Below are 64,128 nucleotides of genomic sequence, written 5' to 3'. Positions count from 1 at the left end.
CAGGCATTTATAGTTAATTTCTACCGTCCTCGTATCCGGTGCCATTTCATGTACTAATCTCCATATTTTAACCAATCTATCTCTATCATACCTCGTGCCTATTTCCCTTTCCCATTTCTTGATACTTGGAGGGGCATCCCCCTTCTCCTCCTCCACCACAATTTTATATATTTGAGCAATACTATTTTTTATATTCCCCTTTATTATCATCTTTTCCATTTTTGTATATTCCTTTTCCGATCTAATTGGATCAGGTAATTTTTCCACAAATTTTTCCAGCTGAATGTACCTCCATGTATCAAGTCTCCACCGCTCAGTATCGCCTTGTAATCTTTTAAAAGTATGTATTTTGCCTTTATCTATTATGTCCTTCACTTGGACATCTTTTTTAATCTAATTTCCCCCCAGCTCCCTCGTCCCTGGTGTAAAAAAAACATTGTCTTTCAAATAAATTAGTGGGGAGTTGTATTTCCAGTTTTTTTGTGCATGTATCCTATCCCATATTTTCAGTGTATTATGAGTGATTTCATGAGTGTTCTGTCCTAATTCCCTAGAATGTGGTGGATTCCATACTATGTGACCCAAATGTGTACTACTCATGTTGAATTCTATATCCCTCCATCTTTTGTTGCTATTCTCCATTGTCTATTCAACCAACCGTGATATTACCACCGCGTAGTAATATTTTTTAAAGTCTGGAACAGCCAGACCTCCCTTTTTCTTACTTTGACACAAAACGGCACCCGTGATACGGGTTTTTCTTTTTTTTTGTTATACCATATATAACGCGAGATGATACCTTTTTAATGTTGTAAAAAAACGATTGCGAGCTCCTTATTGGGAGCATTTGATATTTATAAAGGATTTTGGGGTTATCATCATTTTTATCGCATTTATGCGACCGAACCACGAGAGGGGGGCGGACGACATTTTATTTACTTCTCTCCTTGTCTTGTCCAACAGCGGGATATAATTTATTAGATATATTTTCCTCAGAGTATCAGTTAATATAATCCCCAAATACTTTATGTCCTGTTTCCAAATAAAATGGAACTCTTTTGCTAATCTCTTTTCTTCTATATGGTTTATATTAATATTTAGTATTTCTGACTTCGTGGGATCGATTTTGAGATTGGAAAGTTCTCCGTAATTTTCTAAGACTCCCAGCAAATTAGGCAGCGATGTCCTAGGATGTGAGATAAAGAGAAGTACATCATCAGCGAAAGCTGCTAGTTTATGCTCCTCTCGGCCCATCTTATCCCCCTTATATCCACACTATTCCTTATATAAGACAATAAAGGTTCCAATGTCAGTATGAACAACAAGGGGGACAAGGGGCAACCCTGCCTTGTTCCATTACTCATCCTAAAGGGGGAGGACGAGTACCCGTTTACCTTCACCCTTGTCTGAGGGCCCCTGTACAACGCTTTAATCCAACTAATCATCCCGGGTCCCAGCCCCATCATCTCCAAGACTTTCCACATAAAACCCCAGTCTACCCTGTCAAAAGCTTTTTCAGCATCAATAGACAGGAATAGACTGGGGTTTCCTTCGCTCTTAGCTGCCTGTATTAACAACAGGGCCCGAACTCCATTGTCCCGGCCCTCCCTACCTGATATAAATCCAGTCTGGTCCGGATGGACCAACTCACTCTTCCTCTCCTTCAATCTGTTCGCTAGAATGCTTGGTTGGAGTTTAGTATCTGCGTTTAATATCGCGATCGGCCTATAACTAGAACATAATTTATCATCTTTCCCTTCCTTTAAGATTAGCGTTATTGAGGCGAGCAGCGCATCTGACCCCATATCGCATTCTTTACCCACAGTATCTGCATAACTTCGGGACCAGAATGTCTTTAAACTTCTTTAGGTATAAAGTCCTAAAGCCATCCGAGCCCGGGCTTTTGCCCGGGGGAGATTTTTTTAGGACTTCTTTCTCTGTTATTGGATTATCCATGTACTCCCTATCATACTCCGATATTGTATTTAACACACAACTCTCGTAGAAATCCCGTATCTTTGCTTCCATTATCTGTTCTTCCACTTTCTGTCCCTCCTGATTTTCCTTCCTTACAGTATACAGGGCCTCATAATAATTTCTAAACTCTTGTGCTATCTCTTTTGTAGTATAAATGGGATCTCCACCCTTATTCAGAATTTTCTCAATATAATTGACCTCTCTTTTCTTCTTCACGGTCCTGGTTAATTTTTTGCTGGGCTTGTTTCCCCGTAAGTATTGGTTCCGTGCTAACCTATTAATCTCTTTCCTGGCCGCCTCTTCCATGATGTCCTTTAATTCTTCTCTTTTACTGACCAACTCGTGGAAGACTGCCTGTGAAAACCCCCCCTATTTTTATGTTGTAATTCTAAACCATGAATTTCTTCCGTAAGTTTTTCAATATACGTTTCTCTTACCCTTTTTTTTTTCTGGCCCCTATGGAGATAAGGATCCCTCTTATATACGCCTTAAGCGTTTCCCAGAGAATATTGGGCGCTACTTTACCCATATCATTAGTTGAAAAATAAAACTCAATTTCGGTCTCTTTATCCAATAATAGACTTTCATTAAGCCGCCATGTATATGGTATCCTTTGGATCCCCGGGGTCCCCATCTCCATAGTGACCGGGGCATGGTCAGATATTGATATTATTTCAATCTTAACCTCCTCCAATACTTTGTGTTCAACAAACAAGTAATCCAACCTTGAATAGGTCCCGTGCACAGGGGAGAAAAAAGTATAGTCCCTAACACCATCATGTTTTTTCCTCCAGACGTCCATTAGTTGGACTTGATGTAATTTTGCTTTTATCTTTTTAATTTGTGCCTTACTCCTCCCCTGTGCATGCAACGTACTATCCAGCAAAAGGTCCAAACCAGAGTTTAGGTCTCCCGCCAGGACCACCGTTCCCGTCCGGAATCCCTCCAATATGGTCAATATTCTATTAAAAAATGTACAGGGTTCTTGTTTGGGCAGTATACATTGACCAGGGTATATATCCCTTCTCCCATTTTACCTTTAATGAACATATAGTGCCCCTTCGGGTCTATCCTTCTATCTAGTATCTTAAATTTAACCCTTTCCGAAAATCCAATTCCCACCCCATTTGCCCCCCTTATTGGTGAGTCCCCATAGAACCAGGTAGGATAGTCCCTTGAATGCATTTTAATATTTGTCTGCTGGGTTAGGTGAGTCTCTGGAATAAAAATTACATCTACAGCTCGCTGTTTAATTTGGGGATTTTAAATCTCTTCCCATACAAACTCAATCCCTGCACATTATATGTCATGTATTTTAGCTCCATCATCTACCGGGTTCTATGTTGGGTCCGGTTACTCTAGGGATTCCCATTCATTCTTGTCCTTCTACATATTTATCTGAGATACGTGCATGCCCCCCCCCCCCCGACCTTCCCACGACCATTCCGGTCATATATCTCACGTTGGGTATCTAAACTCATACCCACGGAGACACCTATTCCTGAGGGTGAGACTCAGGCCCTGCCAACTTAACTTTCACCCCCCCCCCCCCAGAACCTCCCCCTATTTACCAGGAGAGATCCGTAGGAGCCCCACTGTCTTTTCGGAGCTCTTCAACCATTTCCCCCTGCTCTCTCGACAAGCTTGTACACAAATAACCCGTGTCTCCCCCTCCCCCCGTCCCCTTAAAAAGGGACAACAAAGACACACCTCTCTTACCCGACTCGTGGGGCACACCTAAAAGGCTTGTGTCGCTCGCCACGCTTCGGGCACGGCCTCGCTTTGCTCGGCTCTTTTTTATTCTAACTATGTCCACTTGGATGGTGGGGCTAGAACCTGGACTCACGACGCAGGCGCCGTTCATCTTCGGATCTTTTCAGAATCTGCTTGTCATGTGTACTGCGAATGCGGACACTATCTGACAGGACACCGCCGCAGCCTCTAGTGGGAAAAAAGATTTAGACCGGGACATTTCCCAGGAAACTGTAAGACCGGGACAAAGGTCTAAATCCTGAGAATTTCCCAGGACAGTTGGCGAGTATGCTCTTCTGGCTTGTAGCATGGATGGGACATTTGGCTGAGACTTTCTCTCTCTCTCTCAATTTCCTGGGTTTCGAAGCCAACAACTCCAGGGCAGGAAGTGCATACATAATATATTACACATGCATAAAGAGAGCATTCCCTAAGACACAAAGTTCAATAGGACTTTAATGGTACCACACCAAGAAAAAATCTCCAAGTAAAAAACAACTTTTATTGTCTATGTTCAGTAAAAATATCCTAAATAAGGCACCAAGTTAAACACATAATACAAAACTGTACACTTTAAATCAAGGTGAGGACAATTATACAACATGTTATATAAATGCCGTCATACATTTTTAAAGATTCCACTCATAGCGTCTTGAATATGTTCTCGACACGTTTCGCAGGGCAGAGTCTGTTTCTTCAGGAAGACAAACTGATGAAGTAGAACTGTCTAAAGACATAAAATATGGGCATTAACTTCTTGCAAAACAATTATGAAGAAAGTATACAGTGCATGTATAAATACAAAATAATATGATTGTCACAGTGGTAACAAAAATGTGAAGGACGACCTGCTGTATAAGGACTGCAAGATGCTGATATAAATATCTAATGCTCAACAAACACTCCTATAGAGTTTGTATGGCATTAGTGTGGGCGTCAGACCGGCATCAATGAGCTTTAGTCTGGGCATTTGACAGGCATTTTACAAGCATTAATGAGGAGTTAAAAATGCTCCCCAAACACCCTATGGGCAGTTTTGAAGCATTTGATGAACGTTAAAACTGCTCCACAAATGCCTATTCCATTACAGTAAATGAACAAATCTTAATGCCCTGCAACCGCCTACCAGAGCATTTACCATAGACTTGAATGGGGGGCGTTGAAAAGGCTTCAAACACCTCCTGACTCGACATGAGGCTTCAATTTTGAAGCAACAGGATGCTAACGCTTAGTGTGAACAGCACTATATATCTATTGTATCTTGTGCATAGGCATTTGGGGGGCTTTTTAAAACTCCTCTCAAACACCTGCTCTTAATGCCAGTGTGAACTCAGCCTAAGGCAAATTCAGGTAAGTACACAGCTTAAAAAAAAAGAAAACATATATGGGCTGGCCCAAGACATTGTGCTGCCTGGGTCCAGGAATGAAATGCTGCCCAGCCCACCTACCCCCCCCCCCCCAAAAAAAATCCCACCCACCAAAAGCCCCCACAACCATTATTTTATATCATGGCAATGAAAATTAAAATGTAATTTATCAGGAAGTAAGATTTAAATGCAACAGTGGTGGGGGAGTTCAATCAAATGCAATGGTGGTTGGGGGGTTTAGACACAGGCAGGGGAGGCGGGGGGGTTTAGGCACAGACAGGGGCAGCGGGGGGGTTTAGACACAGGCAGGGGCAGCGGGGGGGGGGGGGTTTAGACACAGGCAGGGGCAGCGGGGGGGATTTAGACACAGGCAGGGGTAGCGGGGGGGGTTTAGACACAGGCGGGGGGGGGGTTTAGACACAGGCAGGGGGGAGGTTAGACACAGGCAGGTGTGGGGGGGGTGGTTTAGACACAGGCAAGGGTGGCAGAGGGGATAGACACAGGCAGGGGTGGCAGAGGAGATAGACACAGGCAGAGGTGGCAGAGGGGATAGACACAGGCAGAGGTGGCAGAGGGGATAGACACAGGCAGAGGTGGCAGAGGGGATAGACACAGGCAGAGGTGGCAGAGGGGATAGACACAGGCAGAGGTGGCAGAGGGGTTAAGACACAGGCAGGGGTGGCAGAGGGGTTAAGACACAGGCAGGGGTGGCAGTGGGTAAGAATCAGGCAAGCACCCTGACTGCCATTTGGTATCAGGATGAAATCAGAAATCATTATCAGACCCTACGCTGGTGCAGTGGGTTCTGGGTTCCTCCTGGTGTATGACAATGCCCGGCCTCATGTGACAAGAGTATGCAGCCAGTTCCTGGAGGATGAAGGCATTGATACCATTGAATGGCCCCCACAATCGCCTGACCTAAATCCAATAGAACACCTCTGGGACATTATGTTTCGATCCATCCAACACCGCCAGGTTGCACCTCAGTCTGTTCAGGAGCTCAGTGATGCCCTGCTCCAGATCTGGGAGGAAATACCCCAGGACACCCCAAGACACCATCTGTCGTCTCATTAGGAGCATCCCCAATGTTATCAGGCATGCATACAAGCATGTGGGGGCCATACAAAGCAATGTAAGGGGTGTGATGGGAGATCAATTCACTTTGGTGAGATTTCCTGTTGCCTCTCCCAGACAAAATATGAAGGGAACATTTTCTTAGTAGCAAACTTTTAGAAAAAATACCAGATATGGGTTAAGTACCCATTCACATCGTTGTCACTTGTCATACGAATTTGACAGATCCAAAAATCGCATGACAAGTCGCACCTTGTTGACAATGGAACTGATCGAATGGGTGCGTCTTCGACTTTGAGGTGCCTCGCCGATTTGAAATAGAAGTTCCTGCACTATTTTTTGCGATTTCAGTTTTGCACTTGAAGTTGCGATGACCTGCAGCTTTGAAATCTATTTCAAAGTTGGATTCGGTGTGTGAACGGGGCCTTAACCCTTTCCTACTCCATAAAAAAAACCAAAAAACGACCTTTTACTTTTGCAAACACTATGGGTCGATTTACTAAAGGTAAATAGTCTGATCACTGTGTCACTCCTTAGCTTACTGAATGTGGTGAAGCTCTGTTGACCTCCATAATCCAATCATGTGAAAGTATAAATACTGATTTTTCGATCTTCTTTGCACAGATTTTCACCACATTCACTAAGCTAAGGACAATTTCCCCTGTAAAGTCACACACAGTAAATTCAATTTCTGGGGATGTTTTGTACTCGAATGGTGTACTGAACTCCTCCAACATTCCATCCTGCAGGGGAAGAGGTCTGACTGGCAATTTTAGGGGAAAAAAGAGAGAAGACAGGCGCTAATCACTAGAAAGGGTTTCGGCGCTGATTGTGTGTTGAATCGCGGGAGCCACCACTAAAGGCACAATTGCCGCTAGAAATGGCACACTCAGTATACCTGCGTGCCGTTGTCTACAGTGCGTGCGCCATAGACAGCGTGACTGTCTTTTCCACACGGTTTAGGAGATATTTCTTGCACCTACAGGTGAGCCTTAATCTAGGCTTATCTGTAGGTAAAAGTGGTTTGTAAGGGTTTACAACCACTTTCCACCAAATCCCGTACCTGTACATCATTTGGCTTCAAGTGGTTATATTGGGGTGATATGCAACTGCAGACATCACCCCGGTACCGTTTTTTAGAGCCAACCGTCACTTCCTTGTAATAACAACCGATGCGGCTAAGCAGCGGAGAGAACGTTCCCCCCTCCCCCGCCTTCCGCAGCTCGCCCGTCCCACCAGGAGGCCCAAGCGACCAGCCGCCACGTCTGCCGGCAACCCGGACAAAGCTGGAATCGTCTTTGATCGGGTCTCGTATCTAGTAACCTGGAAGTGATGGCATGACATTACTTCCACTTTACTGGAGTCTTAACCACTTGCCGACTGACTCACGCACATATATGTCGGAAAAGTGGCTCGTTACCGCAAAATCCCCTTTAAGAGGCCGCATGCTGCACCACTGGGGACCCGATGCACGTGGCCGGTGGGCACAATCGCTGCCACCCACGCACGATCACAGGCACGAGTGCCAGAACAAGGATTTGTGTGTGTAAACACACAAATCCCCATTTTGTCAGAAGAGAGACAGATCGTCTGTTCCTACTAAGGCGGAACAGCCATATGTCTCCTCCTCTAGTAATTCCCATCCCCCATACAGTTAGAAACCCACACAAAGAACACAATAATCAGTGTTTTTTTATAACATTGATCGCTGTATAAATGCCAATGGTCCCATAAATGTGTCAAAAGTGTCCAATCTGCCCACCGCAATGTCGCAGTCCCATAAAAAATAAAAATAAATAAAAATCGCAGAGCACAGCTATTACTAATAAAAATAAAACATAAAAATAATACAAGCATTTAAAACCACTGTTGTTGACATTTGGAATGCTTTTAAGTGCAAAGGAGGACCCCAGATCCCCCCATAATAATACCTGACACATGCCTATTGGTGTCATAAAGGATGTTTACATTCATTGTGACGGCAACATAAGTGATTTAAAAAAATAATTTAATTAAAGCGACGGTGTCAAAATAAAATAGTATAAATAATTAGAAAAAAAGCGTACGTTGGTCCTGAACACACACAAAACAATCATTCCACACGTGGGGAATCGCTGCGAACGTCAGATCATGGGCAGGAATTCTAGCACTAGACCTCCTCTGTACATCTAAAGTGGTAACCTGTAAAGGCTTTTAAAGCATTGCCTATGAATAGTAAAATTTATGTTGTTTGTCGCCGTTGTGCGGGCGTGTGCAATTTTAAAACGTGACATGTTTGGTATCTATCCAATCAGCGTGACATCATCTTTTATATTTAAAAAAAAATTGGGTTATGTATTGTGTTTTTTCACAATAAAATGTAAAAAGGTGTAGTCTCTAACCCCCCCCCCCCCCCAAAAAAAGCTGCGTTTGAAAAAACGCTGCACAAAAACCATGTGACATAAACAATGGCAAAACCCACCAACCTCACTGTGCAGAGACGGACCCCTCAGAGTCCCACTCTCCTCTATGGGGAGATTGGATGAAAACGGACCACCTCTCCGCCAGATGGATGGTGGTCCTGGATTTGGTGGACAGGATCAGATTGGATATCGGCGGATGTCAGCAGACGTGTGTCCACTAACATCCACCATTCCATAGAGGTGAATGGATGGTCTGATCAGATCCACCTGAATAACAGACAGGCCGACCTGATCGCACAGCCTGTGTGAAAGGGGGCTTAAAGTCACAACAATATCCTCCTTATTGAACAAATTGAATCCATACATATCCCCCATTTAATCACTTCAGTCCCGGAAGGATCTACCCCCTTAATGACCAGCCCACTTTTTGCGATACGGCACTGCGTTATTTTAACTAACAATTGTGCGGTTGTGCGACATTGTACCTAAACAAAATGTATGCCCCTTTTTTCCCCCACACATAGAGCTTTCTTTTGGTGGTATTTGATCACCTCTGCGGTTTTTATTTTTTTCTCTAGAAACAAAAAAAGACCAACAATTTTGAAAAAATATATATTTTTTACTTTCTGCTATAAACATATCTAATCAAAAAAACAACATTCATCAATTTAGGCCAATATGTATCCTGTTACATATTTTTGGTAAAACAATCCCAATTAGTATATATTGATGGTTTGCGCAAAAGTTATCACGTCTACAAACTAGGGGATAGATTTAGGGACTTTTTTCTTTTTTACTAGTAATGGCGGCGATCAGCGATTTTTAGCAGGATTACGACATTGCGCTGGACAAATCTGACACTAAGGCTGCTTTCACACTGGGGCGGTATTCAGTGCTAAAAATAGCGCCTGTGTAATGCCTGAAAAAAACCGGCCCCTTTAACTCCAGTGTGAAAGCCGGAGGGCTTTCACACTGGAGCGATGCGCTGGCAGGACGGTGAAAAAAGTCCTGCTAGCCGCATCTTTGCAGCGGTGAAGGAGCGGTGTATTCACCGCTCCTACCCATTGAAATCAATGGGACACCGCGGCAATACCGCCGGCAAAGCGCCGCTGCAGCGGCGCTTTGCGGGCGGGTTTAACCCCTTTTTGGCCGCTAGCGGGGGTTAAAACCACCCCGCTAGCGCCCGCACACCGCCGCTAAAACGACGGTAAAGCGCCGCTAAAAATAGCGGCACTTTACCGCCGACGCCGCTCCCGCTGCACTGTGAAAGCAGCCTAAGTGACACTTTTTGGGAACCAGCGACACCAATACAGTGATCAGTGCTAAAAAAATGCATTGTCACTGTATAAATGACACTGGCAGGGAAGGGGTTAACATAAGGGGCAATCAAAGGGTTAAATGTGTTCCCTAGTTGTGCTTTCTTACTGTGTGGGCTGACACTAGATATAGAGAGAGATCGGTGTTCCTGATTAGTAGGAATCACACATCTCTCTCTTCTTCTGTGACAAAACGACGGACTGCCTGGTTTACAAACCACCGTTCTGTTGTTCCTCTGAACGATCGCGGACCCGCTGATTAGGTCCTGCTGTGTCCAATCACAGTGGGAGCGGGTTGCACGCACGTGCCCCAGACCAGGAAGTGCAAACAAAGTACAGGTATGTTGTTTTTGTGCAGCCGGGCCGCCCTGCGGCAGTAAATGTGTGGTGGGCCATTAAGTAGTTAATGGTCCTGGGACATTTTTCATGAAATTATTTCTCATTGTGTGTTTCTCTGCCTCCTTACCATCCTCATCCTCCTTGAGCTCCTCAACCTCTCCTTTCCCCCTCACACCCATTTCTTTTAAACAAGCAGTGCATATTATATTAGTTGCAATCATGTGTGAGCAAAAAATAAAAGAAAAGAATTTGGAGGGGGCTGAGAGCCATAGAGGATATTTTTTGAGTTAAGAATACATATTTGAAAAGATGGTTTTAAAATCAGAGTTTAGTGTCGCTTCTAAGTAGGACTGGGGAAAAAATCTATTTAAATCTTGAATCGAGTTGAGAGGTCAAATCGATTCAAAATTTAAAACAAATTGATTGTTTTAGATTTTTTTTTCACCAACCCGCCAGTCCTGAGGTGCTCCGGACAGGAGTTTTTAGGCGAGGCCATGGCTTCAGGCCTAGTCCACAAGGCAGGAAGCCAAGGACTAGGCCGGAGCCTCGGCCTCGCCTAAAAACTCCTGCCCACAGCTCCTCAGGACTGTCCATCAAAAAAAAACAAAAAAACAAACTTGATTTGAATCGTGAATCGAGTTTTTTTTTTTTAAATCGCCCAGCTCTACTTCTAAGCCTCGTACACAATAATCGTTTTTTTTTTGTTCTACGCGGCGGGCTAAACAAAGAAAAAAAGAAAACTGACAATTCAGGGGGAGCCGCTGTACTATCAATGCAATGTTAGTACGGCGATCTCTCCTGCTGTGTGATTCTGTTGTGCCAGGGGAACAGCCCACCCACCAGAACACTCCGGTCAGCACTGAATGGGAGTCGCTCAGCAGACCTCTTTCAGTCATAACCCTTCCAGAGAAGCTGGCTAAAAGAACGGCTTGTCGGATTGGCTGCAGTACACACGGGCCGAACGAGCCCGACATTCACCCGTGTGTACGAGGCCTCAGAGTCCCCTTCCCATCCAAGTATGAAATCATTTGGCTACAACACAAGCAGTAATACAATCATTGCATTTTTTTATTCAAAATTATTATTAATATTAAACATTTGAGAGTCTATTGTTATTCTCTCTATTGTTAATAAGAGAATCCATTTATAGTAGAATAAAATCCACCAGAAAAACTGAATCTGAGCTTTTATACAATCGACCCGTGATAATGCGATTCTATTACCCTACTGTGCAAATGAAGACAATTAGAGAGAATAGAGCATTGTGCAGCACATGTCAGAAGAAACATGCAATAATAATTCTGCCCATACGGCTTCAGTTCACAGATAGGACAATTAGGGCCGTTCACACCACAAAAACACATTCCAGATCTGTTCCGGATGTGTTTCTGCATGTGTGTCTTTAGTGCATTTTTGGATACATTCCTGATGCTTTTTTTTTCTTTTTTTCAGTGTAATGGGATCCGGTGCGTTTTTGATGCACTACAGTGCATTTTTCATGCATTTTACCGCGTTCCAGTACAGGAAAAATGCAATACTTACATTTTTTTTTCTGGAACTGGAGAGCCCCGGAACTGACCGCACTGGTGTGAAATATGCCATAGAAAACCATATAAACTACTTTCCATGCGTTTTTGATGCAGAAAAAAATGCACTGGACTGCATGTGGTGTGAACAACCAGCTATGAGTGACTCCTGTATTGTACAGCCGCTCAATACCTGGGAAGGGAGACAAGCACTATTGCCTGTTGTCAGCTGACATGGCAGAGCAGCTATAGGATCTGGAAGGATCCCGACCATATTGTTGGGATCCACCCAGCTGCCTGAATCTCAATCCACGAGTAAGGCCTGGTTCACACCTGTGCATTTTTTAGTGCGTTTTTAGTTTTGCAGAAACACACTACAGTATGGCTATAGTTCACATCCGTGCGTTTTATGTTACATTTCCTTATTTAGGGCCACATGCAGTCCAGTGCATTTTTTTTCTGGAATCAAAAACGCATGTAAAGTAGGTTATATAGTTTTTAACCCTTTCATGACTAAGTCTATTTTTGGCATCTTGTGTTTACAAGTTAAAATCCATACTTTTTGTTAGAAAATAACTTGGAACCCCCAAACATTATATATATTTTTTTAGCAGAGACTCTAGAGAATAAAACGGCGATTGTTGCAATATTTTATGTCACACGGTTTTTGCGCAGCAGTGTTTTAAACGCAACTTTTTGGCAAAAGGGACACTTTCATGAATTAAAAAAAAAAAACGAAACAGTAAAATTAGCCCAGTTTTTTGCACAATGTGAAAGATAATGTTACGCCGAGTAAATAGACACCAAACATGTCACACTTTATAATCGCATGCACTCGTGGAATGACGATAAACTACGGTACCTAAAAAATCTCAATAGGCGACAATTTAAACATTTTTTTACGGTTACCAGGTTAGAGTTACAGAGGAGATCTAGTGCTAGAATTATTGCTCTCGCTCTGACGATCGCGGCGATACCTCACATGTGTGATTTGAACACCGTTTACATATGTGGGCACGACTTACGTATGCGTATCGCGGGGATGGAGGGCGCTTTAAAAAAATGTTTATTTTTTTATTTATTTTAAAATTAATAAATTGTTTTTTTTAAAAAATAAAAATTTTGATCACTTTTATTGCTGTCACAAGGAATGTAAACATCCCTTGTGACAGTAATAGGTGGTGACAGGTACTCTTTATGGAGGGATGGAGGGTCTAAAAGACCCCCCATCCCTCCTTTACACGTCAATGTATTCAGATCGCCGAAAACGAAGATTCTGAATACTGTATATTTTTTTTTAAAACCGGCGCCATTGGCAGCCGAGTAAACGGGAAGTGACGTCATGATGTCGCTTCCGTGTTTACAATTAGGAGACTGGAATGAAGCCGCTTACTGCTTCATTCCAGTCCCTCCCCAGCCGCTGGAAGCGGCGGATGTGAGATCGGTGCTCCTGATTGAACGGGAGCACCGGTAAGAGCGGCGGGAGGGGGGGGGACGTCCCAATCCTCCGGCATAACAGCCGAGCGGCTTTTAGCCGCATCGTTTGTTATGGTTGGATAGCCGATCGCCCGCTCTGCAAAACGGTACCGGGATGATGCCTGCAGGTGCGGGCATCATCCCGGTATAACCCCCGGAAGCCGAGTACGCACATCTGTGTACGCTCGGCGGGAAGGGGTTAAGAAGAACACGCTGCATTTTTCCTGCACTGGAACACTGTAAAAAGAAACAAAAAAACACTGGAATGCACCTAAATGCACTAAAACACACATATCCGTATTTAGGGCCAGTTCATATCATAGAAACGCAGTTCGGATGCGTTACAGATCCTTTTCGGCATGCGTGTTTTTGATGCAATCCAGGTCATTTTTTCTACCTCTTTTTTCTTAACCTTAAATGTGTGTTTCAGTGCGTTTTTGGTGCATTTAGTTGCATTCCAGTGCGTTTTTGGCATGTTTTACAGTGTTCCAATATAGTCAAGTGCAGGAAAAGTTTTTTCTGGAACTGGAACACTGTAAAATGCACCAAAAACGCACTGAAACACATATGTTCTTATTTAGGGCCAGTTCACACCACATGCAGTCCTGTGCGATTTTTCCTACATCAAAAACGCATGGAAAGTAGGTTATATGGTTTCCTATGGCATAGTTCACACCAGTGCGGTCAGTTTCAGGGCTTTCCAGTTCCAGAAAAAAAAAAGTAGAACACGCTGCATTTTTCCTGCACTGATCTGTATTGGAATGCTGTAAAAAGCATCAAAAACGCACTGGAACACACATGTCCTTATTTAGGGTTAAGAAAAAATGGGAGGGAAATGCACTGGACTGCATTAAAAATGCACCAAAAACGTGCATGCAGAAAAGCATCTGGAACGCATCCGGACTGCGTTTCTATGGTGTGAACTGGCCGTAAGGACCTGTGTGTTCCAGTGCATTTTTGATGCGTTTTACAGTATTGCAGCACAGTCCAATGAAGGAAAAATGCAGCATGTTCTATTTTTTTTCTGGAACGCACTGGAAATGCAAGCACTGGTGTGAACGATGTCATTGAAAAGCATATAACCTACTATCCATGCGTTTTTTAGGCAGAAAAAAATGCACCGGACTGCATGTGGTGTGAACTGGCCCTTTACCATTGGTCATTGGATCCGACTACAACTGAGAGCAGTGAAGAATTGGGGTGAAGGGTGCGATGCCCCCGAGCATCCATTGGGTGAGGAGGGGGCATCCAGGGACAGAACAGACACAGACTGCCGAAGCAGCTCCGTCTGTCTGGAAACTCCCCAGGGGGTGGTAGGTCTGCCCACAGCTCCCCGGGCACCTCGGGCACACACTACTTGTTTGGTATATTGCACTCCGCTTCTCTGCTAAGGCAGGAATACAGAGGGGGGCGGTAATATCACTCCGCCTGACACTGCCGCACTATAGAAGCCGCATCGGCTGATGCGCCGGCTGTTCTCTGTGTGGCCGGCGTTTCCGCTGCCAATAAACAGTCCCACATCTGATAGTCGGCTCGGCAAGCCGAGGTGTCGATCAACCAGTCACTGTGTGGCGATCGACGGGTTGCCAACCCCAGCTATAGAGGGATATGCATTCTTCATATTTCATGTCTGAGGTTTACAAACACTTTTACCCCCCCCCCCATCATTAGTGGTCATGGAAGTGTCATGTGACCATCCCTGTATTAGGGGTCTGGGGCAGTGAAAGTCCCCTCCCCCTCCTATTTCTAGTCATAGCAGCCCCCTCTATGTATATGGGATGGAGGACAGGAAGTGTTACTGAATGATCACCATGGTGACCAGGAAATATAATGCAGATCTGAGGGCTGCTACTCTGCAATATATTACATTTGTTTTATATCATCAGAGGGGGGAGGGGGGTCAGCTTACACATTATAGGGGCCTCAAGTCCGCCCTCCCCTCCCCCACACCCCCTCTCTTCCAGCAATGATGAGGGGGATTAGGAGGCACAGACTGGGGGGGGGCAGATGAGGGGTGATGGGGGGCTCCAGCTATGTCTGCCCCCCCTCCCCCGGATATTATCACCTCTACAGCCGGCTATATACTCCCCATTACACCTCAGAGCTCACCTCACACCACAGAGCGCACACAGTACATTCTGTCAGACCTACCCCCCACCTACTTACCTCCCCCCCACCGCCTTCTCCTACCTACCCCCGGCTCTCCTCCCCTCTGTACTCCTCACCTGTAAAGCTCTGCTCTCCTCACTCACCAAAATTCCCGGATTGGGTGATTTCTTCAGCTTTCCCAGCAAATATAAACTCATAACAATTTCTCATACACAACCATTAGCCAAGATGGCGCCCAACTCCCACTCTCCTCACTGCACAGCCTTCAGCTGATTGGACAGGGACATAGTGGTATGCAAATTAGCTATGGGAAAACGGAGACTGCCACCTAGTGACAATTTTAAAGAATTAAACCCTTAAAAAACCCATTAGAATGTAATGAAATGTGAAATGAATGTAATGATATAAGATGTAGATGTGTACAGTGTTGTATGATGACATATGGGCAACAAATACGATGCTGTGAGGTCACCATAAGATGAATGATAGGCGCTTACTAGAGGGGGATGAGGCTGAGCCTGTCTCAGGTCACTTCTCATTACGAGTTGCTGAGTGCGGTTGCTCTGAGCTGTTGCTCTGCGATCTCACAGCGTTTGACTGCTTTTCCTTGTGACTGACTGCGATTTTATCGATTTTAATTGATAGTTATCGCTATTTCTACCATCTTATTGCTAATTATAATATTATTATTAATATTATAATTTTTTAGCCTTTTTCAGGTATAAAAGGCACCCTTATACCATCGGGATGCGTCGTCCTTCTCGTCCCGGATCCCGGCAGAGGCGTTCTCGTCAGGACGGCGGAGAGTCACCCATCGCCCATCGGACGAGGTCTAGAGCCCGTCGGAGGAGACAGGAGGACCATAGGAGCCGTTCTCCTAGAGACCGCGGCAGAGCTCCTCAACAACCCCCATCACCACCGCCACCCATCCAGCCGGGTGGTGAGGACCAGCTGACATGTTCCATTTGTTTAATAGATTTTCAAAATGGAGAAGACATTACGACTCTGCCCTGCAGTCACCAATTCCACCTGGAATGCATCCAGCGATGGGCGCAGCAGAGCAGGACCTGTCCTCTGTGCCGGGCTGCTGTTCCCCGACTGCCCCGCAGACTGCCCGCTGATGCCCCAATCACCTTGGAAGAAATGCTCAACTACTGGTTTGACATTCGTGTTGATCCCAATGGTGCTCCATATCTGTTTCTAATCCCCATTGTGTGACACATTTTCTTTTTATATACATTACATGAAGTGGTGTAGTACTAGTTCAGGGGTCTCCAAACCTTCTAAGGAAAGGACCAGTTTACTGCGGGAGGAATAGTGCCCCGTTATTGGAGTCTGTGGGAGGAATAGTGCCTAATTATTGGAGTCAGTGGGGGGAATAGTGCCCCATTATTGCAGTCAGTGGGGAAATAGTGTCCAATTATTGGAGTCAGTGGGGAGGAATAGTGCCCCATCATTGGAGTCAGTGGGGGAAATACTGCCCCATTATTGGAGTCAGTGGGAGGAATAGTGCCCCATTATTGGAGTCAGTGGGGGGAGTGGTACCCCATTATTGGAGGCAGTGGCAGGAATAGTGCCCCATCATTGGAGTCAGTGGGGGAAATAGTGCCCAATTATTGGAGTCAGGAGGGGAATAGTGCCCCATTATTGGAGTCAGTGGGAGGAATAGTGCCCCATTATTGGATTCAGTGGGGGAAATATTGTCCAATTATTGGAGTCAGTGGGGGAATAGGGCCCCGTCATTGGAGTCAGTGGGGGGAATAGTGCCCCATTATTTGAGTCAGTGGGGGGAATAGTGCCCCATTATTGGAGTCAGTGGGGGGAATAGGGCCCCATTATTGCAGTCAGTGGGAGGAATAGTGCCCTGTCATTGGAGTCAGTGGGAGAATACTGACCCGTCATTGGAGTCAGTGGGGGAATAGTGCCCTATCATTGGAGTCAGTGGGAGAATAGTGCCCCATTATTGGAGTCAGTGGGGGGAATAGTGCCCCATTATTGGAGTCAGTGGGAGGAATAGTGCCCCATTATTGGAGTCAGTGGGGGGAATAGTGCCCCATCATTGGAGTCAGTGGGGGAATAGTGCTCCATTATTGGAGTCAGTGGGGGAATAGTGCCCCATCATTGGAGTCAGTGGGGGAATAGTGCCCCATTATTGGAGTCAGTGGCAGGAATAGTGCCCCATCATTGGAGTCAGTGGGGGAAATAGTGCCCAATTATTGGAGTCAGTGGGGGAATAGTGCCCCATTATTGGAGTCAGTGGGAGTAATAGTGCCCCATTATTGGAGTCAGTGGGGGAAATAGTGCCCCATTATTGGAGTCAGTGAGGGGAATAGTGCCCCATTATTGGAGTCAGTGGGGGGAGTGGTACCCCATTATTGGAGGCAGTGGCAGGAATAGTGCCCCATCATTGGAGTCAGTGGGGGAAATAGTGCCCAATTATTGGAGTCAGGAGGGGAATAGTGCCCCATTATTGGAGTCAGTGGGAGGAATAGTGCCCCATTATTGGATTCAGTGGGGGAAATAATGTCCAATTATTGGAGTCAGTGGGGGAATAGGGCCCCGTCATTGGAGTCAGTGGGGGGAATAGTGCCCAATTATTTGAGTCAGTGGGGGGAATAGTGCCCCATTATTGGAGTCAGTGGGAGGAATAGTGCCCTGTCATTGGAGTCAGTGGGAGAATACTGCCCCGTCATTGGAGTCAGTGGGGGAATAGTGCCCTATCATTGGAGTCAGTGGGGGAATAGTGCCCCATTATTGGAGTCAGTGGGGGGAATAGTGCCCCATTATTGGAGTCAGTGGGAGGAATAGTGCCCCATTATTGGAGTCAGTGGGGGGAATAGTGCCCCATCATTGGAGTCAGTGGGGGAATAGTGCTCCATTATTGGAGTCAGTGGGGGGAATAGTGCCCCATCATTGGAGTCAGTGGGGAATAGTGCCCCATCATTGGAGTCAGTGGCAGGAATAGTGCCCCATCATTGGAGTCAGTGGGGGAAATAGTGCCCAATTATTGGAGTCAGTGGGGGAATAGTGCCCCATTATTGGAGTCAGTGGGAGTAATAGTGCCCCATTATTGGAGTCAGTGGGGGAAATAGTGCCCCATTATTGGAGTCAGTGAGGGGAATAGTGCCCCATTATTGGAGTCAGTGGGGAATAGTGCCCCATCATTGGAGTCAGTGGGGGAATAGTGCCCCATCATTGGAGTCAGTGGGAGGAATAGTGTCCCATCATTGGTGTCAGTGGGAGGAATAGTGCCCCATGATTGGAGTCAGTGGGGGAATAGTGCCCCATTATTGGAGTCAGTGGGGGGAATAGGGCCCCATTATTGGAGTCAGTGGGAGGAATAGTGCCCTGTCATTGGAGTCAGTGGGAGAATACTGCGCCGTCATTGGAGTCAGTGGGGGAATAGTGCCCCATTATTGGAGTCAGTGGGGGGAATAGTGCCCCATTATTGGAGTCAGTGGGAGGAATAGTGCCCCATTATTGGAGTCAGTGGGGGGAATAGTGCCCCATCATTGGAGTCAGTGGGGGAATAGTGCTCCATTATTGGAGTCAGTGGGGGGAATAGTGCCCCATCATTGGAGTCAGTGGGGGGAATAGTGCCCCATTATTGGAGTCAGTGGCAGGAATAGTGCCCCATCATTGGAGTCAGTGGGGGAAATAGTGCCCAATTATTGGAGTCAGTGGGGGAATAGTGCCCCATTATTGGAGTCAGTGGGAGTAATAGTGCCCCATTATTGGAGTCAGTGGGGGAAATAGTGCCCCATTATTGGAGTCAGTGAGGGGAATAGTGCCCCATTATTGGAGTCAGTGAGGGGAATAGTGCCCCATTATTGGAGTCAGTGGGGAATAGTGCCCCATCATTGGAGTCAGTGGGGGAATAGTGCCCCATCATTGGAGTCAATGGGAGGAATAGTGTCCCATCATTGGTGTCAGTGGGAGGAATAGTGCCCCATGATTGGAGTCAGTGGGGGGAATAGTGCCCCATCACTGGAGTCAGTGGGAGGAATAGTGCCCCATCACTGGAGTCAGTGGGAGGAAGTGATCCATCATTGGAGTCAGTGGGGAATAGTGCCCCATCATTGGTGTCAGTGGGGGGGAATAGTGGCCCATTATTGGAGTCAGTGGTGGGAATATTGCCCCATCATTGGTGTCAGTGGGAGGAATATTGCCCCATCATTGGAGTTGGTGGGAGGAATAATGCTTCAAGGGCAGGATAAAAGCAAGCAAAGGGCCACATCTGGCCCCAGGGCTGCAGTTTGGTGACAACTGTAAGGCCCCTTTTACACGACTGACCCGCTTGGATCCATTTTCAGTCAGATCTGAGCCGGCCACTCATTGACTCATATGGGCAGGCGGATGTCAGTGAAGATGTGTCCGCTGACACCCACCTGCCATCCGACCTGACAAGATCTGCTCAAAACAGACAGATGGCGATATGTTTGCCATCCGTCCAGCGGATCAGATGGGATCGGATGAGAACGGTCACGCAGTCCATTTTCATCCGATGTGCCCATAGAGAACAGCGGGGCTCTGATAGGTCCATCCCTGCACAGGGAGCGGAGACAGACCTGTCATCTGCCGGCTCAGCGAGGATCAACGGAGCGATCCCCCACTGAGCTAGCGGAGCCCATCCATCCGATTCGTCCCGTGTGAAGGGGGCCTAATAGTTAAGGGTTTGAAAAAAATGTATAGAAAATGTATACATGTAAATGTATAAATATTTAACATCTTTCCTCTATACAGCATACTTCTAGCAGTTTTATAGTAATTGATGTTTTGAGAAAAAAAACAAAAAAAACAAAAAAAAATTGTATGAATGTATAAGTATAGTAATAACAGATATTTTCTTTTTAGACTGGGTATTTTTATAAAAAAAAAAAAAAAAATACTAAACATGCCTATACTTACCTGCTCTATGCAATGGTTTTGCACAGAGCAGCCCCTCTGGGTACCCCCCACTGGCACTCCAGGACCCTCCTCTTCATCAGGTGCCCCCACGGAAAGCCGCTTTCCCTGGGGGCACCTGTGCGTGCTCACTCCCGAGACTCGCTGCTGCATCTATTGACACAGAAAGCGGGACTCTGGCCACCGCGCACCCCCATGTCATCGGATTTGATTGACAGCAGCTGTAGCCAATCGCTCCCACTGCTATCAGTCTGTCCAATGAGGAGAGAGACAGCGGTGGAAGCTGGATCGGATGGGCTCAGGTAAGGAAAAGGGGGGTTGGGTGGGCGGCTTCAGCAGAGAAGGTCCTTCTCCTTAGTACATAGAGTGCATTAAGGTGATAAAACTTAGGGCTTTAGAAGCACATTTAGATAGCCATACACTGTAAGATTTGGAGAGGTTGAAGGAAAGAAAACGACTGATTAGGAGAGAGCAGATCGCACACACAGATTATAGGACGAGGCCTACTACAAACATACATCCAACATTAGAAAATCGATGACTAGCATCCAGTAGGGTAGCTTAGTGTAGTTTAGTGTAGGTCCTGCCCTAGAAGAGTCTACCTTGTCGTGGTGGGCAGGCTTGGAATCTATTGGTCAAAAGTATGTTAGCGAATGGGAGAGAGGATCACTAGATCGTCACTTCTGACCAATCGATTTCACCAAAGGACTCTTGGTTTAATCAGAGCACATGAAAAAAGTTCATGAATCAGGTTTACATCCACTTTACGATGAAAGGAGGCTCCAGGCCTCAAGACAACCTTGTCCATACAAGTTTTATACAAGACAATATTGCTAGCACTCACCTCGCAGACATGATGGCAATAAGGAAGGCCACCTTGTGAAAGTTGGCTGGGGATACACTTTAAAGTGGAGCCTACAATCCTAAAATGACCCCCCCTACATGCACTCACAGCCCCCACCCCCCTCTGTATAGTAAAATGCTATTCTTCAGTTAACTTTTTTCATACCACTCTCCTGGGATACCACATCATGTATCCTAGGAGGCTACAGGAGAAGGGATCTGCAGCATCTGATAGGCAGACGTGGCGTGCATCATCTGGAGGGGTGGGGGCGGGGCTTGTGCCTGAACCCAGAAGAGGCAGCCAACTCTCAATGACCAGGATGGCAGCATGGGACCCAGGATGTGACAACTGAGTAGCGGATCGCAGCAAGACAACACTGGATTGTCTGGGCAGAGACAACCCAGCATAAGAGGGACTTAAAACAATGTTATATATATAACCATATTATCTATACCAGCTTTTATCAGCCAGGATGTCCAGGCACCCTGGGGCACCGTGAGGTTTCTTCAGAGGTGCCTTGGCAAAATGCCTGAAAATTGCCCCAAAATTGTATACAAGCCAGCATGTGGATAAAGCTGCCTTTCAGCCACAGGTTTCCATTGTGCACCATTACAACCTTCTTGAGGGCACTTTAGCTGAGTGATGGAGAAAATTTGAGGGAAAAGAGAAACCTTGGAATCCTAGTCAATACCAGTTTATAAAAGATGATTTGCTTTGGAAGAATAAATCCCCCCCTAATGTTGGGGGTCCTACATGTGTGGATGCTGCTGTGTTATGCAAAACTATTAGAATAGTTTTTACCTTTTGAAATGGGGAGCCCCCAGACTGTCCATATTTTTTAAAGGGTGCCTTGACTGATAAAAGTTTGAAAAATAATGATCTATACAATGAAAAGACTGAAAAGATTGTTCAATGTGCCATATATTTAATTGCCATTAACAATCAGGCCGCCTTCACACCTGGCCGACACATTGTTTTGTTTTGGTGCATTTGTTGTGTGACAGCATAGGGCAGCCAGCGCCAAAGTAGCTCCTGTACTTTTTTTTCAGCGGAGAGCCAAGCATATTTTGTCACAAGACTGCTACCCGGGTTTGGGGTGACATTGAGGTTCTGTTCACACAGGAAAGGGGTGTTCTGTGCACATTTCCTGCATGGGAGGGGAACACGTTTCACATGCGGTCTCTTTTTATTTGTTTGATTTTTAGTTGATGATATTGATTAGGAGGTGATCATGGATTTTGTAAAGGGTGCTGCCTTTCAAGACGAATACGAATTGTATAGATTGATGTGTCATTATAAAACTTGACCACTAGATGGAGATGGATTATCCACTCTGAATTAAAGTGATAGTAAAGTCTTTTATGACATTTTTACCTATAGGTAAATTTATAATAAAGCTTACATGTAGGTAATAGGAATATATAATAAATGTGCACTGTTTAGGAGATATTCCAGTGAGCAGCAGCCAGTGACATCACCAGCGCATGTACTTTGAAGAAACTGAACATTGGTGCCATTCCTTCAGAGCTCTGTGTTGAGGCTCCCGCACGAATGCGCTGGACTGACATTTTTGCAGCTACCACATCCAAATTGCAATAGTGTGAACCCAGCCGTAGCCTCCCTGGCGGTATGATTATGTCAGATCTTTGCGTCTCAAAGCAGTACAATTATTTTGCATAGGAATTTGGCGTTTTGTGTTAGAAATAACACACTTAAATCTGTCCAAACAAGAGTCTAGTAGACATCCCGGGTATGATGAAGTTTGAAACACAAACTTATAATATAATAAATATAAATAATTCTAAAAAATAATAATATGATAGTAATAAAATTAATTTCCACATAATTAACTATCACTCAATTTTGCAAGTGTTCTAATTTACTATTGGCGTTTTCTAGCTGGTCTAAAAACACTTTTGACATAAAGGCACACTTTTTGGTTGCTATGGACAATTTCCAGTTTCCAGGCAGTATTTATAATACAAGAAGAATCACTAAAAAAGAGTGTATATCCTCTGATGGGAAATTAAATAGGGTTACTGGCAATAGGTAATAGTACAAGAGTAGAAGAGATTAGAGTCTTTCTACTATTACCTATTGCCAGTAAACTATTTAAAATCCCATCAGAGGATATACACTCTTTTTCAGGGATTCTTTTTCTATTGTACTAGAGATGTGGGTTCACTGACAATCAAGTCTCATACAGGGGCGACACCACTCCTCTGTAGTGATGGCGGAACGGTTCTCTCCCGGCGGTTGTTTCGTGGCGAATTTCGGCTGTTCGCGGTCCGCCCGATCAGCGGACTATTGCCGCCATTCACCGGGCGGGCTTCCGTGTTTACTGTGTAAAAGAACTTTGACCTATGATGACACATCCATCATGGGGTACAGGCAGGCATGTACTGGCCATCGGGACTACCGGGAGTTTCCCTGTGGGCCGATGGCTCAGTGGGCCACTCTGATGTAAGGGGGCTGGTGATGGGACACTCTGATGTAAGGGGGTGCTGATGGGACACTCTGATGTAAGGGGGTGCTGATGGGACACTCTGATGTAAGGGGGTGCTGATGGGACACTCTGATGTAAGGGGGCTGGTGATGGGACACTCTGATGTAAGGGGGCTGGTGATGGGACACTCTGATGTAAGGGGGCTGGTGATGGGACACTCTGATGTAAGGGGACTGGTGATGGGACACTCTGATGTAAGGGGACTGGTGATGGGACACTCTGATGTAAGGGGACTGGTGATGGGACACTCTGATGTAAGGGGGCTAATGATGGGACACTCTGATGTAAGGGGGCTAATGATGGGACACTCTGATGTAAGGGGGCTAATGATGGGACACTCTGATGTAAGGGGGCTAATGATGGGACACTCTGATGTAAGGAGGTGCTGATGGGACACTGATGTAAGGGGACTTGTGATTGGACACTCTGATGTAAGGGGGCTGGTTATGGGACACTCTGATGTAAGCAGGTGCTGATGGCACACTCTGATGTAAGGAGGTGGTGATGGGACACTCTGATGTAAGGGGGCTGGTAATGGGACACTCTGATATAAGGGGGTGCTGATGGGACACTCTGATGTAAGGGGGCTGGTGATGGGACACTCTGATGTAAGGAGGTGCTGATGGGACACTCTGATGTAAGGGGGCTGGTGATGGGACACTCTGATGTAAGGGGGCTGGTGATGGGACACTCTGATGTAAGGGAGTGCTGATGGGACACTCAAACTGTAAGTGGGCCGGTCTGGATGAAGTCCAGGGCCACATTTCTGTCCCAGTCCAGCCCTGGGTACAGGACAGCCAATTGAGACATTACAGCACATGGACACTTGGACATTCCCCCTAACTTATAAATAGACCTGATCCGGCGGCCATTTTACATTCTTTCTTCTGTCACTATAGGGAGAGATTGCTGTGTGGAGCAGGGAGAGATTGCAGTGACCCAAATCGCTAGCTATTTGGTACACAAAAGTTCTTTTCAGGACTGGTATAGGTGTTAGGTGTAGTTCAGGATATAGGTTTGAGGCACTGCTGTGCTACTGATTGTTGCAGCAGCCTGAGTGTCTTTTGTCAGTTTAGAGAAAGGGACAGGACGGTGTGTGCTGCAGGGACAGTCAGTTTAATCATTAGCTGTTACTATCAGGTCCACAAAAGTACTATTCAAGTTATTGTTCCAGCAGCCTCTCTTTTGTCAGTTTATATAGGGACAGGCAGGAAGCTGTGTGTGAGGCAGTGAGGGTCAGTTTAATCAGTAACTGTTACTATATTAGGTCCACAAAGGTTCTTTTCAGGACTGGTATGGTAATAGGCTTGTACACGTATAATATTCTTTCCTCCAAATATAGAAAGAATATTATACTTGACTGCTGCCCTTCTGCTGCAGTCTGCTAATCAGTCACAACCTACTTGTTCCACAAAGGTCCTTATAAGGACTGGTAACTTGGTCTAGGGTGCTAGAGTACATAGGGTTGAGTGAGGTACAGTCTGCTATTCTATAAGGACTGGTATAGGTCCACAATACATAGGGTTGAGGTGCACTACTGCTGACTGCTGCCCTATACTGCAGCAGTCCTTCATCAGTATAGGGACTGACGTACAGTCTGCTAATCAGTCACACACAACCTACTTGTTCCACAAAGGTCCTTATAAGGACTGGTAACTTGGTCTAGGGTGCTACAGTACATAGAGTTGAGTGAGGTACAGTCTGCTATTCCGTAAGGACTGGTATAGGTCCACAATACATAGGGTTGAGGTGCACTACTGCTGACCGCTGCCCTATACTGCAGCAGTCCTTCATCAGTATAGGGACTGAGAGTTTTGTCACAGGGTTATTTAAAAAATGACAGGCAGAGGAAGAGGCAGGCCCTTCCGCAGGGGTAGGGCAGGAGCAACAGGCTTGATCCAAAGTGGGAAGTTGCAGAAGGTGCGTTCAATTCATTTAAAGGACGCACCAGACTTGGTTGAGTGGCTCACTCAGCCTTACTCTTCTGCACCCTCCTCATCCTCTCGATCTGCACCCTCTTCTTCACTCTCTGCTATGTGCACCCCCAAAGACACTACCACCAACAACACCATCACCTCCACATACCTTCCGCTTGAGTCACAGGAATTATTTTCCGATCCATATCAAGACATTTCTGATGCGCAGCCACTCTTGGTATTGGATCAGGAAGAGGAAGTAGCAACAAATGCTACTCAGCAGTCTGACGCCAGTACCCAGATCAGCCCAAGGAGGAGGTTGGTCCCCGGTGTTGCTGCCTACTTCGAGATCTCTACTTATAGCGGTGGGGAAGGTGACGTCGATGATGACATGTCTAGTGATGTCACGTGGGTGCTCACAAGAGAGGAAGAGGAGGGGAGTTCGGAGGGAGATATGGACCAGCAGATAGGGAGGAGAAGCAGGAATAACTTACATTGCACAGGAGGGACAAAGCAGACTGCAAATGTATCAGGAGCGAGTCATCGACCATGTACGGTGTTAGGTGCAATTGTCAACTTAATTGCTTTCTAGTTTATATTGCTGTGCCAAATTTTAGCTCTTTAAAGAATGAGACACAGAAAGACCATGCTCCGTATGCCAGCTTTGAGCTTCAAATGTCCCGTGCTCAGCTTCTTCCTCTTTTTTATTATCTTATATAGGGTGGTTACAAAAGTATAGGTTTTAGCAAAGTTTCCATATAAGGTAACAAGCAGTTAATTTCAACATACATCACGCGATGGTCAGTCGTTTAACAGAAAACCACAAACTACAACCTTGCAACATATTTTGACACGTACACATAGAATGCAGAGAGAGAAATGAAAGAAAATTAAACAAAACTTAAGTAGAACTATAATCCATTAATTTCCAATCTTATCATTTTTCCCCCTTTGACATCATACCCTTCACCATTCTGGGTCCTTGCAAACAAGTGAACAGCCGATACTTCAAAGAGTACTATCCCTGACCGCGGGTTGTCAGAGGAGGATAAGTCTTCTCTATTTACCCTCATCCCTCAAATCCATACCAGCATCTTATAAGCAAAGAGAATAGAAAAGGGGTGATGTCAAAATACCCTTTTTATCATTAGAGTTCCTTAATATCTTTCTCTTTCCATTCTATCTGTTCGTGCCTTAATCTTCCTATATAAGCAACAGTTTATTATGGTAGGCAATACAAAAGCTAAAATTAGAATAAGCATCGGATTGAGCATCCAATTGAAAATACCCGTAGCTGTGGGTGACCATCCACTGAAAACATCGTACCAATGGTGGGTAGTTTCAGCTCTTATCTGTGAGGATAAATGTATTAATTTTCCTTTATCTATAACTGCAGATATTAGATTATTTTGAAGGGTATGTTCCTGTGTCTCTATGTGTTTTCTAAGTATTTCGGACTCTCTTAAAATTTGTTGTAAGGGCTCTAATGATATTATGAAAGGTGTAGTATCAGTAAGATTATCTACCGTCCATTCTTGATTGAATATTCTATGTGCATCTGGTTCAAAAAGGAAAGTTTCATTCTGCCATTTAAGCATTTTAACATTCTTTACACATCCTGAATAAGGAGCTGTTTTATTTAAACTTTCCATAGTTTCCTGATCATTTGTAATTAAACAAATATGTTGTGGTCCTATCTCCATAAATCTGTTTCCTACACTTACTGGTAGTCTCTGAAACTTACATATATTAGATTGATGTTTCAATAAGCAAGGTTCATAGACTGGAGAACTTCTTCCACAAACTATTCCCTTATTAGTTTTAGTACATAGACTTAGATCATGAGTCATGTTTTGTGTATCTACATAATGTCCATAGATCTCAGGATACCAAAATTCAGGTAGATCCTTCCCTATCAGGAGTGGCATTACTATTAACTTACACATTACCTCAATCCCTTCTACTTTATATACATCAAATCTTCCAGCACACCATCTTTCTTCACATTCAACTTCTTTTCCTGGTACTTCAAACCATGTATTTTCTAAATTTAAACCCTTGAAATAGGTCATCCAAGTGTGATAATTCCCCAATCGTAGCTCATCTCGAGCTCTATTAATTTGAATGTGATAAGATAGTGTAGAGAAAGCACATTGAGTAATATTTATGAACGTCTGATTTGCTTTCCACAACTCCAAACTAGCTAGTACTGTGTGATTAACCATAATATTGAGATATTTAGTTAACTGTACCTGGCTAATTTGTGTTTCAAATGTTGTAGGTAACCATTTGCTTGTGATTATTAAACTATCAGCTATGTGACTTCCTGCACGTTTCCACTTATTTTGTATCATTTCCATCTGTATCCCATTCATTACTCCCATTCCAGTTCCTGCAGCTCCCAAAACTGTATCATACCATTCTCGTCGATACCTACACTCTGGTAGCTGGGGAAAAGTTACATTAAATTTGATTTTTGTTTTCTGTTGTGATACCGAAACATTTATGCAAGTTTTAGGAATAGGAGTTAATACAGAGGATTCAAAGATGGTAGGTAGAGTGTCCTCTATCTTTATATCGAAACCATAATGTTGCCATTGTATATATCCTCCTATTTTTTTACCTGATTTCCTTATTGGTACAAAATACCATGCTGCACAAATATAAGTTGCAGATTGATTTGTACTAATAGGACCTGTTAGATTGAATTGTTCACTTCCACTTACTGGTCTGGGACCCTTTCCCCTCGGTTGGTTCCTGTAGATTTGGGAATCTGGGGTAAAAAGTAACATTCGTGTTTTGTCAAATACTTCCCAAAAAGTATTTCATATGGGGATAACCCTGTTTTTCCCGTTGGAGTATACCTTATGGAGAACAAAGCTAAGGGTAGGCATTCAGGCCATGGTTTATTTAACTCCTGCATAGCTTTTTGTATTTTTAACTTTATTGTCCCATTTACTCTTTCTACTGATCCTGAACTCTGTGGGTGGTAAGGGGTGTGGAAACTTTGTTGAACCCCTAACATAGCCATTACATTCTGCATGATTTCTCCTGTAAAGTGTGTTCCCCTATCTGATTCTATGGTTTCAGGAAGACCAAACCTAGGTATTAACTCAGTGATCAGTTTCTTGGCTGTGGCTTTTGCTGTAGCTGATTTCACTGAATAACTTTCGGCCAGCCTGAAAATAAGTCGATGCACACGAGACAAAATTCAAATGGGCCGCTCTTAGGCATTTGGATATAGTCAATTTGCAGTCTCTGAAAGGGATACTGGGCCCGAACCTGGTGTTTCTGTGGAGTTTTTACTCTCTGTCCTGGATTATTCAGGAGACAGATTTGGCAGGCTGCACAGTAGTTTCTCGCAATACTACTGAATCCAGGGGCGAGCCATCCTTGGTTCACAATCCTATACATGGAATTGGAACTGACATGGGTGGGTAGGTGAACTGCCGCTGCCATTGCTAGATACAGAGAGGCAGGTAGGCATATTCTGCCTCCTTCCCTCCATATATTGTCAAGGCCTAGCGCTGCTCCCATTTTTACCCATCTGTCTTTCTCACTCTCCCCTGCTTGCTCCTGTAGTTTACTCAGCTGCTGCCATGTCGGTTCTGGGATACTCACCTTTACCGTTGCTAAGGTTTCAGGGCTTACTTCCCCTAGAGCTGCCTGTTTTGCAGTTAAATCTGCAAATGCATTTCCTTTTGCCTCAATTGTTTTTGCGCTCGTGTGTGCCGCTATCTTCATAATGGCCACTCGTTTACCCTTTTGAAGATTGTTCAGAACTCTCTTAATCCCTTCTCCATGTTTTACAGGTGTACCTGCTGCTGTCAGATAACCTCTAGCTTTCCATATGTGACCATAATCATGTGCAACACCATAAGCATAGGCAGAGTCAGTGTAAATATTCCCTTCTCGCCCTTCTAAGTATTCTAGGGCTTTTTCCAAAGCTGTTAATTCTGCTTCTTGTGCGGACATGTGGACTGGTAAGGACCGTGCTTCAATTACCAGTGTATCAGTCACTACAGCATATCCTGTGTGATATTTACCCTTGTCATCAGCAAACCTACTGCCATCTATATACAAGGTGTGCTCAGCATTTAAAATTGGTGTATCTGTAACATGTGGAAACCCCATTGTCTCTTGTTCCATGAGCTGAAAACAATCGTGTTCATCTATCTCTTTAAACAAAAGAGTGTCAGTGTCAGTTTCCTCATTTCCTTCCTTATTAGCACTATTAGCACTATCATTCCCCCTTGCCAAATCTGGTGACTGAAGAGGCAAAAAGGTGGCCAAATTTAAAGTTGTACAGCGCTGAAAAGTGACATTTGGAGGTAAGAGTAAAGTACACTGTAGCCTTAGTTGTCGGGCCATGGATATGTGTTTAGGCTGTATCTGAGACAAGATTGCATGTATGTCGTGTGTGGTATGCACTACAACCGGATTGTCTAGAACAATTTCTGATGACTTATCTATGATAATTGACACTGCAGCTACCGCCCGTACACAGGACGGCGAACCTCTGGACACAGGATCTAGTGCTGCTGAGAAGTAGGCAACGGGTCTTTGTTTTATATGTGACTGTGTCAAAACACCTGTGGCGTGTCCAGTGATCTCAGCAATGTATAGATGGAATGTCTTGGTGTAATCTGGTATACCGATAGCCGGTGCAGAAATCAATAACTTTTTTAGAGTGACAAACGACTCATAAGCTACTTCCGTAAGCATATATGGCACGATTTTCAAACAATCGTATAATGGCTGCATCAAAGAGCTAGCGTGTGGTATCCATTGTCTACAATATGACACAATACCTAAAAACATACACAATTGTTTGAAATTCCGTGGGGGTAACATTCCCTTTATCACTTGAACCCTCTCCTCAGTGAGATGTCTTGTACCCTGTGATATACAATGTCCTAAAAAGATAACCTTTTCCTGACACACTTGCAACTTTTTCTTATTAACCTTACAACCTTTTTCTGCCAAAAATCGCAACAATTTAAGGGTAGTATCTAAACAAGTTTCCTTGTCAGGGCAGCATAACAATAAATCATCCACATATTGTAACAATACACAAGAATCAGGTGGTACCCATTCCTCCAATACCGTTTGTAACATGAGATGTTTTTATTGTCTATTTGTATTGGGATGTGTAACATTTTTGTATGTGATTTTATATCATCATTATTGTTGCCCCTGGGCTGGTTCCTTCTCTGATTAACTGGAGAATCAACACCTTCCTCTCCTTCATCCCTTATTCTTTTCCTACAGTTGCGTCTGATGTGACCAATCTTGTTACAGTAGTAACAGGTGAGGGGTTTGCGAGAGGAACCTCTACCTTGCTCTTGGGGACCCACAATCGCATTGATTGCATGATGTTTCCTCCCTTTGGTTTCTGCTAAGTCCGCCTCTATGCCTTGTGCCTTCTGTAACAATGTCCCTCTATCTCTAGTTGCCCTCCACTCTGGTGTGCAGGCTTTCAGTCTTTCACTTATCTGTGGAATTAATCCTTCCATGAACTGTCTATTGAAGGCTCGGATCGTGACTGGCAGAGCCAAATCCAATCCCTCATCTGCCATCATACTTTCCATAGATAAGTAAAATTCTGAAACAGTTTGTCCTGGCATTTGTTTCATGGGTGATATGGACCCCCTCTCCTGTTGTTTTGCCTGACAGAAAGCTTCTAATCTAGCAATAAAAGGGGCCCTTGAGTCTATGTGTCTCACATGCCCTCCCAACAGGTTACCATCCGCATCAGTCTGTCCTGCCGGCCGATGTGGACCTATCTCATTCATAAATTGGTTGAATAATGTCAAAGTCATTTTATGTCTACATAAGTCCTCTCCGTCCTGCTAGGCCGCTTCATGCGTATTCATTAATTGGGTTACAAATCTGCAGAAAGCGGCTGGTTTTGCTACTGGGTCTGGGGCGCTCTGTATTAATGCCATAAGGGTGTCTGCTGACCAAGGCGCCCAAGTCCTTATCTGCATTCTACGGGTGACAGTTGGTGGGGCATTTGGGTTGGCTGGTCCAAAATCTTGGTTATTCACTTGCACTATACGCGTGTCAGTTCGTACGGGAGCTACCGTTTCTGGGTGAGGTTTTTGTGCCCCACAATGCACACATTCTATTGCCCATTCTGGGTTCTGTGCTCCACAGACCTGACAAACCCATCCTCTCCCCTCAAGTACAGGATATATCTTGTGTGTCTTACGCTCTATGTCAGCATATGGGGGTGGGGTGGATGGTTTGGGGTTAACTTTAGGCTCAACCAGTTTCATTCGTCGGTCTTTCATATCCCATCCGTCACACTCTGGATTATATTTCCACCCTTCATCCTGTGCTCGATTTGAGACCTTAATTAAGCATTCAATCTGATACGTCCATTGTTTCTCTAACACCTCTCCCTGTCTGTCCTTCCTTATTTCATCCCATACTTCTGGGTCTAAACCCGCTGCTCCTTTCACTTTGAATTTACGGAGGACATTTTTCAAATCCCTCGCTCCATCTTTACCATAGATGTTTTTAACTATCTGTTGCACAGTATAGTGTGCCACAGTTCCCTGTCGGGGCTTTGTATTCAGCTGGCCCATTTTGGCAGTCTGTGCCTAGGTAGCGTGTGGGACACTTAATGTACCGATATATATATAATTCAAAAAGTTACAAAAAGCACCTCGTTACTTTCCTCCTAGGGTGCCAAAAAATACTAAAAACCTCTCCTGGATGAGATTTCTGAAATCGGATTACCTTATATGCTAGCCAACTGACAAATATTATAACCAGACTGACGGCTACAACATATACAAGCATTCCTTTTAAGTGGCCAGGTATCCCCTCTAGATCTCCGGGCTTGTGGAGACCTTATTCCCCTTTGTATCTGGGATCCCTCTCGTGCACTCTTATCCCTGCTTTATGGAGCAGACAGGGCTTATACTCTCAACCCGCCTATGGTTTATGAATTAGATGTGAGGTTAAGCATAAGCGTCAGACCCCCCCGAAAGGGCGCATTCCGTTGCTTAGTTCGGCAATCCCCTTCCAACTCATACCATCCTTGACAAGGCTCATTCACTTTCTCAACAAGACAGACAGACAACAAACAACAAATAATTCCAGCAATATAAACCAAATATACAGTAATTTAAGACCCGCCACTACAGAGGCTGATGCTCTGCACCAGGAGGACAGTAACTGACAGAACGGATAGGCACAAATCAGGGGAGCACAGAATATAAGAAAAATAAAGCTTTTTCTTACCTGCGCAGGTTTTGGTCTGTGGTTCCCAGAATGCCTGATCCGATTGTTCCGTCGGTCCCGTTCGTCCACCTCTTGTAGTTTCATTGGCCGGGTCCCTGTTCGGGCCCAAACTGTTAGGTGCAATTGTCAACTTAATTGCTTTCTAGTTTATATTGCTGTGCCAAATTTTAGCTCTTTAAAGAATGAGACACAGAAAGACCATGCTCCGTATGCCAGCTTTGAGCTTCAAATGTCCCGTGCTCAGCTTCTTCCTCTTTTTTATTATCTTATATAGGGTGGTTACAAAAGTATAGGTTTTAGCAAAGTTTCCATATAAGGTAACAAGCAGTTAATTTCAACATACATCACGCGATGGTCAGTCGTTTAACAGAAAACCACAAACTACAACCTTGCAACATATTTTGACACGTACACATAGAATGCAGAGAGAGAAATGAAAGAAAATTAAACAAAACTTAAGTAGAACTATAATCCATTAATTTCCAATCTTATCAACGGTCACATCTGGCGCTCCCAGGACACCGGAACATGGCTCCGCAGTGTGGGCTTTTTTTAACGTGTCCGCTGCTGACAATAGCGTTGCCATCTGCAATCTTTGCAGTCAACGCATTAGTAACGGTATGCCCAGCACTCACTTAGGGGCGACCGCCTTAAGAAGGCACATGAGCAGCCATCACCGAGCCCAGTGGGAGCAACGGAACACACAAAGCCACACTCCAGGCTCTCACCGTCCAGCCTCGTCTTCTACTTCTCCTTCTCCTCTCTCCTCACAATTGTCCTCCACTCCACCTTCCATCACGCCAAGCTCACGTTTTTCTGCAAAAAGGCAGGCTTCCGTGGGCCTAATGTTCAAGCGTAAAAAAATGATGACGCCGGATAACCCTCTTGCCCAATGGTTGACGGCTGGCTTGTCAGAACTTATAGCCCGCCAACTACTGCCATATAAACTGGTGGACTCGGAGGCCTTTCGCAAATTTGTGGCCATTGGAACACCACAATGGAAGGTCCCAGGAAGGAAGTATTTCTCACAGAAGGGCATCCCAGAGCTATATGGCCATGTTCAGCGGCAAGTGAATGTATCTCTGGCACACAGTGTCGGTGCTAAGATACATCTGACCACAGACACGTGGTCTAGCAAACACGGGCAGGGAAGGTATATCACTTTTACTGCCCACTGGGTGAACCTTCTGACGGCCGTCAAGCATGTAACCCGTGGCACCTGTGTAGATTTGGTTTTACCGCCACGGATTGCATGCAGGCCTGGCTCTTCTTCTCCTCCTCCTCCTACTCCATCCTCCTCCCTCTCCTCCTCAGCTGACTCCTTCTTTTCCGCTGCTAGCGTCTCTTCCGCTGCGCCGCCCAAGCTCCCCAGAACCTATTCGACATGCCAGGTGAGACGTTGCCATGCCGTGCTGCGTCTGTTGTGCCTGGAAGCCAAGAGCCACATCAGGCCCGGCACTCCTTTCAGCTTTGCGTTCACAGGCAGAACAGTGGCTAACACGGCTCAATTTGACAGTTGGTAAAGTGGTGTGTGACAACGGTGCCAATCTGCTTAGCGCATTGAAACAGGGCAAAATCACGCACGTGCCATGCATGGCACATGTCTTAAACTTGGTCGTGCAGCGATTCATTGTCAAATACCCTGGGGTCCAGGACATCTTGCAGCAGGCAAGGAAAATCTCGGCCCATTTCAGAAGATCTTACACGGCCATGGCTCGCCTTGCTGACATTCAGCGGCGACACAATCTGCCCGTCAGACGTCTTATTTGCGATTGCCCGGCGCGATGGAACTCAACCTTCTATATGCTTGATAGGCTGCTCCAGCAGAAACGTGCAGTTAACGTCTACAAGTATAAACTCTGCGGCAGAACAGGTTCTGGGGAGCTGGGGTTTTTTTCACCGCGCCAGTGGCTGCTATAGCGCGACACATGCAGACTTCTGCGCCCATTTGAGGAGATCACCAAACTGGTCAGTCGCAGCCATGGCGCCATCAGTGACATGGTACCTTATGCCTTCTTTATGGATCGTGCATTGCGTCGTGTCATTGATCAAGCTGTGGAGGAGCAGGAGCGGGAAGATGAGGAAGTCGCAATGCTGGATGAATTCCCAGAGGGGGCTACTCTATCTGAGACAAGTGAACAACAGGAGTCAGAGGAGGATGGTGCCCGGGCGGATGAGGAGGAGCAAGAAGAGCATGCTGTAAACCTTTCTGGGATCCCTGTTGTGCGTGGATGGGGAGAGGAGAATGAAGAGGACGACATTATCCTGGATGATGAGCAGGAGCCAGGCCACCACACCGCTTCCAGTTTAGTGCAAATGGGGGCCTTCATGCTCCAGTGTTTTAATAGGGACCCCTGTATAAAAAGCATGAGGGTCAAGGACCAGTACTGGGTGGCAACGTACTTAGACCCCCGGTACAAACACAAAATGGTGGAAATGTTACCGCTGTCACAGAGGGCTGGCAGAATGGAGCACTTCCAGGCCTTGCTTCGAGAAATGCTGCATTCTGCTTTTGCATGCGCTGGCAGAGGAGCAATTACCTCTCCCAGAGAAGGAGTTGCAGGTACCAATCCAACAGCGCCTGCAAGAAGAGGCCGGTTTGAAGATGTGTTGGTGACTTCGGATATGAGGTCATTCTTTCAGCCGACCCATCGACAGGTGTCATCTGGATCCAGCATCAGGGAACGCCTAGACCGTCAGGTGTCCGACTACATCGGGTTAACGGCCGATGTGGACGCTCTGAGGAGTGATGAACCCCTGGACTACTGGGTGGGCAGGCTTGACCTCTGGCCAGACCTTGCCCAATTTGCAATCGAACTGTTGGCTTGCCCCTCATGCAGTGTCCTGTCCGAAAGGACGTTCAGCGCAGCAGGGGGGATCGTGACCGATAAGCGTACTCGCCTAGGTCACGACAGCGTTAACTACCTCACATTTCTAAAAATGAATGAGGCATGGATCTCGGAGGAATTCAACACATGTGACCAGTAGACCATGTATATGTCTATAAACAATTTTTTTAATCGAGCACACAGACCTTCTTTCTTCATTTGGCTCAATTCCTTGTCCAAAAAAAGCACACCGTACTATATGCCCGTACCCTCCTCTTTGAAGAGGTTGAGCGGCATCATATTTCTACTGGGGCTGCTTATTATGAGGGGCTCCCACCATCCCGGTGCTGTGCTGACTTCCTTCTGGGCTGTACCTCTGCTGTGCATATTATGAGGGGCTCCCACCATCCCTGTGCTATGCTTATTATGAGGGGCTCCCACCATCCCTGTGCTGTGTTGACTTTCTCCTGGGGCTGTTTATTATGAGGGGCTCCCACCATCCCTGTGCTATGCTGACATCCTCCTGGGGCTGCTTATTATGAGGGGCTCCCATCATCCCTGTGCTATGCTTATTATGAGGGGCTCCCACCATCCCTGTGCTGTGCTGACTTCCTCCTGGGGCTGCTTATTATGAGGGGCTCCCACCATCCCTGTGCTGTGCTGACATCCTCCTGGGGCTGCTTATTATGAGGGGCTCCCACCATCCCTGTGCTGTGCTGACTTCCTCCTGAGGCTGTACCTCTGCTGTGCATATTATGAGGGGCTCCCACCATCCCTGTGCTATGCTCATTATGAGGGGCTCCCACCATCCCTGTGCTATGCTCATTATGAGGGGCTCCCACCATCCCTGTGCTATGCTCATTATGAGGGGCTCCCACCATCCCTGTGCTATGCTGACTTCCTCCTGGGGCTGCTTACGGCACAGGTGTCAGTGCTGTATATCACGGTGCTGATGTTAGTACTCTCTATCACGGTGCTGGTGTTAGAGCTTTATGTCACGCTGCTGATGTCAGTGTTCTCTATCACGGTGCTGCTGTCAGTGCTGTATATCAAGGTGCTGGTGTTAGTGCTTTATGTCACGCTGCTGATGTCAGTGCTCTCTATCACGGTGCTGCTGTCAGTGCTGTATATCACGGTGCTGGTGTTAGTGCCTTATGTCACGCTGCTGATGTCAGTGCTCTCTATCACGGTGCTGTTGTCAGATCTCTCTATCACGGTGCAGGTGTCAGTGCTGTATGTCACGCTGCTGGTGATCATCTCCTGCACCCTCTTCTTTGCCTACCCTGACCTTCCCTCTCTTCCATTGCCTTCATGCGCTCCACAGTCCTGAATTGTCACAACAATTTCCCATATAAAAAAAGAATGCTTGTAGTTGTCGATCCCAGATTCACCTCATACATGTGTTATGTCATTGGCCATGTGGTGGGACTATGTTTGCACAGCTACTAATTATTTTGTGGCTGCAAATTTGACCTGTATGTTTGCAAAGTTCGCCTCCCATTGAAGTCAATGGGGCCCGCCGCGAATGTTCCGGTTCGCAAACTATCGGCCACGTTCGCAGTCCGCGTTCGCGAAACGTCCCGTTGGAAGTTTGTCCATTACTACTCCTCTGTATTTATAATATAAAACTGCATGGAGGGAACTGGACAAAGCACTAGGGACAAAAGGGATGTGAAATCATTTCATACAGTGATGTAATCATTAAGATTACAGTGTACTGTATGTATTATGATTTTTCACATTTTTGAATTTGCCGCTTGGCTCTACCCCCATGCGCCGCTCGCAGGGAATGGACCCGGCACACAGAGGCATTGGGTGGAAGACACAGACACAGCGGGTGGGATATTGCAGGATCCTGGGGACAAGGTAAGTACACTGCACCAGGATCCTGCAATGCAATCCCGAGTGTGGCTCGGGGTTACCGCTAATGGTGCGGAAATTTAACCCCGAGCCACACTCAGGGAAACCGCCAGGGAGGTTAATGAGAAGTTCACTTCAAATAAATAAATGCACATTTTTTTTGCCTTTGGAGCCTGGAAAACATGGCACCAGCGATCAGCAGATTGCTGATACCATGCAGGTCTCCTGCAGACTGTCAGTGTAAGCTGTTTGCCCTGCACATCGTACAGCCAGGCAGTTTCACACTGACAAGAAGACTCAATTAACTACCATAGCACTGAACAGCGCAGTGGTAGATCATTGAGAACTGCAAACCAACAGCCGCAAAGGATGGCGATGCTTGTAGATCATTCACACACACAGAGTCCTGTGCTGTGAATGAATAATGCAGCCGTGTGAGCAGAGCCCCGTGCGGCCGCACTGTTTTCAAAAAGTGACAGCTAGTATAGGGAACTTCTCCCCATGCTGCTGCCAGAGGGAGAGGAGGGATCGGTGAATGGCTGCAGCAGTAGGAACATGTTACATGTTTCACCTTAAAAACAGATGGAACATGTAACACGTTCCCAAAGGTGGATTTATCCTTTAAAGAATCTTAAAGACACAGCGCAACATACAGTGCCTTGCGAAAGTATTCGGCCCCCTTGAACTTTTCAACCTTTTGCCACATTTTAGGCTTCAAACAAAGATATAAAATTTTTATTTTTTGTGAAGAATCACCAACAAGTGGGACGCAAGTGTGAATTGGAACAAAATCTATTGGATTTTTGAAACTTTTTTAACTAATAAAAAAATGAAAAGTGGGGCGTGCAAAATTATTCGGCCCCCTTGCGTTAATACTTTGTAGAGCCACCTTTTGTTGCGATTACAGCTGCAAGTCGCTTGGGGTATGTCTCTATCAGTTTTGCACATCGAGAGACTGAAATTCTTGCCCATTCTTCCTTGCAAAACAGCTCAAGCTCAGTGAGGTTGGATGGAGAGCGTTTGTGAACAGCAGTTTTCAGCTCTTTCCACAGATTCTCGATTGGATTCAGGTCTGGACTTTGACTTGGCCATTCTAACACCTGGATACGTTTATTTGTGAACCATTTCTTTGTAGATTTTGCTGTATGTTTGGGATCATTGTCTTGTTGGAAGATAAATCTCCGTCCCAGTTTCAGGTCTTTTGCAGACTCCAACAGGTTTTCATCCAGAATGGTCCTGTATTTGGCTGCATCCATCTTCCCCTCAATTTTAACCATCTTCCCTGTCCCTGCTGAAGAAAAGAAGGCCCAAACCATGATGCTGCCACCACCATGTTTGACAGTGGGGATGGTGTGTTGAGGTTGATGAGCTTTGTTGCTTTTACGCCAAACATATCGTTTTGCATTGTGGACAAAAAGTTCGATTTTGGTTTTATCTGACCAGAGCACCTTCTTCCACATGTTTGGTGTGTCTCCCAGGTGGCTTGTGGCAAACTTTAGACAAGACTTTTTATGGATATCTTTGAGAAATGACTTTCTTCTTGCCACTCTTCCATAAAGGCCAGATTTGTGCAGTGTACGACTGATTGTTGTCCTATGGACAGACTCTCCCACCTCAGCTGTAGTTCTCTACAGTTCATCCAGAGTGATCATGGGCCTCTTGGCTGCATCTCTGATCAATCTTCTCCTTGTCTGAGCTGAAAGTTTAGAGGGACGGCCAGGTCTTGGTAGATTTGCAGTGGTCTGATACCCCTTCCTTTTCAAAATGATCGCTTGCACAGTGCTCCTTGGGATGTTTAAAGCTTGGGAAATCTTTTTGTATCCAAATCCGGCTTTAAACTTCTCCACAACAGTATTACGGACCTGCCTGGTGTGTTCCTTGGTCTTCATGATGCTCTCTGCGCTTTCAACAGAACCCTGAGACTACCACAGTGCAGGTGCATTTATACAGAGACTTGATTACACACAGGTGGATTATATTTATCACCATCAGTCATTTAGGACAACATTGGATCATTCAGAGATCCTCGCTGAACTTCTGGAGTGAGTTTGCTGCACTGAAAGTAAGGGGGCCGAATAATTTTGCACGCACCACTTTTCAGTTTTTTATTTGCTAAAAAAGTTTAAAATATCCAATAGATTTCGTTCCACTTCACAATTGTGTCCCACTTGTTGGTGATTCTTCACAAAAAATTAAAATTTAATATCTTTATGTTTGAAGCCTGAAATGTGGCAAAAGGTTGAAAAGTTCAAGGAGGGCGAATACTTTCACAAGCCACTGTATATATATATATATATATATATATATATATATATATATATATATTAGACATGTGTGATTAGTTTCGTACGAATTTCCAAAAATTCGTACGTTCGGGAGGATCCGAAATACGAATTGCCATGCGTCCGAATTCTGTACGGAATACGAACTTTTGTTTACGAATTCCGGATTTCGGACGACGACTCGGTCATTATGCTTATTATGACTTGTAAAAGACTTTTGTGATAGAAGTCAATGTAAGTTACCTGAAGACATCAGTGAAGCACTTTCCTCCTCTCTGGGCAGGCTGCCAAGAAAAGATCAAAGTGATACAATGTTTCTTCTTCAATGGGCTGAACTCTGTGTGTAGAAGTTCTCAGTTTACCCATTTAAAGACTAAATCTTTTCTGACACTTGTTGCTTACTAGTAAAAATCCAGTATTTTCTGCTAGAAAATCACTCAGAAGCCCCAAAAATTATATATATATATTTTAGCAGACACCCTAGGGAATAAAATAGCGGTTGTTGCAATATTTTATGTGACGCGGTATTTGCGCAGAGGTCTTTCAAACGCAAGTTAGCCCTTTTTTTTCGGTCAACCTCTAGAGAGCACTGACATTAGCAGCGTGACATACAGCAATGACACCTGCACCGTGATAGAGTGATCTGACACCAGCACCGTGATAGAGAGCACTGACATCAGCAGCGTGACATAAAGCACTGACACCAGCACCGTGATATAAAGCACTGACACCAGCACCGTGATATACAGCACTGACACCTGCACCGTAAGCAGCCCCAGGAGGAAGTCAGCATAGTACAGGGATGGTGGGAGCCCCTCATAATAAGCAGCCCCAGGAGGAAGTCAGCATATCAAAAGGATGGTGAACTTTGCAAACCTACAGGTCATATTTGCAGCCACAAAATAATTACTAGCTGTGCACACATAGTCCCACCACATGGCCAATGACATAACACATGTATGAGGTGAATCTGGGATCGACAACTACAAGCATTCTTTTTTTATATGTGAAGTTCTGAAAATTCTGGAATCTTGAGACAATGGAGGCGAGGGAAGGTCAGGGTAGGCAAAGAAGAGGGTGCAGGAGATGATCACCAGCACCAGCACCGTGATATAGAGCACTGACACCTGCACCGTGATAGAGTGATCTGACACCAGCACCGTGACATAACACATGTATGAGGTGAATCTGGGATCGACAACTACAAGTATTCTTTTTTTAATATGTGAAATTATGAAAATTCAGGAATCTTGAGATAATGGATGCGAGGGAAGGTCAGGGTAGGCAAAGAAGAGGGTGCAGGAGATGATCACCAGCACTGTGATATAGAGCACTGACATCTGCACCGTGATAGAGTGATCTGACACCAGCACCATGACATAACACATGTATGAGGTGAATCTGGGATCGACAACTACAAGCATTCTTTTTTTATATGTGAAATTCTGAAAATTCAGGAATCTTGAGACAATGGAGGCGAGGGAAGGTCAGGGTAGGCAAACCACAGGGTGCAGGAAAAGATCACCAGCACCAGCACCGTGATATAGAGCACTGACACCTGCACCGTGATAGAGTGATCTGACACCAGCACCGTGACATAACACATGTATGAGGTGAATCTGGGATCGACAACTACAAGCATTCTTTTTTTATATGTGAAATTTTGAAAATTCAGGAATCTTGAGATAATGGAGGCGATGGAAGGTCAGGGTAGGCAAAGAAGAGGGTGCAGGAGATGATCACCAGCACTGTGATATAGAGCACTGACACCTGCACCATGATAGAGTGATCTGACACCAGCACCGTGACATAACACATGTATGAAGTGAATCTGGGATCGACAACTACAAGCATTCTTTTTTTATATGTGAAATTCTGAAAATTCAGGAATCTTGAGATAATGGAGGCGAGGGAAGGTCAGGGTAGGCAAAGGTATCATGAGCGAGTCATCGACCATGTACGGTCACATCTGGTGCTCCCAGGACACCGGCACATGGCTCCGCAGTGTGGGCTTTTTTTAACGTGTCCGCTGCTGACAATAGCGTTGCCATCTGCAATCTTTGCAGTCAACGCATTAGTCGCGGTAAGCCCAACACTCACCTAGGGACGACCGCCTTAAGAAGGCACATGAGCAGCCATCACCGAGCCCAGTGGAAGCAACAGAACACACAAAGCCACACTCCAGGCTCTCACAGTCCAGCCTCGTCTTCTACTTCTCCTTCTTCTCTCTCCTCACAATTGTCCTCCACTCCACCTTCCATCACGCCAAGCTCACGTTTTTCTGCAAAAAGGCAGACTTCCGTGGGCCTAATGTTCGAGCGTAAAAAAAATGATGACGCCGGATAACCCTCTTGCCCAACGGTTGACGGCTGGCTTGTCAGAACTCATAGCCCGCCAACTACTGGCATATAAACTGGTGGACTCGGAGGCCTTTCGCAAAATTGTGGCCATTGGAACACCACAATGGAAGGTCCCAGGAAGGAAGTATTTCTCACAGAAGGGCATCCCAGAGCTATATGGCCATGTTCAACGGCAAGTGAATGTATCTTTGGCACACAGTGTCGGTGCCAAGATACATCTGACCACAGACACGTGGTCTAGCAAACACGGGCAGGGAAGGTATATCACTTTTACTGCCCACTGGGTAAACCTTCTGACGGCTGTCAAGCATGTAACCCGTGGCACCCGTGTAGATTTGGTTTTACCGCCACGGATTGCATGCAGGCCTGGCCCTTCTTCTCCTCCTCCTCCTACTCCATCTTCCTCCCTCTCCTCCTCGGCTGACTCCTCCTTTTCCGCTGCTAGCGGCTCTTCTGCTACGCCGCCCAAGCTCCCCAGAACCTATTCGACATGCCAGGTGAGACGTTGCCATGCCGTGCTGCGTCTGTTGTGCCTGGAAGCCAAGAGCCACATCAGGCCCGGCACTCCTTTCAGCTTTGCGTTCACAGGCAGATCAGTGGCTAACACGGCTCAATTTGACAGTTGGTAAAGTGGTGTGTGACAACGGTGCCAATCTGCTTAGCGCATTGAAACAGGGCAAAATCACGCCCGTGCCATGCATGGCACACGTCTTAAACTTGGTCGTGCAGTGATTCATTGTCAAATACCCTGGGGTCCAGGACATCTTGCGGCAGGCAAGGAAAATCTCTGCCCATTTCAGAAGATCTTACACGGCCATGGCTCGCCTTGCTGACATTCAGCGGCGACACAATCTGCCTGTCAGACGTCTTATTTGCGATTGCCCGACGCGATGGAACTCAACCTATATGCTTGATAGGCTGCTCCAGCAGAAACGTGCAGTTAACGTCTACCTGTATGAACTCTGCGGCAGAACAGTTTCTGGGGAGCTAGGGTTTTTTCACCGCGCCAGTGGCTGCTATAGCGCGACACATGCAGACTTCTGCGCCCATTTGAGGAGATCACCAAACTGGTCAGTCGCAGCCATGGCGCCATCAGTGACATGGTACCTTATGCCTTCTTTATAGAGTGTGCATTGCGTCGTGTCATTGATCAAGCTGTGGAGGAGCAGGAGCGGGAAGATGAGGAAGTCGCAATGCTGGATGAATTCCCAGAGGGGGCTACTCTATCTGAGACAAGTGAACAACAGGAGTCTGAAGAGGAGTCAGAGGAGGATGGTGCCGGGGCGGATGAGGAGGAGCAAGAAGAGCATGCTTTAAACCTTTCTGGGATCCCTGTTGTGCGTGGATGGGGAGAGGAGAATGAAGAGGACGACATTATCCTGGATGATGAGCAGGAGCCACGCCACCACACCGCTTCCAGCTTAGTGCAAATGGGGCCTTCATGCTCCAGTGTTTTAATAGGGACCCCCGTATAAAAAGCATGAGGGTCAAGGACCAGTACTGGGTGGCAACGTACTTAGACCCCCGGTACAAACACAAAATGGTGGAAATGTTACCGCCGTCACAGAGGGCTGGCAGAATGGAGCACTTCCAGGCCTTGCTTCGAGAAATGCTGCATTCTGCTTTTGCGTGCGCTGGCAGAGGAGCAATTACCTCTCCCAGAGAAGGAGTTGCGGGTACCAATCCAACAGCGCCTGCAAGAAGAGGCCGGCTTGAAGATGTGTTGGTGACTTCGGATATGAGGTCATTCTTTCAGCTGACCCATCGACAGGTGTCATCCGGATCCAGCATCAGGTAATGCCTAGACCGTCAGGTGTCCGACTACATCGGGTTAACGGCCGATGTGGACGCTCTGAGGAGTGATGAACCCCTGAACTACTGGGTGGGCAGGCTTGACCTCTGGCCAGACCTTGCCCAATTTGCAATCGAACTGTTGGCTTTCCCCTCATGCAGTGTCCTGTCCGAAAGGAGGTTCAGCACAGCAGGGGGGATCGTGACCGATAAGCGTATTCGCCTAGCTCACGACAGCGTTAACTACCTCACATTTCTAAAAATGAATGAGGCATGGATCTCGGAGGAATTCAACACATGTGACCAGTAGACCATGTATATGTCTATAAACAATTTTTTTAATCGAGCACACAGACCTTTCTTCATTTGGCTCACTTCCTTGTCCAAAAAAAGCACACCATACTATATGCCCGTACCCTCCTCTTTGAAGAGGTTGAGCGGTGTCATATTTCTCCTGGGGCTGCTTATTATGAGGGGCTCCCACCATCCCTGTGCTGTGCTGACTTTCTCCTGGGGCTGCTTATTATGAGGGGCTCCCACCATCCCTGTGCTGTGCTGACTTCCTCCTGGGCTGTACCTCTGCTGTGCATATTATGAGGGGCTCCCACCATCCCTGTGCTATGCTTATTATGAGGGGCTCCCACCATCCCTGTGCTGTGTTGACTTCCTCCTGGGGCTGCTTATTATGAGGGGCTCCCACCATCCCTGTGCTATGCTGACATCCTCCTGGGGCTGATTATTATGAGGGGCTCCCACCATTCCTTGTGCTATGCTTATTATGAAGGGCTCCCACCATCCCTGTGCTGTGCTGACTTCCTCCTGGGGCTGCTTATTATGAGGGGCTCCCACCATCCCTGTGCTATGCTGACATCCTCCTGGGGCTGCTTATTATGAGGGGCTCCCACCATCCCTGTGCTATGCTGACTTCCTCCTGGGGCTGCTTACGGTGCAGGTGTCAGTGCTGTATATCACGGTGCTGATGTCTGTACTCTCTATCACGGTGCTGGTGTTAGAGCTTTATGTCACGCTGCTGATGTCAGTGCTCTCTATCACGGTGCTGCTGTCAGTGCTGTATATCAAGGTGCTGGTGTTAGTGCTTTATGTCACGCTGCTGATGTCAGTGCTGTATATCACGGTGCTGCTGTCAGTGCTGTATATCACGGTGCTGGTATTAGTGCTTTATGTCAAGCTGCTGATGTCAGTGCTCTCTATCACGGTGCTGTTGTCAGATCACTCTATCATGGTGCAGGTGTCATTGCTGTATGTCACGCTGCTGGTGATCATCTCCTGCACCCTCTTCTTTGCCTACCCTGACCTTCCCTCTCCTCCATTGCCTTCATGCGCTCCACAGTCCTGAATTGTCACAACAATTTCCTATATAAAAAAAGAATGCTTGTAGTTGTCGATCCCAGATTCACCTCATACATGTGTTATGTCATTGGCCATGTGGTGGGACTATGTTTGCGCAGCTATTAATTATTTTGTGGCTGCAAATTTGACCTGTAGGTTTGCAAAGTTCGCCTCCCATTGAAGTCAATGGGGCCCGCCGCGAATGTTCGCGGTCCGCGTTCGCGAAACGTCCCGTTGGAAGTTCGTCCATCACTACTCCTCTGTATTTATAATATAAAACTGCATGGAGGGCACTGGACAAAGCACTAGGGACAAAAGGGATGTGAAATCATTTCATACAGTGATATAATCATTAAGATTACAGTGTACTGTATGTATTATGATTTTTCACATATTTGAATTTGCCGCTTGGCTCTACCCCCATGCGCCGCTCGCAGGGAATGGAGCCCGGCACACAGAGGCATTGGGCGGAAGACACAGACACAGCGGGGGGGATATTGGAGGATCCTGGGGACAAGGTAAGTACACTGCACCAGGATCCTGCAATGCAATCCCGAGTGTGGCTCGGGGTTACCGCTAATGGTGCGGAAATTTAACCCCGAGCCACACTCAGGGAAACCGCCAAGGAGGTTAATGAGAAGTTCACTTCAAATAAATAAATGCAATTTTTTTTTGCCTTTTGGAGCCTGGAAAACATGGCACCAGCAATCAGCAGATTGCTGATACCATGCAGGTCTCCTGCAGACTGTCAGTGTAAAGGCGCGTACACACGGGCGGACTGTCTGGCCAACTTAGTCCGTCAGACAATCCAACGGACAGTCCGTCCTACTTTCGAATGAACGGACTTGACCACACACGGATGCAAAACAGTCCGTCGAAAGTTTGCGCGATGACGTGTACAGCACGTACGACGGGACTAGAAATAGGAAGTCCAATACACAGCAATGCAACCTTTCGCCGTGTAAATCCTTTCTGAGCATGCGCCATACTTAGTCCGTCGAACTAGCCTACTCACGAGCGGATTGTCCGCTGAAACCAAAGTCTGACGGACAATATTACGGAAATTCCGAAATACTTAGTCCGCCAGACTGCACGCTGAAAAAGTCCGCTGAAGCCCACACACGAGCGGACTGTCCGCTGAAATGTGTTTCGACGGACTAAGTTGGCCAGACAGTCCGCCCGTGTGTACCACAAAGGATGGCGATGCTTGTAGATCATTCACACACACAGAGTCCTGTGCTGTGAAGGAATAATGCAGCCGTGTGAGCAGAGCCCCGTGCGGCCGCACTGTTTTCAAAAAGTGACAGCTAGTATAGGGAACTTCTCCCCATGCTGCTGCCAGAGGGAGAGGAGGAAACGGTGAATTGCTGCAGCAGTAGGAACATGTTACATGTTTCACCTTAAAAATGGATGGAACATGTAACACGTTCCCAAAGGTGGATTTATCCTTTAAAGAATCTTAAAGACACAGCGCAACATACAGTGCCTTTGCGAAAGTATTCGGCCCCCTTGAACTTTTCAACCTTTTGCCACATTTCAGGCTTCAAACAAAGATATAAAATTTAAATTTTTTGTGAAGAATCACCAACAAGTGGGACACAATTGTGAAGTGGAACAAAATCTATTGGATTTTTGAAACTTTTTTAACTAATAAAAAAATGAAAAGTGGGGCGTGCAAAATTATTCGGCCCCCTTGCGTTAATACTTTGTAGAGCCACCTTTTGCTGCGATTACAGCTGCAAGTCGCTTGGGGTATGTCTCTATCAGTTTTGCAAATCGAGAGACTGAAATTCTTGCCCATTCTTCCTTGCAAAACAGCTCGAGCTCAGTGAGGTTGGATGGAGAGCGTTTGTGAACAGCAGTTTTCAGCTCTTTCCACAGATTCTCGATTGGATTCAGGTCTGGACTTTGACTTGGCCATTCTAACACCTGGATACGTTTATTTGTGAACCATTCCTTTGTAGATTTTTCTGTATGTTTGGGATCATTGTCTTGTTGGAAGATAAATCTCCGTCCCAGTTTCAGGTCTTTTGCAGACTCCAACAGGTTTTCATCCAGAATGGTCCTGTATTTGGCTGCATCCATCTTCCCCTCAATTTTAACCATCTTCCCTGTCACTGCTGAAGAAAAGAAGGCCCAAACCATGATGCTGCCACCACCATGTTTGACAGTGGGGATGGTGTGTTGAGGGTGATGAGCTGTGTTACTTTTATGCCAAACATATCGTTTTGCATTGTGGACAAAAAGTTCGATTTTGGTTTCATCTGACCAGAGCACCTTCTTCCACATGTTTGGTGTATCTCCCAGGTGGCTTGTGGCAAACTTTAGACAAGACTTTTCATGGATATCTTTGAGAAATGACTTTCTTCTTGCCACTCTTCCATAAAGGCCAGATTTGTACAGTGTACGACTGATTGTTGTCCTATGGACAGACTCTCCCATCTCAGCTGTAGTTCTCTACAGTTCATCCAGAGTGATCATGGGCCTCTTGGCTGCATCTCTGATCAGTCTTCTTGTCTGAGCTGAAAGTTTAGAGGGACAGCCAGGTCTTGGTAGATTTGCAGTGGTCTGATACCCCTTCCATTTCAAAATGATCGCTTGAACAGTGCTCCTTGGGATGTTTAAAGCTTGGGAAATCTTTTTGTATCCAAATCCGGCTTTAAACTTCTCCACAACAGTATTACGGACCTGCCTGGTGTGTTCCTTGGTCTTCATGATGCTCTCTGCGCTTTCAACAGAACCCTGAGACTATCACAGAGCAGGTGCATTTATACAGAGACTTGATTACACACAGGTGGATTATATTTATCACCATCAGTCATTTAGGACAACATTGGATCATTCAGAGATCCTTGCTGAACTTCTGGAGTGAGTTTGCTGCACTGAAAGTAAGGGGGCCGAATAATTTTGCACGCACCACTTTTCAGTTTTTTATTTGCTAAAAAAGTTTAAAATATCCAATAGATTTCGTTCCACTTCACAATTGTGTCCCACTTGTTGGTGATTCTTCACAAAAAATTAAAATTTAATATCTTTATGTTTGAAGCCTGAAATGTGGCAAAAGGTTGAAAAGTTCAAGGAGGGCGAATACTTTCGCAAGCCACTGTATATATATATATTAGACATGTGCGATTAGTTTTGTACGAATCTCAAATTCTTACGAATTTCCAAAAATTCGTACGTTCGGGAGGATCCGAAATACGAATTGCCGTGCGTCCGAATTCTGTACGGAATACGAACTTTTGTTTACGAATTCCGGATTTCGGACGACAACTCGGTCATTATGTTTATTATGACTTGTAAAAGACTTTTGTGATAGAAGTCAATGTAAGTTGCCTGAAGACATCAGTGAAGCACTTTCCTCCTCTCTGGGCAGGCTGCCAAGAAAAGATCAAAGTGATACAATGTTTCTTCTTCAATGGGCTGAACTCTGTGTGTAGAAGTTCTCAGTTTACCCATTTAAAGACTAAATCTTTTCTGACACTTGTTGCTTACTAGTAAAAATCCAGTATTTTCTGCTAGAAAATCACTCATAAGCCCCAAAAATTATATATATATTTTTAGCAGAGACCCTAGGGAATAAAATAGCGGTTGTTGCAATATTTTATGTGACGCGGTATTTGCGCAGAGGTCTTTCAAACGCAAGTAAGCCCTTTTTTTTCGGTCGACCTCTAGAGAGCACTGACATTAGCAGCGTGACATACAGCAATGACACCTGCACCGTGATAGAGTGATCTGCCACCAGCACCGTGATAGAGAGCACTGACATCAGCAGCGTGACATAAAGCACTGACACCAGCACCGTGATATAAAGCACTGACACCAGCACCGTGATATACAGCACTGACACCTGCACCGTAAGCAGCCCCAAGAGGAAGTCAGCATAGTACAGGGATGGTGGAAGCCCCTCATAATAAGCAGCCCCAGGAGGAAGTCAGCATATCACAGGGATGGTGAACTTTGCAAACCTACAGGTCATATTTGCAGCCACAAAATAATTACTAGCTGTGCACACATAGTCCCACCACATGGCCAATGACATAACACATGTATGAGGTGAATCTGGGATCGACAACTACAAGCATTCTTTTTTATATGTGAAGTTCTGAAAATTCAGGAATCTTGAGACAATGGAGGCGAGGGAAGGTCAGGGTAGGCAAAGAAGAGGGTGCAGGAGATGATCACCAGCACCAGCACCGTGATATAGAGCACTGACACCTGCACCGTGATAGAGTGATCTGACACCAGCACCGTGACATAACACATATATGAGGTGAATCTGGGATCGACAACTACAAGTATTCTTTTTTTTATATGTGAAATTATGAAAATTCAAGAATCTTGAGATAATGGATGCGAGGGAAGGTCAGGGTAGGCAAAGAAGAGGGTGCAGGAGATGATCACCAGCACCAGCACTGTGATATAGAGCACTGACACCTGCACCGTGATAGAGTGATCTGACACCAGCACCGTGACATAACACATGTATGAGGTGAATCTGGGATCGACAACTACAAGCATTCTTTTTTTATATGTGAAATTTAGAAAATTCAGGAATCTTGAGATAATGGAGGCGATGGAAGGTCAGGGTAGGCAAAGAAGAGGGTGCAGGAGATGATCACCAGCACCAGCACTGTGATATAGAGCACTGACACCTGCACCGTGATAGAGTGATCTGACACCAGCACCGTGACATAACACATGTATGAGGTGAATCTGGGATCGAAAACTACAAGCATTCTTTTTTTATATGTGAAATTCTGAAAATTCTGGAATCTTGAGATAATGGAGGCGAGGGAAGGTCAGGGTAGGCAAAGGTATCAGGAGCGAGTCATCGACCATGTACGGTCACATCTGGTGCTCCCAGGAAACCGGCACATGGCTCCGCAGTGTGGGCTTTTTTTAACGTGTCCACTGCTGACAATAGCGTTGCCATCTGCAATCTTTGCAGTCAACGCATTAGTCACGGTAAGCCCAACACTCACCTAGGGACGACCGCCTTAAGAAGGCACATGAACAGCCATCACCGAGCCCAGTGGGAGCAACAGAACACACAAAGCCACACTCCAGGCTCTCACCGTCCAGCCTCGTCTTCTACTTCTGATGTCAGTGCTGTATGTCACGCTTCTGATGTCAGTGCTTTCTATCACGGTGCTGCTGTCAGTGCTGTATATCACGGTGCTGATGTCAGTGCTGTATGTCGCGCTTCTGATGTCAGTGCTCTCTATCACGGTGCTGCTGTCAGTGCTGTATATCACGGTGCTGATGTCAGTGCTGTATGTCACGCTTCTGATGTCAGTGCTCTCTATCACGGTGCTGCTGTCAGTGCTGTATATCACGGTGCTGGTGTGAGTGATTTATGTCATGCTGCTGATGTCAGTGCTCTCTATCACGGTGTTGCTGTCAATGCTGTATGTCACGGTGCTGGTGTTAATGCTTTATGTCACGCTGCTGATGTCAGTGCTCTCTATCACGGTGCTGTTGTCAGATGACTCTATCACGGTGTAGGTGTCTTTGCTGTATGTCACGCTGCTGGTGATCATCTCCTGCACCCTCTTCTTTGCCTACCCTGACCTTCCCTCTCCTCCATTGCCTTCATGCGCTCCACAGTCCTGAATTGTCACAACAATTTCCCATATAAAAAAAAAGAATGCTTGTAGTTGTCGATCCCAGATTCACCTCATACATGTGTTATGTCATTGGCCATGTGGTGGGACTATGTTTGCACAGCTATTAATTATTTTGTGGCTGCAAATTTGACATGTAGGTTTGCAAAGTTCGCCTCCCATTGAAGTCCATGGGGCCCGCCGCGAATGTTCCGGTTCGCGAACTATCAGCCGCGTTCGTGGTCCGCGTTCGCGAAATGTCCCGTCGGAAGTTCGTCCATCACTATTCCCCAATAGATGGGGACTCTCATTCTGCCAGTTCATTTTTAGGATTCATACTTATTGACTACCATGAGGCTCCATAGATTTATTGTCATAGTGCATACACTAGCATTGCCCTACAGGGGACATGAATTTATGTAAGGGCCTACCCTTAAACATTGACTGGAATATGCATGGCACCTAGACAATTACACTTTTAGTCTTTCCTTTGGTGCACATACTCTACAACCTTTCCTCCGTTGAATAGTCCTTTCCTCGCAGAATGTAGACACTGCATGCAAAACATAAAATATTTCCGTTCTGTTCTGTACTTACACATATTCAGCTGCCTCACAAAACTTGCCATGTTATTGTGCTTGAAGTACTTGGGTAGAACTTCCTTTGCAAACCTGCCTTGGTCAAAAACATGGAAACTGGTGCCATTCTGCAAGAGAGAATTTGGAATATATTTAATGGTGCCGGGAACAAAATAATCTGAAACTGAAAAGAATTTAAGAGTAGTATTCCCTACTAGAAAGGAGGTAGGCCAGCAATACAATAGAACATTTGAACCCAGGGGCAAGGGCATTGCACAGCAAACTGTGAACATATTTATTGATGAATAAGTATTAATTCCACGCTAAGGGTCTATAATCTGAAATCTGGCTGCTGCCTTACCTCAACTTCCCCACCTGTAGGTGGAGTCTATAAAGGTAAGTCTAAAAGAGAGGTATGTGTGGTGCTGCCCAATACTAGTGTCTATTTTATTAAATAAATAAATTCATCTGCATGGTGCCTTTAACTTTAGTGCTAATAAAACTATGTGTTCTAACTGATTTGTGTCACTTATTTATACCTTGTTACCCTTTTAGTAGCTAAATAAATAAATAGCTAAATTGAGTGAACAAATTTATGCCTGCTGTCCCTTTAAATGCTGCACTGAATGAAAAGTGTGTGTTGTTGTTCAAACTACATTTTCCCAGTTGTAACACATTTAATAAATACAATTAATACTGGTAAATGTTCAATATGAAAGTACTCTCATGCCCATTAAACAAAAACTTATGTGCAACAAAACAATTTAAAGGTCTATAAAGAAATGTAAAAATCATTAGTCCATATAAACTCTTCCAATCCAAAATGGATGGTGCTTAAGCATTCATGCATGTACAAGCGGCTGGTGAATAGGTGAAATCACTCGTGCTCCCCCCTCCAGGTCTGTGCTCACCACCAGATGGTTAAGCCCCAACAGGGGTCAAAGGAACCAAACATACTGTAGATGCTCCAAATCCCTTTGGATGGTATCTTATATCTCATCCTCCTCTTCACAGTATATAGTCAGTGGATGTGCTCATATGGATGGGTGAACAGAAAACGCATCTCGTAGCGTAATTCAGTTTTTACATTTATTCTTATAAAAGACAAAAACTCACTTATATGAAAGAGGGAAGATAAAATGCATGCAATATACAATGTGGCCAGGATGCCCTGTGGAAACTGAAAGTGACGCGATGACGCTCCAAGCCCTGCCCTACACGTTTCATCAGAGTGACGCCATAAGGAGCTTGTGAGATAGATTAAAGTAATAAAGGGGTTTACACTAGAGTTCTCTATTTTATATATATTAAGAAAACAGTTATTTTGGAGTGGAAAAGCTGCTGCCCTGGATATATTAACCTGTTGGGGAAAAAAAATGCATTAAGATCATACTCTTCACAGAGGGGTCATGGTCATCTAGTGAGTTCTCGGCTGTGGTGGCGATGCACGGTGGAGGATTAGCAGCACGGAAGAGATAATTTATACTCAGAGCACCATATAAAGTGATATCACTTATTGTTTTATACACAGACAGTATTGGATAGTACTTGGATACTTTGCAGAAGAATTGTTATGTTAGAGCTCATAAACAAAAATACTGATTTGCACATGGAAGAACATTTGGACACTTTACATAAGACTCCCTAACTCCCTAAGGCACACAATAAAGAAGTTCCTCTAAAGCTGGCTATACCGTATGTAGTGCTACCCCCATAGGAGCCGGTTGAGTATTACCTAGATAGTCCTTACTTCTTCACTGGCAGCCAGGTAGACACACTTAGGCTTGATGTAGTCAAATACCAGTCTAGGGGTGTTGTTTTGTAGTTTTTTTTTTGAGGAACTTGGATGAGGTAGGGTGTTTGTAGTAGGACACTCCAGAACAAAACTATTTACAACTTAAGCACTCTAGCTGATCTGGAATTGAGTAGGTGAAGGCCCTTGCTGGGAGCAGATGGCAGACTTCTCCTGTGTAGCAGTGAAGGAATAAAGAATATGAGCAAAGTCTGTTGTAGTAAATGATAGGTTGGCAAAGCTCTTTAGGTCACTAGCCAGTGATCTCTTTAGTTGGACCCTTGGCTAAATGTACTAACGCAAAGGGGTATCCAAAAAGAAACACCCCCTAGATCTTTGGTCTGTACTCACAGGTGTACTAGGACCCCTCCATTTTAGCTTCAGGCCCTCCGGTTGCCCACCTGGGGCAGCATAGCAGCAGGTACAAGGGGAGGCAAGCCTGCCTCACCCCTGACTGGTGCACTCTACCCAGAGCTAAAGTGTTCTCTGAATATATAGGCCAATCCCAGCATTCTCAGGAGCACCTCTCCTGTAAATGGCCGAGACTGCTACGTACATACTCATGCTGCCTATTTGCCTAGCTCCCACCAATGTTCCAAAAAGCTCTACTAGTTTCTTGAAGACAGGAGGAGCCCCTAGGCAAACTTAGAGTGGTTGTTAACCCACTTCTATCAAATCTTCTTATTCCCTCTGTACCTTAATAACGTAAATGTCCCTGTGCCTGTGTTCTGCAAAAAATCAGTTGATCTGTACTGATATAAGCTCCGCTCCGGGCGCACAGCTGATTCCCCTCATCGCTTCTCTCTCTGGCTCACAAAGGGCAATTTGACCACACTAGTGACCAGAAAATCAAACAAACGTTCTTAACTATTTGCCTACCGCCAACAGTACATTTACTGCTGGTGGACAGCTTCCCAAGGCACTGCTGCATACCCGCATGTTGTGGTGGTGATGCGCACAGTTCGCATCCCCTGGGGTGTGCAGCATGATCCACTCTAGACACAGCAGATTGCGTTACTCATTATTGGGTCACTGTGAGCAGCCTAGAGACCAATAGTAATGGAATCCATTCATGGCATCATTGTTTACTACTGTGTGTGATCTGTGACTGGTCACCAGTGATCACATGGGCCATGGGTAATAACTGTGGGTCAATCACAGCATCATAATTGTAAGCTATAGGGTTGATTTACTAAAGCTGGAGAATGCAAAATCTGTTGCAGCTGTGCACTGTAGCCAATCAGATTGTAACTTCAGCTTATTCAATTAAAGTGATTGTAAAGGCAGAGTTTTTTTATCCTAATGCATTCTATGCATAAAAAACCTCTGTGTGCAGCAGCCTTCCTCAGCCCCCCTAATACTTGAGCCCCATCTAGATCCAGCGATGTTGCAGGAGGGTCTTGGCTGCCCGGGATTTATTTGTTATATATATATATATAGATTTGAGCGCCTGTAAAGCGCCTGAAAACTGCTTTACATGCCGTCCAAATATGAAAGTCCAAGTGCTTTCACACTTTCACAGGTGGTGCGCTTGCAGGACGTTAGAGAAAGTTCTGCAAGCAGCATCTTTGGGGCAGTTTGGGAGCACCTGAAAAGATCTTCAGAAGCACCACAAGATGGTGCTTTTAACTCCTTCTTTAGCGCTAATACTTCGGCGGCCCCAGTGTGAAAGTGGCCTTATTATTACCAAGGAAATGTAGCAGACTACATTTTGGCCTAAATTTATGAAAATAGGGTTTTTATTTGCAAATTTTTATAATAGACATTTTTTTTTAAGTTTTTCTAGCACACAACATAGGCATACTTAGAATTACTCCCCAAAACACCTTCTGCTATTCTTTTTATGAATAGTAATAGCACATGTGTGAGAATTTTGCACAGCCTATCTACATAGAGTCCCAAAATCCAAGAAGCACCTTCAGGGGGCTCTAAGGACACAAATTACTATTTCCTGACTACCTATCACATTTTTGGAGGCACTGGAGCACCAGGGCAGTGAGAACACTCACAAAATTACCATTGTTTTAAAATTATACACCCTAATGTATTTTTTAAAAGGCATGAGTTTTTGGAAAGGAAAAATGAAAGAAAATGAAAGTTTTTTGTTTTGTTTTTACAAAAAGTTGTCAGTTTAATAGCATATTATTCACCTACAGCTTAGGCATACTTACAATTACAACCCAAAACACATTCTGCTACTCCTCCCAAGTATGGGTATACCACACGTGTGACACTTTTTCACTGTTTGGAATGACTATGTACTAAACAACGTATCTTGCGTGCCACAAAAATCAACTAAATTAAAACCAATGTACTTTAATGGTAGTTTCTTTATGAGGTCAAGGAATGTAGCTTAGTGTAGCATCACCTAAAGTAGTCACAGTTCCTAAAAGCCAATCAAGCTTAGCCTACTGGTATGTGGCTTCCCTCAGGAATGCCATGTTCACTGGCCAGGAAGTACAGGAGGCTATAAAAAAAAGTAAGAACAAAAGTGTTTCTGTGATTCCAAGAGTGCAGTTGTCTGTTGAAGATGGCTGAGACTACTTTCTGGCAAGAATGTCATCCGTCTCACATACAGATGGGTCAGTTCAGTCGTTAGGCAGAGACATGGTCAGCAAACAGGCAAAGAATTAGTCCAGGCAGCATGCAAAAATGTGGTCAATAAACAGGTCAAAGTCAGTACAGGCAGCAGGCAGAGGCAATACTGCACCCATGTGGCAGTGATTAGGGACACTATTGCTTACTTACACTGGTTTGGTGACACTTGCCACTACTATGGCAGCAAATTTAGTGACACTGGTGACTGGTGACACTGGTGACACTGTGACTGGTGTGACAGTGGCGATGATCAAGAAAACATGTTAGCTTCACTGGTCTGGTGTGGTGGAAATCAGGAAAATTCTTGATGCACTTATCTGGTGACACTGATGCCGCGTGCACACGAGCGGAATGTCCAACAGAAAAAGTCAGACAGAAGCTCATCATTGTATATTCCGATCATGTGTATGCCTCATCTGACTTTTTTTTTTATTCTGACGGACCTAGAAATAGAACATGTTCTAAATATTTCTGACCGAACCAATTCCTATCAGGAAACCGCCCGTCTGTATGCTGTTCCGACGGACCAAAAACATTGCATGCTCTGGAGCAAGTACGAGATAGAAGCTATTGGCTACTGGCTATTGAACTTCCCTTTTCTAGTCCCATTGCATGTTTTATACGTCACCACGTTCTTGACAATCGGAATTTCGTGTGATCGTGTGTACGCAAGACAGTTTCAGCGGAATTCCCTCAGAGTTTATGCCAACGGGAAAACCGGTTGTTTCTACAGGGCATGAGACTTGTGTAACAGTGATCAAGAACACTGATGCTGACTTGCACTGGTCTGGTGATACTGGGATTGGTGGGACGACAATCAAGGACACTGTTACTGGATAACACTGGTCTGGTGATACTGCAACTTGTGTGGCAGTGATAATGAACACTGTAGCTGACATAAACTGATCTGGTGACACTGCAACTAGTGGCTCACTTTTTGAATGTGTGGTGGTGATCGGAGACGCTGTTGCTGGCTTCACTTTTAGGGCTCATTCACAGGAGTGGTAAAACCTTGCAGTTGAACCTCAGTTTTCCTGCCCCTCAACCACTATCCTCTTTAACTGCAGAGGCAGCGGCCGGGGGTGTACATATGCCTAGGCTGCAATCAGTAGCTTTGCAGCTGTGGGAGAAATAATATATCCCCCTAGACGCCCACCAATTGTGACCCATTCAAGTGAATGGGGTGCTTGTGCAGGGTTCAATGGGCTAAAGAGGGAGGAAGGGAAGCAATACGATGCCTCATCACCGCCTGAAAAATGCTCCCTAAAGAGCGATTCAAACAGGGATCACACATGTGAATGAGTCTTTATGGGGACACTATGACCAGAGTGGCAGTGATCAGGGACACTGGGACTGGTGTGGTGGTGAACAGGCAGTGACGGAATTATAGGGGTCGCTGAGATTGCCAAGCCCCCATGCTGCAGGGGGTCCTCAAGTATATCTGAAGGAGCGGGCGGCTGAGACCGAGCTCCCCGATCTTCAGCCGAAGTGTAATCGGCACTGTGCGGGGAGCTCGGAGTCATCACACTGCTTATGACTAAAGTGAAAGCAGTGTGTGCTCTTTGTCTACCCCTACAGTGCAGTACCCGGCAGGAAGAGGTAAGATAAAGCACTGCCATTTTTGAAAAGACTTTATGTGTGTGTGCATTTGTGTGTGTATGTGTGCACATGTGTGTGTGTGTGTGTGTGTATGTGTGTGCATGTGTGTGTGTGCATGTGTGTAGATGGCGACCGGGCGGGGGGCACACTGGGGGCATTCAAGGGCACACTAGCAGCATTTGATGGCACACTGGCAGCGTTTAATGGCACAGTGGCTGCAATTGATGGCACAGTTGTAGCATTTGAGGGCACAGTGGCAGCGTTAAATGGGCACAGTGGCAGCATTTGGCACAGTGGCTGCAATTGATGGCACAGTGGCAGCATTTGAGGGCACAGTGGCAGCGTTAAATGGGCACAATGGCAGCGTTAAATGGGCACAGTGGCTGCAATTGAAGGCACAGTGGCAGTGTTTGATGGCACAGTGACAGCTTTTGATGGCACAGTGGCTGCAATTGATGGCACAGTTGTAGCATTTGAGGGCACAGTGGCAGCGTTAAATGGGCACAGTGGCAGCGTTTGGCACAGTGGCTGCAATTGATGGCACGGTGGCAGTGTTTGGCACAGTGGCAGAATTTGAGGGCACAGTGGCAGCATAAAATGGACACAGTGGCAGTGTTTGATGGCACAGTGGCAGCGTTTGATGGCACGGTGGCAGCGTTTGATGGCACGGTGGCAGCGTTTGATGGCACGGTGGCAGCGTTTGTTGGGCACAGTAGCAGCGTTCGGGCACAGTGGCTGCGATCGATGGCACAGTGGCTGCATTTGAGGGTACAGTGGCAGCGTTTGACGGCACAGTGGCTGCATTTGATGATTTGGTTTATAAAAATGTTGTGCCCCCCAAAAATTTTGAGCATCAACCGCCGCTGTTTAGATGTATGTATGCACATTTTATGTATCTGCGTTTAATCCTGCCCCCCCTTCCCATATTAGAGCTGGGTGATTTAAAAAATAAAAATAAATTTGTCATAAAAAAAAAACTCGATTCACAAATCGAATCCAGTTTTTTTTTATGGACACTGCGCCAGTCCTGAGGAGCTGTGGGCAGGAGTTTTTAGGTGAGGCCGTGGCTTCGTCCTAGTCCGCAGGTCCGGCCTCGTGGACTAGGCCGAAGCCACGGCCTCACCTAAAAACTCCTGCCCGCAGCTCCTCATGACCGGTGTGGTGTCAGCACCGATCCTGGTGAAAAAATAAATATCTAAAAAAAACTATTTGCTGAAAATTTGAATCGATTTGACCTCTCAACTCAATTCAAGATTCAAATCGATTTTTTTCCCCAGCCTTACCCCATATGTGTACAATCAGAACTGTTTTTTTTTCTTGCTTGTTCAAAGTACCAGCAAAAAAAGGCTATTCCTTTGACAAGCGATCTGTGCTCAGATCGCTTTTCCGAGGCATTTGACAGCTGGTAAAGGGGCAATATGTTGCCTCCTGACCACCTTTCTTTTTTTTTTATAACAAACATGTTATACTTACCTTCACTGTGCAGCTCGTTTTGCACAGAGTGGCCCCGAACCTTGTATTCTGGGGTCCCTCGGTGGCTCTCGTGGCTCCTCCTCTTATCAGACAACCCCCTAGGGAAAGTGCTCTCCCGGGGGGGGGGGGTTACCTTGCAGGCGCCCCCGATGCCCGCGTCATTGGATTTTATTAACAGCAGTGGGAGCCAATAGCTGAGCTGCTATCAATCTATCCAATCAGGAGCCGGGCAAAGGAAGAGCGCATCTCCACCTGGTGAAGTTCCAGGGCTCAGGTAAGTAAAACAGGGGGGGGGGCTGGGGTTCCGATGACTGCCAGGTGTTTTTTCACCTTAATGCATAGGATGGATTAAGGTGAAAAAACACAAGGGTTTACAACCCCTTAAATGCATCATCACTATGCTGCAACCGCATGCAATGCACACAGTTGCAGGGAGGTTGCAGTGCAGCCCCATTCACATAGGGATGTACTTAAAGGGTGCCCTGACTGGAAAAAGATTGAGAAACACCAACATAGAGGAACCCATCTCTCCATTTTCCTCCTGCAGCCGCTGAATGCCTGTGGAAGGGAGAAGTGGAGAAGCAGCGGCAAATGGAGAAATTGGTTCCTTTACATGCAGCCACCCAATTGCAACCGGGCCCTGTTGTTCCGCCACCAAACTCGGAGTAAAGGGCCCTGTCAGGGGGGCCCTTCATGGTTTCTTGCATCGGGACCCTGAAGGTTCTAGTTACGCCACTGTGAACAGGGACGCTGTGACTCGAGTGATGTTATTAGGGACACTGTGACTGGGGTAGTTTTTGTTTTGGGTGACATTGTACTGCTGGTGGCCCTGACATACAGTGATTTCAGAGCAGCCAGCTATTGTCCATGATCAGTGCCACAGCAGTACAATGTCACCAAAGCAAAAAGCGATGTGTGCAAGCATTTGACACTGTTTGTCTGCATTCATGCATCCATTCAGTACTAATGTAATAGATACGATTGGCCACAGCTATCCCATGGCAAAGAACTGCTGTGATTGGCCCTGTACCATGTGATCACTGTGACCAAACACAGAGACTACAGTAGTAAACAATGACGTAATGAATAACAGCTGTTGTTTACTACTGGTAATGCGATCCCTGTGATTGGTCAGTAACAGTTGTATCCCGATCTGTTATTCTGGACACAGCGATCACCAATTGTGCTGCTGCACGCTCTAGACAGAGCAGATGAGCAGCCGATGCTGGAGAACATATGGGAATTGGTACTGCTCTCCTCCGGCCAAATATATGCATTGGCCTGACAGGAGGTGATTGATACAGCTATGTAATCATTAATACATCATTAAATGTATTTCTATATGCAAGCAGTTGGTATCAGAAGCAGTACAAGTAGGGTTGCCACCTTTTCTTCAAGCCAAACCCGAACTCTTTAGCGGCCTGGGAATGCCCCAAGGAGAGCAGTAACGTGGTGCAGATAGAGCACCACAGCAAACAGTGGGTGGGGTCAAATTGCTCTTGCTGACATCATCACCCTGCCCCCCGGTGATGCCGAAACTACCCAAAAACAGTCGCCCGCAGCTCCTGGGTGGTGTCCTGTCATATACAGTCCCCCATCGGATAGTGTACGCTTTGTACTGCGCATGCGCAGTACACAGCACACACAGATTCTGAAAATACCGAACACATTATTCAGACCAGGCTGTGGCTCACCAAGTAACTAAGATAGTCGCACACAAATCTGTTGCCACTGTTCTGGCATATAGTGTCCTGCCATCATATACTGTCCGCCCCATACTGCGCATGCGCAGCGCTTGCACAGTACGGAGCAGAAGAAGCTTTGGAAAATCTCCGAAGATGAACGTCGCCTGCGCCGTAAGTGGAGGTTCTAGCCCCACCATCCAAGTGGACATAGAGTTGGAATAAAAAGAGCCGCGCGAAACGAGGCCAATCCTGAAGCGTGGCGAGGGGCCCTCTAATTTTGCCAGCCCTATGTCCGCTTGGATAGTGGGGCTACCACCTCCACTCACGGTGCAGGCGACGTTCATCTTCGGAGATTTTCCGAAGCTTCTTCTGCTCCGTACTGCGCAAGCGCTGCGCATGCGCAGTATGGGGCGGACAGTATATGATGGCAGGACACTATAGGCCAGAACAGTGGCAACAGATTTGTGTGGGACTATCTAACTGAGGAGCCACAGCCTGGTCTGAATAATGTGTCCGGGTTGCAGTCCACCTGAAACCCAGACACATGATTCAAAACATGGACTATCCGTGTGAATCCTCGACAGGTGGCAATCCTAACTACAAGGAGCTAGCAAGTTGTGTTTCAATGCAAGGAGCCATAAACTCATTAGTCTGCTACTTCTCTACTCTGCAGGATTAGGAGGAGACCAGTAAGTTAAGTGAAAGTGCAGCTGAAAAAAGATAAAGTCTACTGCCCTACCAGGCAGGTCTGTGCTGTGTGGCAGAGATGTGTTGATCTCAGAATTGGATTTATGGAAATACATTTCTTTTTCAGATATAACAGCTCTCCTATATGTATTTTATCTGTGTGTTCAGTATTTTTCCTGTAGTTTAGCTTTAACAAACAATGAAAGTTAAAATAATTACTATATGTATTATTTTAATGCAGACAGTGTCTGTTGGACAAAATCTGCAGCATACAAATACAATGACCTGTGCTAGGATCAGTCATCTGTGGGTAGTCGAGTTATTATAACACAAAAGGTACACTCCAGATGACATCAGAGTGACGAAACGTGTAGGGCGGAGTAAACACACGTTCTTGCATCACTTTCGGTTGTCGCGATAGTGTCAGCAATACATGCTTTATTGTTTGTATCTAAATGTGAGTACATTTCCACATCTTTTTACTGAAATAAAAGGTTTAATAGTATTACTCTATTGGGATCCTTCTCTCCTTTACATGGTACATGAGTGGAACATTACCAAAATATCTTGGGTGGGCCAGTTCTCAGGGTGCTACACAGTGGCAAATACTGTGAATGCCTTATACCCCAGGCGGGTAAGAAAATTCTGGTGAGTGCAGTCACAATAGGAGCACGGATAAGTCACGTATGCTGTGATCACCTTTTGAAGAGGAAATTTGATCAGCGTTATTTTAATATTTTTTCACTAGCACAAAGCACTTTATTGGACACTAATTATTTAATGCAATGGGATTTTTATATTTTATTTAATTAACTTTATTCATATTTTCCATTGGTATTTTATGTTCACCAAGTGGCACAGTGGTGTAGTGGGTAGCACTCTTGCCTTGCAGTAAAACGCGCTGCTGGTTCAAGTCCCAACCACGACACTACCTGCCTGGAGTTTGAATGTTCTCCCTGTGTCTGCGTGGGTTTCCTCTGGGTACTCCAGTTTCCTCCCACACTCCAAAGACATGCAGGTAGGTTAATTGGCTTTTGTCCAAAAATTGTCCCTAGTATATGAATAGGGACCTTGGATTGTGGCTCCTTGAGGGTAGGGACCAATGTGAGTGTGCAATGTACAGGGATAGGGACAATTGAGGACACTTACTCAGGTTGAACTGGATGGACTGGTGTCTTTATTCAACCTTGCAAACTAACTACCGTATATACTCGAGTATAAGCCGAGATTTTCAGCCCCTTTTTTTAGGCTGAAAGTGCCCCCCTCGGCTTATACTCGAGTCACGCAGATCGGCGACCATTCCACTATTCAAAAGCTGCGCCTCCCTGTCTGTGATAGGCGGAACACTCAATTTCCCAGCAGTCAGTGTTCCGCCTATCACGGACATCCGCTCATTCTCATACTACGGACGAGGATGAGAGGATGTCCGTGATAGGCGGAACACTGACTGCTGGGAAATTGAGTGTTCCGCCTATCACAGACAGAGAGGCGCGGCTTTTGAACAGTGGAATGGCCACCGTCTGTCAGACAAGGAGGAGAGGTGTGGCGCGGCATGGCACACAGAGGCTGCAGAAGGCAAAGAGACAGGTAGGCTGCGATGGACACAGGGAGGGACGGGACACAGGCATGGACGGGACACAGGCATGGACAGGACACAGGCATGGAGGCATGGACGGGACACAGGCATGGACGGGACACAGACATGGACGGGACACAGGCATGGACGCATGGACGGGACACAGGCATGGACGGGACACAGACATGGACGGGACACAGGCATGGACAGGACACAGGCATGGACGCATGGACGGGACACAGGCATGGACGGGACACAGACATGGACGGGACACAGGCATGGACACAGGGATGGACGGGACACAGGGATGGACGGGTCACAGGCATGGACGGGACACAGGCATGGACACAGGGATGGACGGGACACAGGGATGTAACAGTAGCTGCTGCATGTCTCACCCTCGGCTTATACACGAGTCAATACGTTTTCCCAGTTTTTTGTGGTAAATTAGGGGCCTCGGCTTATATTCGGATCGACCTATACTCGAGTATATACGGGTATGTGCTATTTGTATGCACATGATTGTATATCAAGTTTATTTGGAACACTTCAAAAATGTTATATTTATATACCACCATTAGTTGTCATTTTATTTTTTGTAGTTATATGTGAGCATATTTGATTATAGTAATTCAATTTTGAATCAATGAATTGCATCACTACTACTTTATCCAATTCTCAGTCAAGTTAGCTTTATACCTATTAAATGAACAGCGCCATATCTACTTTATTTTTTATTTTTTTCTATTATAACACATCGACACAGGCCATCAGGTTTATAAAAGTAAATTTTGTACTAACTGGCAGATACTACAGACCAACCCACATCAACTAGCTAAATACCTATCTATGCCAGTTCATAAACTTCAAATAAAAAAAGTCTTGCAAAAGCACCTGTGTGTGTACTCTATGACTCAGCCCTTGTACACACGGTTGGATTTTGTCCGAAGCTTGTGTTGCATACACACGGTCGGACAAAGTTGTCGGAAAATCCGATCGTACGTAACGTGATGACGTTATTTCGTTAGGACGGACTACGTTCATGCTAGTAGCCAATAGCTTTGGTCTAGGAATTTGATCTGAGCATGCGTGGCACTTTGTCCTATCGGAATTCTCTACACACAATCAGACAAAGTCCGATCGGATCGCGTTGTCAGAAAGTTTTATAGCCCAGCTCTCCAGTCCAATGGAGCCCACACACAGTCGGATTATCCGACAACATGGTCCGATCGGACATTTTCCGTCAGAATTTCCGACCGTGTGCACAAGGGCCAACAGACAAAACAGAATGTGCTTTCTT

General features: G+C 45.7%; 1 long non-coding RNA gene across 1 annotated transcript; it reads right to left on the bottom strand.

Moving 5' to 3' along the window:
• Positions 1-4,211: 4,211 nt before the first annotated feature.
• LOC143959448 (uncharacterized) lies at positions 4,212-51,541 on the bottom strand. Its single transcript, XR_013270234.1, has 2 exons — positions 51,438-51,541; positions 4,212-4,456 (listed from the first exon to the last, which is right to left on the bottom strand). It is a non-coding gene; the product is annotated as an uncharacterized LOC143959448 (long non-coding RNA).
• Positions 51,542-64,128: the final 12,587 nt, after the last annotated feature.

Source organism: Lithobates pipiens, unplaced genomic scaffold (genome assembly GCF_037356315.1).
Source record: "Lithobates pipiens isolate NorthernLeopardFrog02 unplaced genomic scaffold, aLitPip1_a1.2 Scaffold_75, whole genome shotgun sequence".
Taxonomy (NCBI): Eukaryota; Metazoa; Chordata; class Amphibia; order Anura; family Ranidae; genus Lithobates; species Lithobates pipiens.
Note: the sequence above shows the minus strand (reverse complement) of the source record. Positions and strands in the feature narration are given on the sequence as shown.